The 72089-nt window shown below is 41.1% G+C and overlaps 2 protein-coding genes across 8 annotated transcripts; one reads left to right on the top strand and one right to left on the bottom strand.

The window, feature by feature from the left end:
- Nucleotides 1-7976: 7976 nt before the first annotated feature.
- Nucleotides 7977-14745, bottom strand: LOC110685166 (mannan endo-1,4-beta-mannosidase 2-like). 3 transcript variants are annotated; one of them, XM_021861624.1, is made up of 6 exons: nucleotides 13775-14745; nucleotides 13151-13348; nucleotides 9998-10120; nucleotides 9331-9539; nucleotides 8651-9078; nucleotides 7977-8572 (listed from the first exon to the last, which is right to left on the bottom strand). In XM_021861624.1, the coding sequence occupies exons 1-5, from the start codon at nucleotides 14177-14179 to the stop codon at nucleotides 8676-8678; spliced, it is 1338 nt and encodes a 445-aa protein (XP_021717316.1). In that variant the 5' UTR covers nucleotides 14180-14745; the 3' UTR covers nucleotides 7977-8572; nucleotides 8651-8675. The 3 variants fall into 3 exon arrangements, with proteins under 3 accessions (XP_021717316.1, XP_021717317.1, XP_021717315.1); XM_021861625.1 differs by having other exon boundaries at nucleotides 7977-8435; XM_021861623.1 differs by having other exon boundaries at nucleotides 7977-9078; nucleotides 13775-14744.
- A 45567-nt stretch (nucleotides 14746-60312) lies between these two features.
- Nucleotides 60313-67131, top strand: LOC110685165. Of its 5 annotated transcripts, none has more exons than XR_002503929.1 (8): nucleotides 60313-60980; nucleotides 61582-61796; nucleotides 63043-63175; nucleotides 63874-64609; nucleotides 64960-65974; nucleotides 66576-66728; nucleotides 66817-66923; nucleotides 67004-67131. XR_002503929.1 is itself a non-coding variant. In XM_021861622.1 (3 exons), the coding sequence occupies exons 1-3, from the start codon at nucleotides 66549-66551 to the stop codon at nucleotides 67077-67079; spliced, it is 363 nt and encodes a 120-aa protein (XP_021717314.1). In that variant the 5' UTR covers nucleotides 66218-66548; the 3' UTR covers nucleotides 67080-67131. The 5 variants fall into 5 exon arrangements, 1 of the variants encoding a protein (XP_021717314.1); XR_002503928.1 differs by having other exon boundaries at nucleotides 64736-65974; XR_002503930.1 differs by having other exon boundaries at nucleotides 61671-61796; nucleotides 63874-65974.
- The last annotated feature ends 4958 nt before the right edge of the window (nucleotides 67132-72089 follow it).

Here is a 72089-nt window from a genome sequence, read left to right as displayed (position 1 = left end):
TCTTGTGTTTAAAAGTGAAAGGAATGGTGTCCTTCCAACAAGTGTATTCTAATAGAGGGTTCAGAATTATCAAGAAGTTAATTCTTTAGTGAGATCAAGTGATCGGAATGCCTGGGTGGAGACCGCTTCCGATCTGTAATTGATATTACAGCTTTGTCTCGACTGAACCCTTTGGTTCGAACCCAAAAGAACTGCCGATTCGAACCGAAGAATCAATCTGAAGGATTTGATGAGTCACTAGAGTATTACAAACACAGACGTCGGATATCGAGCCTAGGGCGTCGAGACCGAGCGTCGCAAAATTAACAAGCAACAAGTTCGAGCGTAGCCGTAGCATCACATTGGCCTAGCCATATGGACGCTAGGCTAGCTCGAGCTAGCATTCACTTTGCATGGCTAGGCGCAAGCCTTGGCGCACCATGTGTGTGTTAAACGCACCATGTGTGTGCTAGGCGCACCATGCGTACTAGGCGCACAAGGCAGCACCGTAGCTAGCACTAAGTGCTTGCGTGTGTGCGTGCCTCGCATGGCAGCACCATTGCAGCACCATGTGTGCTAGCGTGCGTGCCTACGCATAGCACAACACTATCGCATGGCTAGGCCTGTGCGTGTGTGCGTGCGCGTGCAGGCCATCGCAGCAGCAGCACACTGTGCTTGCTTACTTGTGTGCGTGCCTTTGCATGGCAGCACCAAGCAGCAAGCAGCGAGCAGCAGCTAGGAGCCTCGCACAACAGCATGCAGCGAGCAGCGATGCCTCGCCTAGCACATTAGCATGCGTGGCTCGCTAGCAGCACGCATGCGCTGGCTGGGGGCTGATGCATACTAGCTGTACGTTCTGGCAGCCAGCTCACCCTCCTTCCTTGAAGCCGGTTTGAGGAGAGTTGGGACCAAGTCTTAGAGTCATGCCTTGGGGAGCAAGGCAATGGTCCCCCCCAATGGTTATGGTCCTCACCTAACCTCTCCTCTCCTCATGCCACTTGTTGATTTGTAATTGCATTGTTTTATAACTTATTTTGGAATTAAATAAATTAGTGAAAAATGCAATTATCCCACATTGATCATGAAATGGGGATGCAAGTTGCCATTCCCTATAAATACCCCATTATTGGGCATTTGGGAATACAACTTGAGTAGAACTCAAAAAGGCATCTCTATTATTGAGAAAACCTTTAAGATCGTAAAATTTTAGTTTTATACTTGGTCAAGTCTCGACTAACCCTCGAGACGAAGATCGTTCGGGTCGGGTCGTGGGTATGAGCCGTTGGAGGCCGTCACGCTTGTGAGGCTTAATAGCTTCGAAGTAAGAGCTCGGTTTGCGAGCGAAGCACGCTTCAAGGGTATTACTTCTTTATCCCTTTTCTTAATCATTGTTTAATTATGTTTATGCATGCTTTATTGCTTTAATTATTGGGGCGGGTCTTGGGCGGGTTTCTCTTCCGCGTAGCGTTGGACGCTACGAAACCCAACAAAAAGAAGGTATGTGGGAGTGACATCGCATTCCTTGTCTTATATGTCGATGACAAATTGCTCATTGGAATAAGTATTCCAATGTTGGAGTTTACAAAGGCTTGGCTTGGAAAGTGTTTTTCAATGAAGGACTTAGGAGAGGCACAGTAAATATTAGGCATCAAGATCTATAGGGATAGATCTAAAAAGATGATTGGATTGAGCCAAAGTACTTATATCGATAAAGTGCTGGCACGATTCAATATGGAGGAAGCCAAAATAGGCCACCTACCCATGTCACATGGCATAACTCTCAGCAAGAAATAGTGTCCACAGACACCTGATAAGCGAGAGAGGATGAGTCAAATTCCATATGCTTCGCTTATTCGATCGATCATGTATGCCATGATATGTACAAGGTTGGATGTATCTTATGCCTTGAATGCTTACGAACCGATACCAATCAAACCCAGGAGAGACGCATTAGACTGCGACTAAGAATATCCTAAAGTACCTGAAAAAGAATAAGGATAAATTTTTGGTCTATGGTGGGAGTAAGGATTTGGTTGTTGAAGGTTACACCAACGCAAGCTTCCAGACTGACAGAGACGACTTTAAGTCATAATCAGGATACGTGTTCTGTCTTAATGAAGGAGCGTTCAGTTGGAAAACTGCTTAGCAGACCAGGACTGCAAATTCTACAGCTGAAGCCGTATACTTGGCAACTTTAGAAGCAACTAAGGAGGCAGTTTGGATTCGTAAGTCCGTTGGTGAAATTAGTGTTTTCCCTTCAATAAAGGGACCAATAGACCTCTACTAATAATAGTGGGGCTATTGCTAAGGGCAGAGAGCCAAGGGAGCATCAAAAAGTCAAACATGTCTTGAGGCGATTTCAAATGATAAGGGAATGTTGTCCGAGGGTGAAATCAGAATTTGCAAGATTGGAATGGATGACAATGTAGCCGATCCACACACTAAACCTTTGCCTCAAGTGAAACACAACAAGCACGTTGAGGCAATGGGAATCAGGCATATTGGAGATTGGCTTTGATTTCCCTATTTGTGTGTTTTAATTAAGTTGTGGAGATCTTGATGTAAAACACTATGTTAAACCATTCATTTATGGAGTAATTTAAATTTTCAATATATTATTATTCTATTTCTAATTAATTGTGGTTTAGAATTAAATAACGAGTCCATTCAATTTTAGAATATTCAAAATAGGGTATCAAGACAATGTCTTGGATAAAGAAACACCTAGTAAGTGAACGTTGAATATCTTATCGAAATTATCCCTAATCAAGGTCATTTGAAAGTTGGACGACTATTGACCGCGAGAGATTAGTGTGTATTATAATTTATAGCACCGTTTCTTGTGCTACAAGGACAAGATTGTCATAAATCATTTGCACAGGTATTAGTTTGGAACTATAACGGATCGACCTATTAGAATATTTTAAGAGATTTAACAATCGACATAAGTATATAACTCATTATAGCTATCGGAACCTCTTTCCTCGACCATGAGTATTGTAAGTTCTCTTGTTTGAGTACTAGTCTGTTTCTATGTTTCAAACGTCTGCCTTAAATGGGGATTATAACGGCAGCGCTCGGGCGACTAGGTCCTCTTAGTAAGGGAAGCTAACAATATAAGACTGGGAATGTCCCCCTATTAGCAATAGGGAACATGCCTTTGTTGTTTACAAGGCCTCTCGAAGAGCGAGACTGTGAAAATGCATGGTCGTGCTCAGATGGATTTTAGAAATCATCTTCTTATTGACAGTCAAACTCGTAAATCGTGAAACACTTCTGGATGTAATAAGGATGACGAAGAATCTTATCTTATAGTTCATGAAGAGATATTAAGTGACACAGGAAACAGGCTATACACAAACAACACACTTGTCCGGAAGGACAAGTGGGAGAGTGAAAGGAATGGTGTCTTTCGAACAAGTGTATTATTCCGATAGAGGGTTCAGAATTAATTAAGAAAGCTAATTATTCAATCAGGTTAAGTGATCGGAAAGCCTAGCTGGAGGCCGCTTCCGATCAGTAATATTAATGTATAATTAATATTACAACTTTCTCTTGAAAGTTTCAAGTTCCACAAGTGCGAGAACCTCCAATGGCTCACACCCTCGCTACCGAACCGTAACCGGTCCCTACCCCGAAGCTTAGTCGGGGCTAGACCAAAAATAACTTAGAGTTTACGAACAAAGGTTTTCTCGCTTTTGGAGATCCCTTAAAGTTCACCAACTCAAGTGAAAATCCCAATACCCCATGATGGGTATTAATAGGGAAATCTTCCTAGGAATTCCCATCATCTTTCAATGTGGGATAGTTGGTAAAAAAGCAAAATAAGATTTACTTTAATTCCAAATTAAATTAAAATGCCAAAACAATCACCAACGACAAGTGGTGCAAGGAGAGCAAGGGGTTAGGTGAGGACCACAAGGGAAGGACCACCTTCCCCTTGCTCCCCACGCAACCCCAAAAACTGGCCCTCACACACGCCCTATCACAACGCACCAACTGGTGCTCAGCTATGCGCAGCAAGGCACACCTAGCTGGTGGTCTGGTGCTCGGCTGGCCTGCCAGCATGGCTGCGTGTGCGTGCGGCCTAGCAAGCATGCCGCACATGCATGTGGGCTGCTGTTGGGCGCTACTATCCTTCAGCGAGGCCCAGCAAGCCTCGGCTGGCTACTGGCCTTGCTGCCGCACCATGCTTGCTAGGTCTTTCTGGCCTTGCGTGCTAGTAGCAAAGCATTGGGTTGTGGCAAGGCCTGCTAACCCAGCTATGCCTTGAGGCTGGTGGCTATTGCGAAACTACGGCTTAGCGTTGACTTGTTGTTTGGATGCTTTTTTTGTCTCGTCTATTTCTAAATTCAACTCGACTTATGATGCTCGGCTTCGACGCTCTAAGCTCGGAATCCGACGTCTCTGTTCGTACTATTGACTCATTTAATCTTTCAAATTAATTCGTCGCTTCGGTTCGGTTACACGATTGGGTGTGACCCGAAGGGTTCAGTCAAGATTAAGCTGTAATATCAATTATTCATTAATATTACTGATCGAAAGTGGCCTCCAGCTAGGCATTACGTTCACTTGACCTCATTGAATAATTAGGCTTCTAATTAATTCTGAACCCTCTACCGGAATAATACGCTTGTTTGAGGGACACCATTCCTTTCATTTCATGTAGAGATCAAGGACTTCCCTTTGTTCCAACTCTGAAACTTGTTCCTTTCTCAAGAACGTGCCTAAAAACTTGTACACTTAACACACTTTCATCAAAACGAAGTGAAGTATATAAATAAAATTCTTAAACTAACATAATTAAATAATAATAAATACAGTAATAATATGACTTAAATACTTGTTCCCTAGTTATTAGGAACTTCTCTTTAAAAGTACCTTCATAGGAACTTCATTGATTGTTGCTTTAACCATATTCATGATATACAAGGATCAATCCTCCATGAATTGTTTAATATGCACATCTACACACAAGTTAGTTAATAAGCATCATTTATTTAAGGAAATTTTGACTTTTGCTACCACAAAAAACCTTGAGTTTGATTTTTGCTACCACTTAATTTTTTTTTTTTTATTTTACTACCACCTAAAAACACCTTTGTCAAAATTTGCTACCACTTAACGGAATCCGTTAAAATTCCGTTAAGTTTATTCAAGATTCCGTTAAATTTATTCAAAAAAAAAAATTAAAATGTATAAAAAAAAAAACCCAACCACCCTTAATTGCCCCCCTCCCGTCAGCCACCCTCCCCCTCCCCCCTGCCGGCGGCCGGCGGCCAGAACTTGGGCCAACGTCGGCGAGCCACCCCAATCCCTTTCCCCCACCAACGCCGGCGACCCCCACCTACGCAGCCACCCCCCAATCCCTTTCCTCCACCTACGTAGCCACCCCTCTTGCAGCTCCCCCATCTCCTAACCCCAGCCCCTGGCAGCTCCCCCATCTCCTGCCACCCCACCCACATCAACCACCAGCACCAGCCACTATTCCTACCGGCGAACCTCACCAATCCCCAACCCTTGCTTGTAACCCCACCTAGCCCCCACGTCGCCGCTTCCACATGAAACCCCACCCACTTCGCCGCTTCCTCACAAAACCCCTACCCACGTCGCCGTTTCCTCACGGAACCCCCACTTCGCCGCTTCCTCTGATCAATCGAAGCTCGCCGTCGCCGAAAGCTCACCATCGCCAACAACCCCTAAACCCAAATCCACCATCGCTGAACCCAAATCGAAGGTCGCCATTGCCGAAAACTCAACCCAGAACCACCCACGATCCCACCCAGACCGTACCAGAAACCAAACCACCAGCCCCTCAAACCAGAGAGAAGGGGGGTGGGGTTTCGGGGTGGTGGAGGAAGGGGGGTGGGGTTTCACGGATTAGGGGTTTGGGCTAGGGTGGTGGTGCGATGGGGAAAGGGGAGGGGAGGGGCTGGTGGTTGGAAGAAGAGATGCGGGCTAGGTGGTGGCTGTGGGGAGGAGGGGTAGTGGTAGGAGTGGGGCGGGGGTGAAGTGGGGCCCACAAACGGCAAAACTAACAGCTTCCGTCAACTGGTAGCGAATTTTAACAAAGGTGTTTTTAGGTGGTAGTAAAATAAAAAAAAAATAAGGGGTAGCAAAAATCAAACTCAAGGTTTTTTGTGGTAGCAAAAGTCAAGGTTTTCTTTATTTAAAATCATCATAACCATATCATCTCAACATTAAGGAATGGAACTCAAATTATGAGATCAAATATAATCTACATTAATCATTGTTTTGGCTAAAATAAAACATTTAACAAGCTTTGTTAGTTGTTCCTATTGAGGCAAAGATTCCTGACATTGTCTCTGCAAGCAATCTTTATAAAACAATGAAATAATATTTAACACACATATATTTAGTTATTCACGGTGTTGTTTTAAGATTTTCAACTAACATTTTATTAGACTAAAATAAAATAACATATTAAAAATATGACAGCAACCAATTTTAAATCTTTTGATTGTTAAATTGAGGAAAGATCCAAACCCTATAAAATAAACCAGATTCGACTCGAATCCAAATCATATAAGATATGTCTTCCCTAATAATTTTGTAAGAAATTCTATTTTTAAACAATTTACTCGTATAACAGATTGCACTAACTAACGCTTTAAAGCTTACTTACCAGACATTAATTTGATACAATGATACATATACAAAATAAAATTTTGTACGTTAATTTTATTGTGTGACGGTCAAGTTAAGGGTAACTTTATTAATTTTTATGGTAACTTTAACCCAGTTAAGGATGACTTTTAATTTCTATAAATTTGATTGTATTTTATTCTATAAATATTATTACTAAATACATGCTTTGAAGGCTAATATGATTAATCTAATACATTATATATTTTTTTCAAGGATAATTTTTTGTTTTATAAAATGTTAACTTTTGTAGTATAAAAGAGTAACTTTAAATATTTTTAGGGAAATTTTGAATTTTAACACCTCAAAAAAACACGAAAATGGTTTTTTTTTTTTTAAAAAAAAAAAAAAAAAAAAAAAACACTTTTATTTTTACACCGTCGAAAGTTTAAAATTTTGATTTTACCACCACTTAACGGTTGACGTCTAATAATCAGTTAAGTGGGGCTATTGTGCCACGTATCGCTAAATAATTAGTTAAAAAAAAAATTAATAATTAAAAAAAAACACTAAACTAATCCAGCCACCTTATCCCCCACCCCCGACGGCACGCCGCCTCCCACTGTCCCACCCAACCACCCCAGATCCCAGCCCTAGCCAACGCAAATTCCGACCGCTCTGTTTCTCCTTCCCCAAAACCGACAGCAGCTCCCCAACGCCCGCTAAAAACGAGCGGTCGTTTTTCAAACCACCTAACACCGACCACCAATAATGGTCGTAAACGACCGGTTTAGGGCCTAAGTGGTCGAAAACAATCCTTAGCGGCCATAAATCGGTCTTTTCGACCCTTAGCGGTCGTTTATGGTGGCCGTTTCTAAGGGGTGTGAAAAACGGCCACCCGTTTTTTATGGCTGTTGTGGTTAAATTGCCGGTTTTAGGGAGGGGGATAGAGTGGGGGTGGAGAATCCGGTGGTTGGGGCTGGGAATGGCGGTGTTACGGTGGGGTAGTGGCAGTGTCGTGCTGTCGGCGATGGCGGAGTGGGTGGCTGGCTTAGTTTAAGAGTTTTTGTTTTATTTTTTTTAATTATTTTGGACCATATGTTGACACGTAGGCATTGTGGGTTCCACTAACGGATTTCATCTATGAATTAGTTAAGTGGTGGTAAAAGGAAATTATTTAAAATTTTTGTGGTGTTAAAATAAAAGTTCTTTTGTAGTGTTAAAAACAATTTTCGTGTTTTTTGTGGTGTTAAAATTCAAAATTTCCTATTTTTAAGATAAGTTTAACCCGTCTTACAATAACTTAATGAAAATCCGTTCTTAATCAAAAATTTATGTACGAAATAAAGTGAATATAATAAGAGATTAATAATAAGTGGAATTTGAGAAAATTAAGATAAATAAGTTTATGCTAGAATTCTATTCTAAAAATATGAATTGCACCTACATAGTCAGGGTATACAAACTGAAATCAAAATTGGTACTGCATATCACATTTATACAAACTGCACTGAGGCCACCGACACATCCAAGTTGTTCACAAATCCTTTCTTCGTGACAAATCAACTTTGCGTAAAGAAATCTAAAAGCCTTCTTAAACAAAGATGTTGTAGGGTACTTAATAAAAAAATGAAAAAAAAAAAAAAAAAAAAAGTAAAATGAAAATTATGGGGTAATTAAATAAAAGAGAATCAAAACATTTCAAAAACTACTAGGCAAAACGAGTTTCTGCTCATTGACAATATACATGGTGATATCATGCCTCCAAACTGCTCTCGTCCGAATTTCTGACCTTCAAACTTGCAAGGATGTCATAGATGATTCTTGTTCACGATGGCCACCGACATCATCTGCGAGAATATAGCCATTTTGAGCATTGGCAGTTTGACAAGTAGTGTGAATCCGTCTGCAGTCTACAGTTTTATCTTTCTGTCTATATGAATTCGAGAATATAGACAGCACAATTCTCTACCCATAAAAAGATCATCTGCACAGCTCAATGCAACATAAAAAATGAACATACTTCCAGAAACTAAAATCGGTAAGCTAGCAGTAAGAAAATTACGATTTCTCTTGCAGTTGTATAGAATTCACGATCGCCGACACAGATCTCTCAAACTTCCTTGCAAGTTCGAACGTTGATGCAATAAAGCCAACCTGCACGACTGCCCAGCTATCAGGTCATAAGTGGATCGCTTTTTCCATGGGATTAACCCGAAATCATCATGAAAATCGTCCATTCCATCTACGAAGAGCTGCCAAATAAGTGAACCAGCACCAGACCCATTCTTTTTTGCAGACTTGTATATGATATCAAAAACAAGTTTGAACAACCTATCTCGGTGTGAAGGATCAAAGTCCTTGTTTTGACTTGACAGCCCAAATTCAGTCAACATTACAGGCTTCTTAAGTTGTTTATCACCATCATCAATGTGAGATGACACCCACTTCCTGACAAACTCCAATTTTTCTTCAAGATTATCCACTAAAAGCCTAAGAAAGGAAAACAGGATTAGTTTATTTCATTATAGATGTACCATTCAAAATGGATTGACTGTTGACAATAGGGATAGATTAAACATAGAGATATATAATGCAAGATGCAACAGCAGAATGATACATTGATACTAGACTTTCTGCTTTAACTTGGATACTCCAGGAATATTGAAGATTCCTAAAGCAACCGCTGCTTTGCTATAACTTCCATGTAAAGTTAAAAGTTTGTTAGCAAGAGAAACTGCTCACCATTGATCAGGATACATGTGAACAGAAGCAAAATCAATTGTTGGTAAATCATTGTTGCGTATGAAATCAGTTCCAATAGTGGCTTCCCATTCTGAGGGGTTTAGAGATGACTTAGCACTCTTTGGACCATAAAATCCCTCAAGGCCTACGGTAACCAGATGCTTCTCATCAATTGCCTTTATAAATTCGGACATTTCCTTGATCCAATCCTGCCATGATCAAAATTAATTTATTACGCCAAAAAAAATGTTCAAAATAGTAACTTTGCTTAGATACAGCCAGAGTCTAAAGCAACCAAATGTACTCATGGCACGTTTGACAAGCGGTCATAATAGTGGGAATGGTAATGGATTTGTATGTACTTTTGCAAAGAAAACATGCATTCATTACTGTGTAAATGGAACTCTACCTCCAGCTCATCCATAAATTTTCATTACCACAGTATACCACCTTTAAATGTAAATAAATGGCAATGAAAATTTGTGACGAAAAAAGAGGTATTTGTGGAGGGACTAACATTAACATAGGTATTGGCATGAAATTATCTTCACAAACTTGCTAATTAAAGAATTGTCATTACTACTAATTATTACTAACTACAAAACAGGTCTTAAAAGAGCAATTCTAATCAGGAAAAACACTGATGTAAGGAGACTCCAGAACTCACTTGAAGAGTGTCACCTGTCGGATCAGACATGCAACGTGGTTCATTGATTAATTCCCAAGCAAAAATCACAGGATCATCGCGGTATTCAATCCCGTTAATGGTATTCTTTCTTGTAAGCACTGTCTGGAAAAGTTAAAAACAAAAAATGATTGCACAAAATGTCATATTAATCATCAATTGCCTATAAATGAAATAAGATTGATGAAAGGAAACTACACACAAAGTAAATCAGTAAGGTAGCAAGCAGTGTCTTCTTTTTTTTGTTAAATTGAATCAATCAATACCAAACTGCATCAAAGTTCCGGTCCTTTGTCAATACAAAGCTCTCTAAATAATTAACAAGAAAGATTTGGAGAAAGTTATAATTGGAAACTTTCCACCCTTCACACAAACCTAAGAAGAAAAATAAAAATAAAAGCAATTACTAAAGTTATCCACAATGTGGTATTAATCTTCATACAAAGAGCAATGTACAGGTCCAACGGACCAGGGATACTGTACTAATTCTAAATCTAAGATATCATTAAGAGTCCCCTCCAACCTAGACAAGCTGGTTTACTTGACACAATCATAAACCAGGGATACTGTACTAATTCTAAATCTAAGATATCATTAAGAGTCTCCTCCAACCTAGACAAGCTGATTTACTTGACACAATCATAATGAATTCACATGATTACAACTTTTGCAAGACTAACAACAAGCCTTAATTGCATGAGATTAGTTGATCTTTGTTAATCTATTTGCAGAAATAAGTTTATCAATAAGTAGCTAGCTTTATTGCATGAGATTATCATGGTTCACATTTGAAAACCTATCTCTTATGTCAAATTATCACTATCAAACAATGCCAAGGATATTTAAGGATGTAAGTTTTTCAATAAGACATTTAGAATATCCAAAAGTTACAATGGCAACTAAAGTTTAACCATTAAATTCTGATATTGTCTCATGTGGTTTTGAGCAACATCAAAAAACTTTTAAGGCATCAAAAACTGAGAATACATATTTTAAATAACAATCAACATCTCTAGTGCCATTTGCTTTCGAGGAACATCTTTTAATCCTATTTATAGTACGTTCATAGATGATTGATGGACCTCATTTATTTATATTAATTTCTTTTTACTAGCATGTTTTACCTCTTTTTATCTCCCCTTAACCCCCTTTATAAAACTTTCCCAAATTTTATTGTTATTTCCTCTTTTGGGATTTCTATTTACACTGCCCCTATGTTTTTTTTGCTCGTTATGTAGTTTCTCATCCACTTTCAACGTTTCACTTTTCTTTTCAGAATTCTTGTTTTACATTATTTTTGTGGACGACTCTCCTCATGATGATTCATATTAGCCGCCTCAAATCATTTTTGGATCAAGGCGTTGTTGTTGTTGATGTTTAGTCAACAGTAACTAAGGAGGGAAAACAGTAAGATAGAGAGGAAAACAATGGAGTGTGTATGAAAATGAAGGAAAGAGAGTGAAACAAGTGGTGTTTATGAAAATGAAGGAAAGTGTACTAAACCAAAAAACACAATATGGAAAATTGAAGGTGCAACAAAAAAAAGGAAAAAAAATAAAATAAAATAATCCTAAGTATCTGTTAAAGGAAGATCGTATTTCCTTCTAAAATGATGCAAAACTTTTCCACTCAGATTTTACTTCTTTCTCCCTAGACCTTGCAATTATTTACCGAACAAAGAAGAATGATCCATTCTAAATTTCCAAGCCATGAAATCCCAATTACTATGAAGACTAGTTCGTCTGGAAATTAATTCAAGCAGAAAATGTCCACATTATAATGTATTTGGATTTTCCTGATTTTACAATTTGCTTCTCCTGCTCAAAGAAGGTGCAGACAAATCAATACACTTGTGATTATTCAATTTGTTAAAAAAAAATATATTTATCATAAAGCTTACCAGACTACAACACCATGTTGCTTAGCCCATTAAAATCAGCAAGCCATTAACGTAGTTTATATGTGAATATGTGATTACATAAAAGAAAGTACTTTCTTCTTATTATTCTAATTGATATCACCTGAGGTGCCCACATCATTTCTTGATAGTCAACATGGACATGACACTTCATGTTGGACCATAACTATTATAATTTTTATAGTATATAGCCTTCCTCAAAGTTTAATACCCTCCCATATATCAATAAAGGGAATCAGAGATTCACACATCAAGAAAAGATCCAAATCAAAGGTACAAGCAGATGGGAGCAGGGATCTATCCCCCAAGAATGCAGAATGCTGGGCCCAATTCATAGTTGTTCCCTGCTAGCAAATTGTTAAGGGGAACCATGGTTATTTTGCTGATTCTACCCATATGAGTAAATTGTAAACAAAGTTATTAGTAAATGATATGGAATCATTAATATAGGTTATAATATTATACATGCCTAAATCACTTTCAATCCCAATTTGGACAAGTGGTGATAAAAAATTTTGACCTGAAGATCTTGACTCAAAATTTGCATATTGATGATACAACGTACCTCATGCAATGTGATTTGAGCCGTTACGTTTACCTCCACTTCTAATAGGTAAAAAAAATTCATTCTATTGATCACAGATAAAAAAACAAAAGTCAAGCTCGGCAAAAGCTCAATCTTGACATGTATATTAAAATTCTGGTCAACTTGAGTCAACCTTTTTTTATGTTTAGTAAGAGTTGACATTGCTATTAAAAAAGATTTAAATTAATTCAAATGAACAAATATTAGCATTTCAAGAACTTGGCTAATTGACAACCCACTTGCTAGCTTATATGAGGATATATGCATAGTCAAGCAAATCAAAAGCAACCCGTGTCAATATAGCACTAGTCGGCCTTATAACTAATTGCCATACTCTCTTGTTTCTCTATCTCACCTGATCCTTCATAGAAACCTAACAACGAGTCTCTAGTGCTTCTTATCTAGAGATTATTTCACCTTAAATTTCTAAACAGCTTCAACCAAACCATTGCAGAAGATCGCACATATTATAAGACCTTTTGATTTAATTTTTTTCTTAACAATCCTGGTAGACTGGTACCAAAAACTCTAATCGATTTCATTTGTCATTGAAAACAACAATGGAAAACATACAACAGATCCACAGGCTACTCAAGGAAAAAAAAAAGAGAGAGAGAGAGAGAGATGATACCTTGATATAATTCTTGAAATACGTCTGAATAGATGGATCGTAAAAGAAAGAATCGTTGGAAGAGCTAATCCCAATGCCCTCTTGCCAAGCCCACTTCACATATTGTGTTTTTCCACCATATGCTTTCAAATTGTTAACTAAACTTAAAATCAGTCTTACTCCACTTTTTCGTGCTTCGGCAATCACATAATCCAAAGCCTACAACAGAAATCAGTTATCAAAAATCCAGTCAAGATTCACTAAACAGCAATTTTTTTTAATATACAATGGTCTAATGATGCTTCAAAGTAATAGAAATATGGACACAATGATTTCCTTTTTTATCTATTGTTTACCATTGCTTTTCAACCCTCATAATTATAAAACGTCATAAAGATTACAAATCACATGATTAAGATTGATTCCCATTTGGTTCAATAGTAATGATTAACAAGCACATCTATGAATTAATGTTACAAACATCCTTAATTATGACAAACTTTACAATTTGAGATCATATATCCAAAATCTAGCACAATAAGAAAACATCAGAACAAGCTCATTCACAATAACAACAAGCCTTAATCCCAAAATGACTGTGTGGGGTACACGAACATCAAAACTCGTAAAAATCGAATTATATACCTGAAAAACTTGCTCATCAAAGACACCAGGAGAAAGCTGGAGAGCATGATAGGTACCATCATTAAAAGCCCAAGTTCGACACACAGTTAGACCCATTTTAGATCCAGCTTGAAGCATTTCTTTCACTCTTGGCCTACTGAAGCCATCAACAGCATGGTCCATTAACCAATAAGAGTTCCAACCATTAACATAAAAGGGTTTTCCATCCAACATAAACTGATTCCCAACCCTCTCAACAAAACTATAATTTGGTTCCTTAATCACACTAATTCTAATGTTAAATTCACCACCAAATGACATGTAAATGAAAGCAACTAATGTTGCTATACCAACTATTGGATAAAACCATCCATTAGTTGCAAACATCGTTCTTGTAGAACAATATGATTTTGACTTGCTGGACATGCAAAATCTGGTAAGAAACCCCAATTAAAATAAGGAAATCAAAGAAATTGATGAGAGTAGTAGTGATTTGGGTGATTGGATCTTTGTGAAAATCCAATTTCTGAAAAACCCAGATCCCAAATTGTCTTTTAAAGCTCAAATTACAAATGAAATTGATCCAGAAAAATTGAGGGATTTGGGGAAGCTTTCTGTTAAAAAAAATGCAAACAAATTTGCCGAAATTAGGTGAATTAATTATTGAAAAAAGAGAAAGTGGTCAAAAGCAATTGGATTTGAGGTGAGAGCAATTAATCAAAATGGGGGTTGGAATTTGATCTAACACTTAACCAAATAAGGAAGACAATGTAATGTGTACCAAACGCCAGCTCGCTCTCACTCAAACGGCAGAACAAAACCAAATCGAGATATGAAGGGAGACGTATGTATGTCAGTGAAGGTGGAGGATGTTGGGACGTCGGTTTTCAACCTGGGTCCTCAGCTTCCATATATTTTGATTATAATACTATAAGAAATATGATGGCCTACCAACAAATATTATTTATACTTCTTCCTTCCTTTTTTTTTTTTTTTTCTTTCTTTTTTTCTTTCTTTCTGTTTTTTTTTCCACCCGATTCATCCTTTGAGCTAATTCGGATTTGGGACTTAATTATGGGTGGTTAGATTCAATCCCCTCCCTATCGTTATTGTGGAGGATCGACACGCAGTCCTCCATACCAAGTGCAGCTCCAGTCCCCACTGCACCAACAACCAATTAGTTCTTCCTTTTTTTATAGTTGTAACAAACACTTTATTATGGTAATTAAAAATAGTGGACCTCACATGATATATTACAATTAAAATGGGGTTAAGAGGTTGTTAGTAGTATTATTAAGTGGGCCATGAATTTTAAATAAAGGTAATAGTACAATTTTAACCATAAAAACCTTCATTTTATAGTATGTTGCAATTATTGTGACATTTCCATGTAGGGAATTGTTGCAACTATAAAGAACGGATGAAGTAGTTCACTATTTTCTTAATACTCGTAGATGCATGATACATTAACTAGCCTTTTGGCCCGTTCGATGCACGGGTTATTATTTAAGTTATTTTTATATATGTATGTTTTTCAATAGTTGGAACTACGAAGTTATTGTTTCATGACCATTGAGATGAATGAAGTTCACTGCTAAAACTTGAAAAAAAAAAAAAAAAAAAAAAAAAAAAAAAAGTGAGGGTAGAACTGTAGAAGAAGATAAAGGAATATAGTTATGTATATATACATGAATATTATGGGATAGAAAATGACATATTAGTTTAAGTTATATTATAAGTTTAAGAGATAAAAGACTATTTCTTTTATACTTTATATGTTTATATAATGTGTAGTTGTGTACTAATTAGTTCAAGTTTATTTTATTATGATGGAAATGAAACACTTTGTTTTTTTTACTTAAATTTGCAAATTACATAATGCATAAATATTTTAACATTATATAATATATTTATTTTAATATTTATATTAAAAAGGGAATACAATGATTGAAAGATTAAGGGAGGTGACATGTGGCATATGACTGAGTTGTGATGACATGTGGCATATGACTGAGTTGTGATGACATGTGGCATATGTATGATTTGTGTTTTTAAATACTAACTAAGTATACAAGTAATGAATCTCATTTTCTCTCTCTAGTTTGAGAGCATCTTTCTCTAAACTTTTCTATTATCCCCCTTATTCAGTTTCCTGTTACTCTATACACACTTCGTTTTCTACACTCTACTCTAGTCCTTTTCACTGTCCACCCTTCTCTTCTTATTACTACTTCTCTTCTCTTCTCTTCTTTCTTCCCTTTCTGTTTTCTTCTTTGGATAATGAACCACAACCCAGCGATATTTGCTAACATCCGGAAAATGGGACCAATTTTGTGCAAAGAAGGAGGAGTCTAGTGCTCTTAATAGCAATATTATGCTAGTAGCAGCGAAGTTCAAAGACTGGAGGGGTGAAGCTTTTAGTGTTGAAGAAGTACAGAGTTGGATTTATTCAGCTTGGAGGTTCAAAGGGCTGATTATAGTCGAGAAGATAGATGATATTTTCCTACTTGTTTAACAAATGAGCAGGATTATGAGGCCCTCCTCAGATATGGTATGGAAACTACTGCTAGAAAATAAGGCTAATAACGAAGTAAAACTTATCTCAAAAACCAAAGAATAATGTCGTGGCGTGACAAAAATCACTGCCCTAAAGTCGAATTTGCCCCGCACTCATACACAAGGACTCACGACAATCGACCCCCAGGGTTACACGACTTCATCCGAACTGTGTACTTCGTAAGGATGAATTGAGAACTCAATAATACAGTGCCCGAAAAGTGTTTTGAATATTTTTGTGAGAAAATGGGAAAACCCGTGAAGAAGAGGGATTTTTTTCTGTCTGTATGAAAACCGAAAGAGCCAAATATTTAAACCGAGAAGAGCAGCATAATCAATGGAGAAAATCTCGGTAATCAGTCAAAGAAAACAGTAAAACGAAGAGATAATTACGGGGAAGATAATCAGCCAAGTAAATTGATTGGTATAATTACGGAGTAAATCAAGGAGAAAATCTTTGACTGAATCCACATAATAACGGTTACAATATCGGCAATGATATTGTGACCGTTATCCAAAAGTTTCCATAAAAAATTAGAATCATGTGTAAAATCCAACCTACACCCACACCCGCGCACGTGTCACGAACATGAACCGGGCCGGGCGGTGGCGCGCTAGGGAATACCCATATCTAGCCCACACAAGTTACTCAAGTATAAACATGATTAATGAGATATATAAAGAAGGTAAACCTCTTTAACTCACCAATGTGGGACTTTGTTCTTTTATTTTGAAGCAACCAAGGAGACTATTCAACAAGATCTCCAACAACTACAAGGGTGCCTTAGTGATCTTCAAGCAATGCTTAATAGGGCATTCTCTCCAAACAATGAATTTGGGTGGAGCTTATTTGTGGGTACAAGTATAGGGACTTCCAATTCACTACAGTACGGTTGATATAGCTGAAAGGAATGGTGTTCTTCCAACAAGTGTATTATTTTGATAGAGGGTTCAGAATTATTACAGAGCTAATTCTTCAGTAAGGTCAAGTGATCGGAATGCCTATGTGGAGGCCGCTTCCGATCAGTAATATTAAGGTATAATTAATATTACAGCTTAATCTTAACTGAACCCTTCGGGTCGAACCCAATCGAACAACCGATCTGAGACGACGAATTAATCCGAAGGATTTAATGAGTCGATGGAGTTTTACGAATACAGACGCCGGATATCGAGCCTAGGGCGTCGAAAACGAGCGTCACAAAATCACAAGCGACAAGTACGAGCATAGCCGTAGCTAGGCTAGGCTTGCTCATCGCAAACTTAGGCGCACCATGTGTGTGCTAGGCGCACCATGGTGTGCTAGGCAAGGCATGAGTGCCTAGGCGCCATCGCAGCCCTAGCATCATGCCTAGGCGCCATCGCAGCCCTAGCACCACGCACAGCAATATCGTAGTGCTAGGCACGTACGTGTATGCGTGTGCGTGTGCACCATCGCCCAGCACCAAGCCCAGCATGCGTGGCTCGCTAGCAGCACGCATGCTAGGCCTTGCGTACGTGAGGGGCTGGCAGGCATGGCTGTGCGTAGCATGCGAGTGTGTGCGAGGCAATGCGTGGGAATGCTAGGGCTAGCGCCAGCATAACGTGCTAGCAGTGCCTAGCACTAGCACGCACCAGCGCCAAGCATCGCCCAGCACCAGCACGCACTGCCTGGCAGGGGATGCAAGGCTGCTGGCTGGTGCTAGCCGGCAGCCAGCACAACCCTCCTTGAGGCGGTTTGTGTGTGGTTGTGGGGACCAAGCAAAGCCTTGGGGAGCAAGGCTATGGTCCCCCCCACCTAACCTTGGGCATCACTCATTAGCATGTAATTGTGCCACTTGTCGCGTTGTGATTGATTTAATTATTTATTTAATTCGGAATTAAATAAATTGTTGAATTTACCAATTCTCCCACATTGATGGGAGATTGGAAATCAAGGACCCAATTCCCTATAAATACCTTGCTAAGGTATTGGGAATGCGATAAACCTTGAGTGGAATTAAAAGGCAACTCTTGATTTGAGTAAACCTTGATTCGTAAAACTCATAGTTTTATTTGTCCGGGACTCGACTAACCTTCGAGACTTAGGACGCTCAGGTCGGGTTCGAGGGTACGATCCCGTTGGAGACCTCGTATTTTCGGGGTTCAAGTAAGAGCTCATAGTTGAGCGAAGCACGCGTCAAAGGTATAATCTTTTATCCTTAATTATGTTTTAATTATGTTTTGCTTGTTAATTGCATTTATTATGGGGGCGGGTCTTGGCGGGTTTCTTTCCGCGTAGTGTGGGTCACTACGAAACCTAACAAAAGCAAGCAGAGTCCTGGCCAGGATAGGAAGAGTCCTCTGCTTTGATAAGGACTCCCTACATCCACCGGAAAGAAAGGCGTTCCAAGCAAAAGTATGGCTAAGTATAAACAGACCTCTTATTCCAGGAATTTACTTCGAATATGATCAAGGAAGCTTTGAATGGGTGGATTTCAGATACAAAGGAGTCTTTGCCCTCTGTAGAGTGTGCTGAAGAATTAGACATTAGGAGAGCTATTGCAATCTCAACCCCACTAGGAGAGCAAGAGGATTCCAAGCAGCTATGTATGCGGCATGTGATACTCATGGAAATATCAGAGTTAACCCCAACTTACCTTCCCCTACAAGATTATGTGGTTGAAACACGTAGAGAGGAACAGAACGTCCAAAATTAATCTTATTGAGATTGATGATAGCAGAGAAGTCAAAGGGAAAAGTATGTCGGAGAATGATTGGACGCGATAAAGCCCAGACAAATCTAGTGAGAGTGAAGAAAAAACAGAGTCAGCCTTTTTACCTTGCACTCTTTTTTTCTATTATAAAAGTCGACGACTTTCAACTTTTACACAATCTCCCTTTCTCCAACAAAACCCAACCGATGAGTGTCATTTAAGGCACTCATTTGATGAGTTTTTAGGTTGTTTTTACTTTCTTTTTATTTCTTTCCCTTTTATTTGCTTAATTTGTTCATTTATTCCTTAGTTTCTCTATTTCTTGCTTATTTTGTGTTTTCGTCCACTTTTGTGGATTTTCTCGTGTTTTTCCCTTTAATTTGTTCTTTTCCTTTGTTTGTAGGTTTAAGGCGAAGCTTGAGACCCGTTACGATGATTTTTCGGCTCGGAAGAGGCTCAAGGTGCAAAGTGGAAGCTTACTTACGGCTCACAAAGCAAGAGATGGCTTACTCCAAGACTTGATGCTTGCGCTCTCATGAAATCATGATGTTTAACCCACCGTAAACCTCATTTTGGGACTGCCATGCCTAGTGACGATCACGAGGAGCGCACCATCCACATCAAGTTCGCATCGAAGAAATGCCCTGCTCTAAGTGTGCAGGCGCACAGGAAAAGCTTTGTCGCGCCACGGCAAGGGATGCCACACCACGACAAAGGCTGTCGTAGCAAGGCATGGGATTTCGCACCACCGCAAAGGTGATAATGGGTTGGGAGATAAGTCGTTTACTATCTCCTCCTTATCAAATAATATTTATAATTCCTAAACTAACCTCTAAACGAGTATAGGGGCAAGTTTTGGAGTCGATCCTCAAGGACTAAGGACACAAATTTGTATTAATTAAGCAACTAGGTCGGAGGTGAAATTGGGTGATGATTAAACAAAATAAGACGAATAAAATCAAGAGATAAAATCACTTAGGATAGGGGAATCAAGACATATTGATGAGTTCAAGCAACTAAATGTGCACAAATTATCAAGAGCTTAATTAGGAGAAATTAACACATTTAACTCACTTCCGCACAATCAAACATGCTCATTAACTCGACTAAATTAATTCACTCCCATGCAATTAAACTAGCCTAAACATGGATAAATTACTCTCAATTAACTCACTCCCGCACAATAAATTAAGAGCATGATAAAAATCAAAGGGCAATTAGCTAGAAAGACCCTAAGCAATAAAGTTATCATCCATATCCACAAATTAAGCCTCAATCACAATCTAAACACGATTAATCAATTAATAACATCAATATTCTCTTCATCCCCTTCCCTAGATTAAAAACCTAGCCTAACATATCAAAATAGAACATGAAATTCCAAAAGAAACTAGCAAAATAAGCAATTAAACTAAGCATTAAGGACAAATAAACAAGAACTAAACAAAGATTAACAACTAATTAACAAGCTAAAAATAAAGATTAAACTTATTAAAGTAAGCAAAAACAATAAATGAAAGTAATAAATAGGAGAGAGAGAGAAAGTAAGAATGCTAATTAATTAATGGATTATTCGTCAAATTGATTTGTCACCAACAATTGTTCAAAACTTCCACCTTCCTTTGATTTTTCTCACTTTCTTTCTCTAAAAACCCTAAACTAATCCTAAAACCCCAAGAGAGAAAATAAAAGAGAGGTTAAAACTAATCTAATCTAGGGTAATGAAAGTTGATGAGAGTATTAAATCCTACAAAATGGATATTTATAAACAAGGCTAATAAAATAAAATAAAATAGAATAGAAAATAAAGGAGATTAAGAAAGAAAGAAAAAGGGAAATAAAAAAGGGAAGTAAAACAAAATTAAAAAGAAAACAAAAGTCCCCAAATTAAAACCCACCAAACCGATCCCTTAATCTTCCTCTTCAATTTGGCTGCTCTCATCTTCACCATTCAACATCACATCATCACAATCAAGCGGCTCAAATGCTTCACCTCCAGTCGCACTCAAATCAAAGCCATTGATTGAAGATTGCTTAAGCATTCACGAGAAAATCACATGATTTTTAATGGACAAGAGGAGCGGCCGCGCAACCTAATCGGAGCGACCGCTCTGATCTTTCTGCCTCAAATTCAATAAATTGAATTTGTAGGAAGCGTCCGCTCGATTATAATGAGCGGCCGCCCTGAACGTTCTGATTATTTGGCCATTTGGGGTTGAAATAATGGCGTGAATTGCTGCGATTGTTGGTATTAGCTTGGGCGGAGCTCGAAGGTGCGAAAATGGTCGGTCTGCTAACTGCGGCTGCTGGCGGCTCGGCTTGGTGCGTGAAGGAGTAGCAGCGGTGGTTGCGGTTAGGCTCTGCTAGCCGGAGCTCGCTGCTGTGTTGTGTGGTGGAGCTGCGCGAGTTGGGGGGAACAGGGATGATGGCGGTGTGATTGATGATGGTGGTTGTTATCGGCTGCTTTGGGTGGCGAGGAGAGGTTGGTGGTTGTTGTAGTTGTTGCGGTGGTGATTGGAGGTGGTCTGGGTGTGGGTCGGTGCTAGTTGAGGGGATCTGCGGGGTTGTTGATGTTGATGGGAGCTGGGAGCAGGGGATGGTGCGGTGTTGGTTGAGTTAAGAGGGAGAATTTGTGGCTTTTACTTGACTCCGAAACTCGGATTTGACTCCAAATTCGAAACACGAGCTTTGACCCGAACACCCCTACAAAAACTACAAAACACGAGGGATAATCGAAACTAAATAAAAATCAAATGAAATGAAAATAAAATAAAACAAAAGGAAATAATTAATTCAAATGAAGTAAAATTAAATAAAGAAAACAAACTTGAAACTAAATGAAAATAAATAGAAAGAGAATAATGAGAAAATTATTGTTAACTAAAACCAAGACATAAAACATTAGAAAACAAGAAACATAAATAAATTATGAAAAATCACTAAACATTACCAAAATACTCAAATTTAAAGATAAAAGACGAGAATAAGAGAAATAAAGGTCAAAACGAACTAACTTATTGTAAAATAAGCCGAAAAACGACTCTAAAACACCCCGAAAAGTGATATAAAAGTTAATTATCAAAATCCCCAAAGCTAATCTTTTGCTCGTCCTCGAGCAAAATGCAATGAAACACAAGATAAGGAGAATGATTTATTCAAGAAAGATAAATTAAACTAAAAAGAGAAAGAATATACACTAACTCACTTTCGTAGAAATCATGGTCAATTTTAGCAAGCCATTTAAACCCCTAAATCGCCCTACAAGACAGGTGTGCTCTCGTGAGGGTTTCCTAAGAGGTTAACCCATAACTCTTTTCAATGCTCAATCTCAAATATCTTCCCTCTTGCATGGTTCACCATCCCTAAAAGCATGCAAGCAATTTTCGAGGCAACAAACTACGACCTAGTCATGATTATAAGTCAAGGGGACAAAATTAGCTAATTATAGATGCTCTTGGGTTCACCTCATTAGACAGTGATCTCATTTCTCACCACAACAAGGGCCTCTTCAATACTTTGACTACACTTGCCCTCTTCCACTTACAAGCTAGATTCACTCATCTTCCCCCTATAGCTCTATTTTTCCTCCCCTTAGCTACTAGGTTACTACATGCTTGCATACAAAAGATTTAGTGGACATTGCCACTTATTAAGCTTTACTCCTTTTTTTTTATTATTATTATTAATTTTTATGGGGGGGGGGGGGGAGAGAGACTTTGCCTTGTGGTTGAACCACTTATTAACATTAAGAACTTTTGTATACAAAGCCATCATACACATTCACTAGAGGAGGCTTATTAGCACTGTAGGGGTTTGATTCGTTTAGTCTAGGCAAACTTATTTCTGAAAGCAAAGTATTCATTTCTATCAAGACCAAAGCATGGGATAGAGTTCTCAAGTTTCATTTGGTTCACTTCAAGCATCTAAATTTAACTCAACTTTAGACTTGCCCGAACTTATAATCAAATCTAGGGCTAGAGGGCCCCCTACTAATCACTCAATTGCAAAGGGCAAAAGGAAACCATACACATTGTCATTGAGAGTCATTTCGAGGAGATTTGAGCATTGAAGAGCTTTTATTCAAGGAACATAAACATCAACTAAAATATTTTTGGATTTTTCAAGCATTTTTCAATTTTTTTAAGGGGCAAAATAAAGAATGCATAAATACACATGTGCAAGAAGAAAACATGATCCATCTAGCCAATTATACCAAAAGTCATCTCATGGCCGTCCAAAAATAGAACAACCAATCTCACTATATAAGCTTTGCCATAAAAGGAAGAAAAATCAAGCAATCATAACATCATGAATCGAAAATCACATGAGATTACCCCAAGCTAGTGGATAGCTACTCCCCCTAAGCTAGACTAAAGCATTGTCCTCAATGCTTAAATAAAAGACACCACAAAAGGGAGGGAGGGAGGAGAAGAAAGAAACAACAACCAACCAACAAGGCATTTACCAATCAAACCACATGCATATAAGGGAGTAGAAGAGAGAAAGGGGAATAAGGAAATAATGGACCGAGTGTGAGGTGGGTGTAAAACCCGCTAATGAACTCAATTTTACTCGTTTCCATGAGATTCCACGTCTTTGGTGCTTCAACTTCCATATACATGCATCCTTGGTGCATTTCTTCTCAAGTAATTTCAATCCAAGGTCCTTGCACAAGAGTATGTACACAAGCACTTATACATAGAGAAACAAAAGAAGATAAAAATTAAAGAAAGAAAGAAAAAAGAAAGCAATAAAACACGGGTTACTTCTCGAGAAAGTCTTTGATTTTAGTGTCATTTATTACACATTTTAGGGTGTTTTTCTCCCTTAGTTTTAGGTTTATTTTGGTCTTTCTTGGTTATTTCCAGTCCTTTCAGTCTTGTTTTAGTTAATATTGTCTTAGTTTATGTTTTTAGGCCTTAGTTGTAAAATAATACGCTTTTTGCTTGGTTTCTAGCTTGATTTGCGTGCTTTTCTATGTGATCTTTCACTCTTTTCTCTCTTGGTCTATTTTTCTAGGTACTTGACACTTTCCTCGATGTTGATGACCCGAGAGAAGGCCGAAAATTTCATTAGAAGAAGCCTTAAAGCAAAGAGAAGAAGCCTTGAAGCAAAGAGAAGCTAAGAAGCAAGCACAAGCGGTAGCAGGCGCCGTGGCGCGGCAGGGTTATCGTGGCGCGACATCCTTCCACTGCCCACCGCGGGCGCGGCTTTGGTTCCTGCGGGCACGGTGCTTAGTTTTTCCAGATTTCACTTTGTTCCTGTAGATGCCCCGGAGATGCCTCACCGCAGGCGCGGTCCCCAGCCACCACGGGCACATCCTTGTCGAGCGCGGGCGCGGTCTTCTGGGTTTTCTTTGCGTTTAATCTCCCATTTTTCTCCTTTTTTCTTCTTGTAATATAAATAGTGTACGAACCTATATTGGAAGCGGGGACTACTTTAGACTTCTTTTAGCAGATTTTTACATTTTCTCTTTCCTCTAAGGAGGTTTAGGGTTAAATTAGGAGTTTCTCTGTCTAGTTTAGGAGTAGTTTTAGAAAGAGAAAGCTTGGGATTTCGTGGAGATTTGAGAGCTTGAAGAAGCAATTTTGTGGATTCTCTTCTCATCTATTCAACGAGAATTTCTAACTCTCTCTCACCTTTATTGCATTCTTTTATTCTTGTTTTTACTTAATTCTTTGTAGAGTAGATAATTAGAATATTTGTTTGATTCTTGCTCTAATTCTTGTTTTTCTTCATTTTGATTGCTTAGATTTTGTTCTAGGGATATGGATGAAGGTTATGTTAATGAATTGAATGATTGATTGTGATTAGTATGCAATTGATTCTTGATTATTGTGTGTGGATGATGTTTACATTGATTAGAATCTTTTTAGCTAATTAATTCTAGGTTTTTAATTGTGCTTTCAATCAATTGTGCGGAAGTGAGTTGATTGAGAGTCTAGATTCTTCCATACCTTTTCTAGGCTAGTTGCGCGGGAGTGAATTATCAGTAGGATAATTAACATGCTTAATTGCGCGGGAGTGAGTTGAATGTGTTGATTGTTCCTAGTTGAGATCATGATCTTTTAATTGCAATTTGTTATTGAATTCATTAATGTAATTGGATTCCACTTTCCCTAGTTTTTGTTGATTGCTTTAAGTATTGTTTTAGTTGTTTTTCTCTCTATCTCACAACCTTCCTACTAGTTTAATTAGCTCAAATTGATACACTTAGTCCTTGTGGTTCGACTCCGAACTTGCCTCTATGCTTTCTTAGTGGTTAGTTAGGAATTTATAAATATTGTTTGATATTAGGAGGTTAGTCAACGACCTAACCCTCACCTACTTATCAGGCTTGCTTAATGTCCAAGCATGACCAATCTAGGTAATTGCAATTATATCAAGAGTTTGTCAAATGCAATACTACACATTTCATAGGAAAATAAGTATGCAAATGAGGGGAGGGGGGCATGCAACAAGGTTAGTGCACGAACAAGAAGGTGAGGAGAGAATTGCCAAGATGGGGGAAGAATAAAATCAAAAACAAGAAAATAAGAAGAAAAAGGGGAAAAAGAGAAAGATGAAAGCAAACTCTCCACATAAGAATATTTTTAGGTTATGAGAAGGAGGAATAGGGCAAATGGCCTCACAAATAGTCTCTCTCACATTTCTTTGCTTCAACTCACAACCACTCTCAACCAAAGACCCTTGGTCCAAGGTATTCTCTTCCTCAAATTTCTCACCATCCTCTCAAATATCCTCAACCACCATAGAAGATGCCTCACTCACACCATAGGGTAGGGTTGATCTCAAGGTGGGTGAAAATGGGGGAGAAGGGCAATGTAGCTCAATGGGAGAAAGAATAAGATCATCGTTTGCATTTGAGGCACAAGAATCAACCATGGGTATCTCACTTGGTATAAGCTCATGACTCTCAATATCCTCAAACACGCAATCTCCACAAGAAGTCATCTCCTCACATTCACAACCTTGGCCCATATTGTTTTGGGTAAAAATACCCAGGCCAGTGGCCCAATCAGAGGGTGACATGTGTCACCTTAGGAGAGGTTCAAAATGAACCAATCCTTAGTTGACACGTGGCACTCCCAATCAGTGGGGAAAAAGACGGCCTTCAGAGCCCAATTCCTAAGAAAAGCCGCAAAACGGCGCACACTACAAGAAAACAGCTTGATCCCGACAGAAAAAATCCGTTGGAAACATCGGAAATTCCATCGGAAAATGGTCTTCTTACGAAACGAAGTTGAAGAGGTTTCCGACGGAAATTTCCGTCGGAAGAGGTGTATTCCGACTGAAATTTCCGTCGGAAAAGTCAATAAAAAAAAAACCTGCCCCACCCCTAACCCTTACCCCACCCAGATCCACCACTCCCCACACCCCTGCTCACCACCCAACCCACCCCACCGCCACCCCCTAACCCACCACCCACATCCACGAGAATGTACCACCGTAACCCCAACCCACCCCTCTACCGTAACCCCGTTAGCCACCCCCTAACCCACCACGACCACCACTGAACCCTAACCCACCACCAGATTCCCCACCCAACCCAAACCCACCCAATCCAAACCTACCACCACGCCTAACCACACCCTTAACCCACCACCGCCATTAACCCACTTTACCCCACCAAATCCACCACCTTAACCCTAACTAACCATATTCACCTACCAGACCCGAATCCACCCACCGAAACCCACCAACCCGAACCCACCTCACCACCCACCAAAAAAAACCCCTAACCCGTGACAAAAAAAAAAATCAAAACCAGAAATTCAAAATTAAATAAACAGATCTAATATGAACACAAAATTCGAAATTTAACAAAAACAAACTATACTATATAATTATCTCAAATATTTTAACTTAAATATACAATTATTTCAAAATAGAAAGTTATACATTGAAAATTTGAACAAAATAAACCTAGATCTAATTCTAACCAAAATTAAATGTAGATATGTTTTCGGTGTTGGTGATGTCGGAGGTTGTTGCGGTGGTGGTGTTCTTGCGTGGCCTTGGTGTTGTCGGTGGTTGTTGCGGTGGTGGTGTTCTTGTGCGGTTGGTGTTGTCGGTGGTTGTTGCAGTGGTGGTGTTGTTGCAAAGAGGAGTGATAAGGAGATCGAGAAGAAAGAGAGGGGGAAAAAGGAGGGATGAGAAGAGAAGAAGTTTGAGAAGAGAAGGAGGAGGGATGAAGAGTGATAAGGCCGAGAAAGGGAAAGAAGAAGAAAAAAAAGGCGGAGAAGAGGAGAGGGAAAGAAACAAAAAGAAGAGAGGAGAGAGAAGAAGAAGAGGGGTGGGGGGAGAGAATAGGAGAGGAAGAGAAATAGGACAGAGAATAGGGGGGGTTCTGTATTTTTAGGATATAGGTTTTTGTTTTTTTTTTTTTTTTTTTTTTTTTTTATAAATATAAAATTCCGTCGGAATTTTCCAACGAATTTAAAATCCGTCGGAATTTTCCGAAGGAATTAAAAACCGTAGGGAAATTAATATGTTTCGAGGGATTTATATTCCCTCGTAATTTACAGCTTCTGACGGAAATTTTTGTCGGAAGACATTCTCCGAGGGAATATTCCGTCGGAAGTAGTAAATTCCGAGGGAAAAATCCGTCGGAATATTTCCAAGGGATTTTCCTTCGCAACTTATCTTTTCCGACGGATATTTCTAACAGACCAAAATTCCGTCGGAATTTTCGAATTCTCCGACGGAATTTAAGTCCTCGGAACGATTTCGTCGGAAAACGGCCTATTTCTAGTAGTGGCAGCCCCCCAAATCTAGGTCAGAATGAACCTGATGGGGGCACATTTACCAATGACCCTATAAATAGGGAGATTTACCCCCCTTTGGGGACACATTCAATTATTACAACACAATCAATTCTCTCACATAAGAGAAAACACCTTATCTCGGAATCCGAGAAGATCTCACTTTATTTTTCGCACCTTTTCACTTTCTCCGTACATGTTCTAATTAGATCGTCAGAGGCGAAACTCCACCCAACCGGAGTCTCCGTTGTTTTGCAGTACAAGTGCTCGGAATCTAGTCTTCGTGATGTAACTCTCCCGAGGGACACAAAAAACCCCGAAACATTTGGTGCCGTCTATGGGGAGAGTACTTCTAAGATTGTTTCTCAAGACATTGTACCGCCTCCTGAGAGTAAGCAGCCTACGGATGAGGTCTATTAAGACCATGATACCGAACCAGAGGTCAAAACATATACGACCGTAGATGGATCCCTCATTACAAGGCGTATCCGTTCCAAAGACAACAAGGAACGGGGCGATGCTCAGGCAGGTTCGAGTAAGTCATCGGGCCAGGCGGTAAGACAATCTGCCCACATCACCCGAGACGAGTTCATGAAATTCATGACAAGTTTCAAGGGAGAGATGAAGGACCTGATCTCTAGAGGACGGATGGTCCCACCAAGGGTTAGTCGGCCAAGAAGTCTTCTCATTCTGAGAAGAGCAAGTCTGTCAAGGACCGAGAGCCCACTCCGCATCTTAAAACAAAGGAGGGGACTCGGCCCTTGAATGATCTATCTAAGTTCCGTTTCCCCGAGAAAGAGAAGAGGAAGGTCATTCGGCATGTTCAGCCGGATGGCACCAAGAAGAAATTTTCTAATGCTCGCCTTTACATCGAGAAAAAGAAAAATCAGCAACTGTTTGAGTCGGCTTCAATGTCGAGTTTCCCAGACAGCTTCAAGAACACCTCGATGAGATATTCTTAATCTGTACAAGAGAGCCTGTCAGGCGGCCCGTCCGTCCATACAGGTCCTCAGATGATTGGCTCGGCCCCGTATGTGCCCCGGCAGCCATACAGGCTGTATGCCCAGCCTTGCATGCAGCCTGCCCTCTTCGGGGGTCAGGCGGCATATAACGTCCTGCCACTGGACTGGCAGCTCCGACAGCTAAAACTTGGGGAACAATCTTCTGCGTTCTCCAAGGAAATAACCGAGGCGGCAAAGCCAGCCAAGGTTAAGAATGTCATGGTGGGTACTTATGATGGTACCACCAACCCAGAAGACCACCTGTTGACATACACCCACCTCATGTACTTGCAGGGGTTGGATGACGCCGCATGGTGCGGGTGCTTCCCAGCCATGCTGAAGGGCATTGCCTAGCAGTGGTCTGGAAATTTACCGGCTGGGTGCATCAACAACTTTAAGACTCTTGCGTTCTTGTTTGCCTTAAACTTCTCCATGAACATACCCGCTAAAAAGACAAGCCTTGACTTGGGCGTGGTACAACAGGGAGACAGGGAGGGGCTCCGCTCATATGTCAGGCAGTTCAATCTAGTGAGAATCTAGATCCAAGGACTGTCTGCGATGTTGCTTACACAGACTTCTTCAAGGGTTTGAAAGACGGGTCGACCTTCAAGTTCGACCTCGTCCGGAAGAGAATCTCCATTCTTCAAGAAGCGTTGATGGAGGTGGAAGCCTATATACAGGCGACCGAGCTTTGCTCCACCAGCAGGCAGTCGAACTCAAAGAAGTCCGAAAAACAAAAAGGGAGTCGGCAAAAACAGCCGGCTTAGAAAGCTGAAGAGAGTAAGAAGAGAAAAGAAATCTGGGCAGTTGACAACTTTGATCAGACGTCCCAGAAGAAAAAGAAAGAGTTTAAACCATACGTCCCAAAGTATGAATTTAACAAAGACTGCTACTCCATCCTCATGGAGATAAAAGACCGGGTGACTATTGAGAAGCCCGCGGCAATGAAAGGTCCGGCCAAAAACCGGAATAAAGACAAGTACTGCCACTTCCATGAGGATATTGGCCATGACACCAACGATTGCTATAGCCTCAAGTGGATGTTAGATAATTTTGCTAATAAGGGGGTTTTGAATCCTTACATCCTCAAGTATAAGATGACCATGAAGACGGACCCCAAACAGCCGTAAAAAAAAGCAAGCAAAGGCTACTAGTAGTTCGGACACTGACAAGGAGCCGATCTACACCATAGCAGGCGGGTTTGCTGGAGGGGGGCCGACCATCAGGGGCACCAAAGACTATGTCAGACAGCTAGATGTCAGCTCCGTCGATGAGGGCCAGGTGTCTACCGATACATTCTCTGAGGTCGTCATCACTAAAAAGGACTGGGGCAAAGTCCGCCGGCCGCATGATGACCCCATTGTCTTTGAATGCAAGGTGGCTAATCACAAGGTTGGCCGGATCCTCATTGATACTGGTAGCTCGTCTAACATCATCAGCTATAAGTGCCTATTTAAGCTGAAGTACAGGCCCGATAGCATGCATAAGGTCACTCACAGCTTGGTTGGTTTTGGGGGTAGAGTTGTGCAACCAGTCGGACGAATTGAGTTACCCATCCGGCTGGGAGAGAAGGGAGAGGGGCGCCACATGGTCGTTCGGTTTTTGGTCGTGGAAGAGCTGATCGCCTATAATATTATTTTGGGTCGTCCGACTCTGAAAGAATCTAAGGCCGTCATCATCCCATCTTGAACGAGGACCGAGAAAGATGACGGTTCTGTTGGCTCCCTGAACGAGGACCGAAGATGGCCCGAGAGTGCTACCTCTCAGATGTTAAGCCCACGGTGGCAGCAACCGGTCAGGGTGAGGAGCCAATAGATCTTGACGATGTCAAGGAGTAAGAGCCTACCCCACTAGCAGCCGGAAAGTAAAGAAAGGCTGTAAAAAAAGAGAAGCAATAGCAATCACTGACTAGGGAACAATAAGATGACCTCTGACCCCAACCGGCTAGAGAACATATGGACATCGTTCTGGATGACACACGACCAGAGCGTATTGTAAAGGTTGGGACGGTTGCTTTTGCAAAACTGGGTGCAGGATTACACCATATGTTGACAGAGTTCAAGGACATTTTTGCCTTTGAAGTGGAAGAGATGCCAGGCATCAGCCCGGATCTCGCTGTCCACAAACTTGCCGTAGATAAAAAAAAGAAGCCTGTTAGGCAAAAGAAAAGAAATCACGGCGAGGAGAGATCTCAGGCGGCAGCTGTCGAGGTCAAGAAGCTGTTAGACGCCGGGTTCATTCGGCAATGTTAGTTCTCAGATTGGGTTGCGAATGTTGTGCTTGTAAAGAAGCTGAATGGTAACTGGCGCATGTGTGTTGATTACACTTATTTGAACAAGGCAAGTCCGAAGGACAGTTATCCGCTTCCAAAGAATGACAGTCTGGTCGTTTCAATAGCCGGACATGCTTTGATGAGTTTTATGGATGCCTATTCCGGCTTTCATCAGATACCCCTGTGGAAAAAAGATCAAGAGAAGACGGAATTCGTCACTGATTAGGGGTTATTCTGCTATACTGTGATGCCGTTTGGCTTGAAGAATGCGCCTGCTACTTTCCATCGTATGATTAATTCGGTCTTCATTAATCAGATTGGAAGGAATGTAAAGACGTACATTGATGACATGATAGTTAAATCCAAGATACAAACGGATCACCTTGCTGACCTCCGAGAAACCTTCACCATACTCAGGCGGCACAAGGTCATGCTCAATCCCAAGAAGTGTGTCTTTGGTGTTGAGTCTAGGAAGTTTCTCGGGTTTTTGATTGATTAAAGGGGGATAGGGGCCAACCTAGAAAAGATACAGGCGATTATTGATATGAAATCACCCTACACTGTCAAAGAAGTTCAGAACTTAACCGGTTGTCTGGCGGCATTGGGGAGATTACTCAGCCGGTCAGGCGACAAGTGCCTCTATTTCTTCCAAGTAATCAGGAAGAAGACTATGTTTGAATGGGGGGATGATGCTGAGGCAGCCTTCCAAAAATTGAAAGAGCATTTGCATTCCTTTCTAAGTCTTGTCAGCCCTTTGCCCAAGGAGACGCTTTACATGTACTTAGCCGTCTTAATTTATTCTCTCAATGTTGTTCTCCTTGCTGAGAGAGACGACAATCAGCTCCCGATCTATTTCATTAGCCATATGCTTCGAAATGCAGAGCTCCGGCACTCTATGATTGAAAATTTTAGTCTCGCCTTGTTCATGGCAGTCAAGAAGTTGAAACCTTACTTCTTGGCACATCCGATGATAGTTTATACAGACCAACCCCTCAAGCTGCCAATGATAACCTTAGAGTCATCCGGCCGAATGCTCAAATGGGCTATTGAAATGCAAAGTCTTGAAATCACTTTTAAACCGAGGAAGGCAGTGAAGGGTCAGGCGTTCGCCGACTTCATTGTTGAAATGACAAGGCCGGTTGAACCGGAAAATCTTGATCAGGTTTGGAAGGTGTATGTAGACGGGAGCTCTACTATGAACGATTGTGGTGTAGGGATAATATGTCAGTCTTCTGAGGGGGACAAATATGAATATGCACTACAGTTCAAGTTTCAAGCCTTAAACAATGAGGCTGAGTATGAAGCCCTGCTAGCCGGTATACGCATGTGCAAGGCGACAGGGACAAGAAAAATTGACGCCTGCTCTGATTCTCAATTGGTTGTTAGCCAATACCATGGTGACTATGAGGGCACCCATCCGGCTATGATCAAGTACTTGAAAGGCGGTCAGGACAAAAGCTGGGACACTCCATGAATTCCATTTAAGTCAAGTACCCATGTCAGAAAACAATCAGGTAGATGCTCTTTCTAAGTTGGCATCATCTGCCTCCTGTGATACGCCTCGGTCAGTCTTTTGAGAGGTGATGGAAAAATGAATTATTGAGGAAGATCCCATTGGATTTCTTGACCGGAGTTCGACCTAGATGGACGGCATCCGGGCATATCTGCTAGACGGCACACTGCCGGACACATATCCAAAAATGGTTGCAATGAAAAAGTGTGCGGCCAACTTTGAGATCCGTAAAGGAGAACTTTTCAAGAAGGGCTTTCTTCAGCCTCTTTTGAAATGCATCACCCTAGAGAAGGGGCAGGAAATTCTGAAAGATCTACATTCGGGCTTCTGTGCCTCACACATAGGCGATAGAGCTCTAGCAGAAAAGGTTAGGCGACAAGGCTACTTATGGCCAACTCTTGAGGTAGACGCCATGGAAATGGTGAAGAAGTGTGATAAGTGTCAAAGATTCGGAAAACTCATACACCGTCCGGCCACAGATCTGACGGCCATTCATAGCCCAATACCATTTGCCAAATGGGGCATGGATATTCTTGGTCCGTATACGTGTGCGCTAGGCGCACGAAGGTATATTCTAGTTGCCGTGGACCATTTCACCAAGTGGGTAGAGGCAGAGCCGGTAAAAGGCATCAAGACAAAGGATGTCATCTCCTTCATCTAGAAGAACAGCATCGCCCGTTTTAGGGTACCTATGTCCATGGTTTTTAACAATGGCCTTCAGCTTGAGATGCCTACCCTTAAAAATTGGCTGGGAGACCAAGGGATCTCCCATTGTTTTGCATTAGTCGGTCGTTCCCAAGCAAACGGCAGGTTGAAGCCTTCAACAAGCTTATCTCAGACGACATAAAAAAGAAAATTAAAAGGGCTGGCGGTTTATGGGCAGAAGAGTTAATTCATGTCCTATGGGCCATCAAAACAACATCAAAAGGGGCAACCGGCGAAACCCCATTTCTTATGGTATACAATGCTGAAGCTGTCTTACCCATTGAGCTTTATAAGCCAACTCTTCGAATCATGTTGTATAATGAAGAGGCAAACTAGGAGGCCATGCGGCTTGCATTGGACTCAATTCCTAAACGTCGGGGCAATGCCGCCTTGCGTCATGAGTTATACCGTATGAGAATGACAAGAGCCTACAACAAAAGTGTGCACAAATGGCCCTTGAAAGTGGGGGACTTTGTGTTACGGAAAATGGAGGCAATCGGTAGGGCCAATGAGCAAGGCAAGCTAACACCCAATTGGGAAGGCCCTTACCGAATCTATGAAGAAGTAAGAGGTGGCACCTACCTCTTGGAAACACCAGACGGCAGGAAGCTAGCCAGAACTTAAAATGTATACAATCAAAAGATGTACTACTTCTGAGACTTGTAAATTTTTGTAAATAAAAAGCCAATCAATGAAAAATCGCTTTTGTTTTCATTTTTTATTATATATGCTTTATTTGATATCTCCCAATGGGAACACCGCCTGTGCAATGTGCAGACGGCAAAGTCTAAATTAACAGTCTGCTCCAACATGAGTAAGATATCCGGCGACGCCCATCCGGGCGATTTCGTCGTAGAGAGCATCTCCCATTTGGGTGGCTAGTTCACAGTCGTTTGACCTGAATAATCTAAAATGGAACCTAGACGGCGTAAGAAAACCACATGTCCTATTTGACATCAATTGGTATCCGTCGTTATTCCAAATTAGATTAAAAACTATAATTTTGTAACTTGAGAAATCCCCTAATGGAGCAAAATGACGCTGGAGTATATTCGTGGAAAATCAAGTCCAATCTTACAGATGACCCAAACGGTGAATGTCTGGGTGTTTAAGATTGTGCCGCCTGAATCTTGGATCGCTGTGTGCTTGACTTGGGGCAATCATGGTAGTGATTGATTGGCCAAGGAACCTCTCATACTCCTTAAAGTATCAAAAGTTCCTCAGTCAATCAATCTATTTTGAACCCGACCACACAGCCATATGCAATTAACAAGTTGGGCAAGATTATATATATATATAGAAAAATAAAAAATTGCAAGAATCGAAAAATTTAACAAAACCGACTCAGTCTGTCATTTCATAAATAAAGCCTAACCAAAAGGCCAGAAGAGTGGTTGTTGAACCGGATCTACGTCCGGGAAATTGGAAGTGTTAAAAATACAACGGATACTCGGCACGTAGGCCGGAAATGCAAACGGCTAAAGACGGAATAGAAATAAGGGAATCTAATTTTGCTAAAGCGATGCCACCGGCGCATCCTTCCCAGGTGGAGGTAGAGCAGAGTTCACTTGTGCATCGTTATCCTGTTGTTCTTGCTCCTCTCTCCCACCTGCAGCTTGAGCTGGCTCTTCACTGTCTGAGGCCTCCTTGTTTGCCCACTCCTCAAACGGTTTCGGCTTCGGTTTCCCCTCAGCCCTTGCAGAAAGAACAAGATCTGCGTACTGGTAGGCCAAGGCCCAGACGCCATAATCAGCATCCTGATGCACAAGGTCCCATGCCATCCTCATCCGATCCACGCAGTCTTGTTCATTCTCCTCAATGAGGCGGCTTTACTTAGCCTCCAGAGTTGCTCTGAAGTTGCCTTAGGAAGCAGCAATCTCACCCTTCAGACGGTTGAAGTCTGCTCGGAGAGTGGTGTTCTCCTTGTCGGCGCTATCTAGAGTTTTGAGGTCCACCTGGGCATTCTTGAGCGCCGCCTCAAGATTGGTGGCATTCAGGTTAGCCTTAGCAAGAGCAGCCGTTAGCCGCCTGATAGATTCCGCCTGCGTCATTAGCTCAGCTTTAGTCTCAAGTTCATTTATATTATTATGATACTGAGTAACGTCAGCGGACTCATTCGTTCGTTTATTGGCCCGCCTTACCTCTTCCTGCTTTCGAGCATACTGCTTCTTCAGCCCATCAACCTGTATACATGCGAACGGTATGTTTGAAAATCAACCGGCATTATACCGAAAAGAATGTGAATAGAGTTATTATACCTCAGACAGTAGGGAGAGGATGCAGTCGACATTGAACGCCTAAATCCCAGGGATAGCCTCCTTGGGTATAGACCTCAGCATGGTCTTGGAGAACTGTTGCACATCAGGCCACCGGGAGATTGATCTACAACAGAAGGTAGATTTGGTGAGAAAGCTACATAGGCGCCACCAACAGACTGCTGGCTGCTTGAGGAACCCTCCGACTGTAGCTGAGAACGTGACTTAACCCGCATGGGCCAACCAAGCTCAAAGGGGGAGTCAAAGGGGTCATCCGTACCTTGGGGATGAGGTTGAAGGCTTAGATCGCTTACAGCCGCTGCAGAACCGCTTGCACCTTTGGGTGGCTCGCCACTCTTCGGCACCTCAAGGGCACCTGGCTTGTTTGAGAGGTCTGTCCCCAGACCAGCGTTCCTGATACTCTTCCCGCCGATGGTCAGACTACCCTTCCGAAGAGGAAACTTAGGAGCCGTCTGAGCAGAAGATACTTTCCTAGACTTGGCCGAGCTGGTGACCCATCATTCGGCTTCCGTTTGATCAGCTTGGTAAAGGATCTAGGAGCCCCCTTGTCTCCATCCTGAAAAACAAATCAGACATTAAGCATACAGTCGGATTATAGCCGTTTGTATATATAAACTTGAAATTGAAGAGAAGCTAGGGCAGGCGGTTTATACCTGGCCCTTAGCCGCTAGTTGGGATTTCTTCTTGTTTGCATTATCCTTGCGGATTTGAGCCGCAGAGCGGGCAGACGTCTTATCTTGAGAAAGCATGCTTCTACCGGTTTCTACAAAAAGAGCCGTCTCTCAGATCATCAAGCAAATGAGTTCACAAGTTAGAAACAATAAAGACGGCATAAAGATTGTCGGATGCATGCTCTATGTACGTCTATCAAACATGGTGCTCAGACCGCAGGCGGACAAGAACGCCTCATCTCTCAGCCACTCATGTGTGGGTACTTAGTTCTTGGGTACACTTATTAACTTTCCCGTTGAGAGGGCGGTGGTTGTAAGCTCAAAGAACCCCGGCTCTATTATTTTTTCATAATCCTCATCCTGAACCTTTGGGAAAGCACACTTCTGATCCAATAGATCCGGCTTTTTATTGTAACAGTGATACTCAAAGTTATCTCGCCGTTTGGGGGAAAAACTAGGTAAAACCTGTTCTTCCAGTCAGTCCACTTAGACGGTTTGTCTAAGGTCATCAAATAATTGGGGTAGGTGGTCAAAGTGTACTACGCCCGCCAGTCGCCTGGGCTACGGCTAAGATAGTGCATATGGGCGAAAGCCTCCCAGCCGGGATGGAAGCCTTACATCTCACAGGTGGCAATGTAGCCCAAAATGTTAACCCAAGAATTTTAGGTTAACTGTCACACACCCAGGCCATATCCTCATAGGATAACCTTTATTGTATCGTGGAGGGGGAAGCAGAGACCGGCTAGTAAGGGCGCCTCATAGCAGATGAAGTAATTGTTGGCGTTCGGCTGGTCATCCTTCTAGATAATGGTACCCATTGCAGGCGCCACCCGGATGTCATAGCCCTCGCCAAGAGGACGTTTTAATTTGAAGTCTGCAAGGCCTTTTTCCATGTTCGCCCTGTCTCTGGCAGACACATGGATCCGGAACGGATCCCCCTCGTTGTTCCACTTTTTTCTCTCTTTTGCCTCATTATCCTCAACTGGCGATAGTGAGCCACCACTACTCTCCCCAAAGCTAGACCTAGAGGCGGTCTCTCCCCCATCTCTCTTAGAGACTGTTTCATCATCATCCTCAGAACCAGATATAAGGACGACTTCTTCACCGTTTCCCTCTTCTGATTCAAGGATCCCATCACTAGGAGTGCTAGGTGCACCCGGAGGATATCCTCCCTCCTCTTCAGCCGGTGCCACCACCTCAGCCGTCTCCTCCTCAGGCGGCACACCATCTGTGCCTTCTTCCCTATATTTCGGATCTGGTGCCATCCACATCGTCCGAGCCATAGTGTCCTACACAAACACGGAGGCGGTCGGATTTGGAGATGAACAAGTTGTAGGGTTTCGTAGTGACCCGACACTACGCGGAAGGAAACCCACCAAGACCCGCTCCTTAATTAAAGCAATTAAACAAGCATAATAAACTTAATCAAACAAGATTAGGGACAAGAATTATACCTTTGACGCGTGCTTCGCTCCCAAAGAGCTCTTACTTCAAAATCCCGAAAAGACGAGATCTCCGACGGATTGTACCCTCGACCCGACCCGAGCGTCCTAAGTCTTGAAGGTTAGTCAAGACCCGGACAAAAATAACTATGAGTTTTACGAATCAAAGGTTTACTCTTTTCTAGAGTTGCCTTTTTAATTCCACTCAAGGTTGTCTCAATTCCCAATACCAAGCTTGGTATTTATAGGGAAATGATCCCTTGATTTTTCATCCTCCACCAATGTGGGAGAATGTATATATTGCTAATTAATTTATTTCTAAAATAAATTAATAAACAAAACTAATCACAATGCAACAACTGTCAAATAGAGAGAGTAGGTTAGGTGAGGACCATGAATGGGTGGGGGGACCATTGCCTTGCTCCTCAAGGCCTTGCCCAAGCTTGGTCCCCACCCCTCACCTAAACCGCCACCTCATGGAGAGCTGGGCTGGCAGCCTGCCTTGGCTGCCAAGGCTGCCAGTTGGCGCCTAGCACCAAGGCTGAGCAGCCAGCCAGCTTGGTGTGCTAGCAAGCAGTGCTAGCATGCACTGGCCTAACACGCATCAGCCCTAGCACGCTGCGAGCTACTGGGCGTTGATGCTGCTAGCCTAGTGCTGCTGCTGTCTAGCACTCTCTCGCACAAGCACCTCTCGCATAGGCCCCTTCTCGCACAGCCACCCAGCTAGCATGCGCACACCCAGCCAGCGCACCATGCACGCAAGGCCTAGCATGCGTGCTGCTAGCGAGCCACGCATGCTGGGCTTGGTGCTCGTTGCTAACATGTTGTGCTTGGTGCTCCCATGCGAAGGCACGCACGCAAGCACACATCTAGGTGCCTCATAGCGAGGCTGCTGGGCGACGGTGCACACGCACATGCATTGCTAGCCATCCTCGCACTAGCACACGCCAGTGCCTAGCACTGCTATGGATGTGCTTGATGCGAGGCACGCACACGCACATGCGCCAGTGCCTAGCACTGCGATGGCTGTTCTTGGTGTGTGTGTGTGTGGTCCTGCCATGTGCTGATCAGCGATGGTGCCCAAACATCATGCTAGGGCAGCGACAGCGCCTAGGCATGATGCCAGGGCCTGCAATAGAGCACCTAGGCTTGCGATAGTGCCCATCCATCCTAGGCCACGCATGGTGCGCCTAGTGATGCGCATAGGCCTGCGATGGGCTTGCTGGCTTGCGATGGTGCCATGCGCACCCTGGCACCCATGCTAGCATACTGCTAGCTTGCGATGGGCTGCCAGGGCGCGCCTAGGCTGCGATGGTGCCTAGCACATTATGGTGCGCCTAGGCTTGCTATGAGCTAGCCTAGCCTAGCTACGGCTACGCTCATACTTGTTGCTTGTGATTTTGCGACGTTCGGTCTCGACGCCCTAGGCTCGATTTCCGACGTCTGTATTCGTAAAACTCTATCGACTCATTAAATCCTTTCGGATTAATTCGTCGTTTCGGATCGGAGATTCGATTGGGTTCGACCCGAAGGGTTCAGTTAAGATTAAGCTGTAATATCAATTGTACCTCGATATTACTGATCGGAAGCGGCCTCCACCTAGGCATTCCGATCACTTGACCTTACTGAAGAATTAGCTCTGTAATAATTCTGAACCCTCTACCGGAATAATACACTTGTTGGAAGGACACCATTCCTTTCAATCTCCCACTTGTCCTTCGGGACAAGTGTGCATATTGTGTATAGCTCATTTCCTTTGTCACTTAATGTTTCTTCGTGAACTATAAGGTAAGATTCTTTGTCATCCTTATTACGTTCAGAAGTGTTTCTCGATCTTCGAGTTCGACTGTCAATAAGCAGATGATTTCTAAAATCCATCTGAGCATGGCCATGCATTTTCACAGTCTCACTCTTCGAGCGGCCTTTTAAACAATAAAACATTTTCCCTATTGTTAGTAGGGGGACAATCCCAGTCTTGTATTGTAAGTTCTTACTAAGAGGACATAGACTCCCGAGTGTTCCCGTTATGATCCCTAGTTACGGCAGACGTTTGGAAACATCAAAGAGTCTAGTACTCAAACAAGAAAACTTCACAGTACTCATGGTCGGAGGAAATAAGTTCCGATAGTCATAATGAGAAATTTACTTATGAAAAAATTTTAAATTTTCTTAAAGTACTCTCATAGGTCTTATCAAGTACAGTTCTAAACTGTACCTGTGAAAATGATTTATGACTGTCACGTCCTCGCATCACAAGAAACGGTGTTGTAAATCATACTATACACTAATCTATGGCGGTCATCAATCGTCCATCTGTTAGATGACCTCGATTAAGGACAATTTTCGATTTAATTTTCAATGTTCACTTAACAGGTGTTTCTTTATCTAAGACATGGTCTTGATACCCTGTTTTGAATATTTCCGTAAATCGAATGGACTCATTATTTAATTCTAAACCACAATTAAATAGTAATGGAGTAAATAATAATTTTGCATAAAATTAATTACTCCATTAATGAATGGTTTTAGTACAGTGTATTACATTAAATCAACCCGTTTAATTAAAACACATGTACAGGGAATATCAAAGCCAGTCTCATATGTGCTTGATTCCTATTGCCTCAACGTGTTTGTTGTGTTTCACTTGAGGCAAAGGTTTAGTCAAAGGATCGGCTACATTATCATCCGTGCCGATCTTACAAATTCTGATTTCACCTTCGAATTTCCATTCCCTTATCATGTGAAATCGCCTTAGCACGTGTTTGACCTTCTGGTGTTCTCTCGGCTCCCTGGCCTGAGCGATAGCTCCGTTATTATCACAATAGAGATCTATCGGCCCCTTGATTGAGGATACAACACCAAGTTCACTGATGAACTTGCGAATCCAAATAGCTTCCTTGGTAGCTTCCGAAGCGGCCAAGTACTCGGCTTCAGTTGTAGAGTCTGCAGTGGTGCTCTGCTTGGCACTCTTCCAGCTGAACGCTCCTCCATTCAGACAGAATATATACCCCGACTGTGACTTGAAGTCGTCTCTATCAGTCTGGAAGCTAGCGTCGGTGTAACCTTCAACAACCAGTTCTTTGTGGCCTCCATACACCAGGAATTTATCCTTGTTCCTTTTCAGGTACTTAAGGATGTTTTTGGCCGCAGTCCAATGCGCCTCTCCTGGGTTCGATTGGTATCGACTCATTGCACTCAGGGCATACGATACATCTGGCCTTGTACATATCATGGCATACATGATCGATCCGATTAGCGAAGCATATGGGATCTGATTCATTCTTTCTCGCTCAACAGGTATCTGTGGACACTGTTTATTGCTGAGAGTTATGCCATGGGACATGGGTAAATGCCCTCTTTTGGCATTTTCCATGTTGAATCGAGCTAGTACCTTATCAATGTAAGTACTCCGGCTTAATCCAATCATCCTCTTAGATCTATCCCTGTAGATCTTGATGCCCAATATGTACTATGCCTCTCCTAAGTCCTTCATTGAAAAGCACTTTCCCAACCAGCCCTTTACGGACTCCAACAATTTTGTGCTGTTTCCAATGAGCAGTATGTCATCGAAATACAGGACTAGGAATGCAATATCACTCCCACTGACCTTCTTGTATACACAAGACTAATCTGGATTCTTGATAAAACCAAACTTGTTGATGGCTTCATCAAATCGCAGATTCCAACTCCTGTTGGCTTGCTTTAATCCATAAATGGACTTTTTCAACTTGCAAACCTTTCCAGCGTTGCCTGGATCGACAAAACCTTCTGGCTGTGTCATATACACAGTTTCTTCCAAAATCCCATTAAGGAAGGCGGTTTTGACATCCATTTGCCATATTTCGTAATCGTAATATGCAGCAATCGCTAGGATGATCCGGACGGACTTTAGCATTGCAACTGGTGAAAAAGTTTCGTCATAGTCAATCCCGTGGACTTGTCTATAACCTTTTGCCACCAGTCTAGCTTTGTATATCGATACATTTCCATCTTTGTCTGTCTTCACTTTGAGGATCCATTTGCAACTAATGGGTGTATAACCCTCGGGCAAATTCACCAAGTCCCATACTTGATTTTCAGACATGGAGTCCATCTCAGATTTCATGGCCTCTTGCCATTTTTCAGAGTCGGGGCTCGTCATAGCTTACTTGTATGTCGCTGGCTCATCACCATCCATAACTAGGATGTCCTGATCATCAGTTAAGACGATACCGAGGTATCTGTCTGGTTGAGATCTTTGCCGTTGTAACCTACGTAAGGTAATCGGTTGAGTATTTACATTGTCTGTTTGACTCTGACCAATCTTCTTAGATGCTTCCAAAGTATCTAGATTGTCAGTTTTGTCAGGTTGACATTGTTGCTCGTCCCCTCGAACTTCGTCGAGTTCGATTTTCCTCCCACTTGTCATTTTGGAAAGGTGGTCCTTCTCTAAAAAGACACCATCACGAGCAACAAACACTTTGTTCTCGGATTTATTGTAGAATTAATACCCTTTGGTTTCTTTTGGATATCCCACAAAGAAACACTTATCCGATTTGGGGTGAAGTTTGTCCGAAATTAATCGCTTGACATATGCTTCGCATCCCCAAATCTTGAGAAAAGACAACCTGGGAGGTTTCTTAGTCCATAATTCATATGGAGTCTTTTCAACAGCTTTTGACGGAGCTCTATTCAGTGTTAGTGCTGCTGTTTGTAGCGCATGTCCCCAGAACGAGATAGGGAGTTCACTAAGACCCATCATTGACCGAACCATGTCTAACAAGGTCCGATTCCTCCGTTCGGACACTCCGTTCCATTGAGGAGTTCCGGGAGGTGTCAACTCTGAAAGAATGCCACATTCTTTCAAGTGATCGTCGAATTCATGGCTTAAATATTCGCCACCTCGATCCGATCGAAGTGCTTTAATTTTCTTGCCAAGTTGATTTTCAACTTCTTTCTGAAATTCTTTGAACTTTTCAAAGGATTCAGATTTATTCGTCATTAAGTAGATATAGCCATATCTACTATAATCATCGGTGAAGGTGATGAAATATCGGTAACCTTGTCTTGCGGGTGTGCTCATAGGTCCACATACATCCGTGTGTATTAGACCTAATAAGTCACTTGCCCTTTCTCCCAACTTGGAGAATGGCTGTTTGATCATCTTTCCTAATAAGCATCCTTCGCAATTTCCAAACGACTCTAAGTCGAATGAGTAAAGAACACCTTCTTGAAGAAGTTTCTTGATGCGTTTGATGTTAATGTGGCCAAGACGACAATGCCACAAGTAGGTTTGATTCGACTCGATGGTCTTAGCATTTTTGGCAGTATCCTTGATGTTATAGACCTGTTTGTCTAGTGACAGCACATAAAGACCATTTTCTGAATGTGCCTTTCCATATAAAACATTATCAAAATATTTAAAACAACTATTGTTTTTGATTCGAAATTCGAATCCTTTGGCGTCCAACGCCGATATTGAAATAATGTTTTTGGTCACACTAGGAACATGATAACAATTTTCAAGTTCTAGGACAAGCCCAGTGGGCAAAGACAAACTGAGAGTTCCAACGGAGACGACAGACATCCTTGCTCCGTTGCCGACCCGAAGCTCGACCTCTCCCTTCTCTAGCCTCCTACTTATCCTTAGTCCCTGAGCATTGGAACAAAGGTGTGAGCCACATTCGGTATCTAATACCCATGATGTTTTGCCAGCCAAGTTTAAGTCTATAACGAAAATACCTGATGAAGAAGCAACGTTGCCGTTCTTCTTATCTTCCTTGAATTTGAGGCAGTCCTTTTTCCAATGTCCCTTCTTCTTGCAGTAGAAACATTCGGAATCAGACTTAGAAGAAGTTGCCTTCTTTTCCTTGTTGCCCTTGGCAAACTTTGACTTAGGTGGGAATTTCTTCTTTTTCCCTTTAAAGCTCTTCCTTTTGCCCGCACGTTTGAATGGCTTGCCCTTCCTCACCATGAGCATGTCATGCTTGCCCTCATCTTTGAGGGTTTTCTAGGCTTGCTTCAACATACCATGAAGCTCGGTGAGGGTTTTCTCCATACTATGCATGTTATAGTTCATCTTGAACTGATCATAGCCTTTATGAAAGGAGTGGAGAGTGATGTCAATTGCCATTTCAGTTGAATACCCAGCATCGAGCCTTTCCATGTTTTCAAATAATCCAATCATTTTGAGAACATGCGGGCTGACTGGCTCTCCTTTCTTGAGCTTGCTCTCAAGGATCTGCCTGTGGGTTTCGAACCTTTCAGTTCGGGCCTGCTCTTGGAACATATTCTGAAGCTCAGAAATGATCTCAAAAGCTGTCTCCTTTTCAAAGAAAGTCTTTTGAAGGTCCGGAGACATTGTGGCCAACATGATGCATTTGACATCCCGATTGGCACTATGCCATCGGTTAAAGGCTGCCTGAGTGACCTCCTCATTGGGAGCGTCGGGCATTTCCTCATCAAGGACGTATTCCTTTTGCTCCTGCATTAGTACAACGCGGAGATTTCTTTGCCAATCAAGAAAGTTTGGCCCGCTCAACTTCTCCTTGTCGAGAATTGAGCGCAAAGAGAATTGGTTGTTGTTTGAGTTACTTGCAGACATGATTTCTACAATTGAAAGAATTTGAAGTGAAAAACCATTCATACATCAATAAGTTGAAATTTAAAGCGTTCATGCACTTATTCACACTTATTGAACATTTTATCCACGCATTTTAAGATTGTCCCTTATGGGCGAGAATAAAATGATTCCGAGATCCTAAAGATCAAGAAATGGATAAGCATGCTTTGGCTTGTCTTAACCATTAAATATCTTAAGGTAAGCAATCCAATTGCTAATAGCTCCAAGCTACTCTCGGCTTGATAAAATGTCGCATCTAATGCATACTTGACATTTTATGTCTTTTGCCATGACATCTAAGGAGTCCTTACTGATATCGTTGAGCTTAACCAAGACAACTTATATACCTAATATACCTTACGTTCCTAGGGAAGTAGTGATGCCTCGCTTTGGCGTAATCCATCACGTACGCGCATTAGTTCGGTAAGTGTTGTTCTTGGAACGGCAAATTTTAGCTCAATATTATTAAGGGACCTAGGGTTTCTATGTTGGTTGATTTAAGTGAATTTAACCAATCATCGCAACATTATAGAAATCCTAGACATGCATCTAGAAAACATATATAATAACAATATATAAGGCATAAAAATAGATACATTTGGCAACTAGCATGACCCCTTGAAATCTTCAATTTCCATGGGTCTTCATCTTGGCTCGTCTTCCTCGAAACGCCGTCTTGAGACATCTTGGCCAAAATGAAATAAAAAAATGCTAGCTAGAACGACTAAGATTAATTTAATAGTACAAAAATACTTAACGGTTCGCAGACCGTATTTAGATTTACAAAAATACACAACGGAATGCAGCCCGTATTTTCTATCCTAGTCGGGCCCCACTAGTTGCCATTTTCAAAGAACCTGTTTTGAAAGCAATTTTCATTCACCCGTTCACTATTTGTGAATGGCCCATGCAATTTTACAAAATACATAATTAAACACGCAAAACTAGTAACTAACTTAGGTCGTTAATCCAATTAACGCGCCTAATTAAAACTAGTCAAAGTGGTTTAATCCATTATTTCTAAACGCAAAATGCAAACGCATTTAATTAAGCTCCCACTAAATTCCGCATCCGTACTTAATTAATCCGATTAATTAAGTCGGCATAACCCGTGATTTGTCAAAATTTTGCAAAATCGAAAATCGAGGTTTTTAGCCTCGTTAAAATAAATTAATTAAAATTATTAACACGAAAAATCGCAAAATCATAGCTCAACCTTAAGCAAAAATACCCCCACAAAACTTGGGTGGATGCGCACCATGGCTGTTACGCAGCCCATGGCATGCTGCGCATGCTGTGCCGTGTGCCAGCAGCCACGCCTAGCATGGCATGCTGCGCCAGCCAGCGCTAGCAGCTCGCTACGCATGCTAGCTTGCTGGCTGGTGCCTGGCAGCGTCTGGCAGGCTGGCTGGGGGCTTGCTGCCTCGCTGCCCAGCAGCACGCACAAGCAATTCCAGCAGCCTTGCCATGCACCTAGCACTACGGCAACACACCTCTCCCACTGCCACACTGCCACGCACCAACGATGCACAACCATACGCGCACCATAGGCAGCCTACATGTGGGCTGCTAGGCAGCCCGGCTAGCCTTGGTGACGCTTGCGGTTTTACATCGTTTTGCGTGCATTTTACTTGGAATTTTAATTCCGATTTGTGTGTGACAATAATTAATTCTAAATTACATTTTAGAATTAATTTTGAGGGAAAATAAAATAAAACAAATATTGAGTCTAACTTAAACAAATTTATTTTAATTGGTGCACAAGCCTAAATTTATCCAAAAATTTCAATTTTGAACAAAATTAGGTCAAACTTTATGCATAAAATAAAATGAGCTATGTCCAAAATTAATCTTGCCAATACGCAAATTAACCATGGATTTGACAAAAGGGAGTTGGAAAAATAAATTAACCATCGAATGATAAAATTTTCCAACTTGTATACGTGTGTAAAATACCAAGATTACATCTTCCAATATGAAGATTAATCAAATTTTACTCACAAGTAATTGAACTTAATGGATTTTAATCAACCAAAACATGAAAAAATCCAAACTTTGTTCAACATGGAATTTAGGGTTAGGGTTCCAATCATTTAAACCTTTAAAGATTAAAACTTTAACATTACTTGGGAACTTAAAATACAAAATCACAACAAGTTTTCACACCTTATTGCAATTTATTTGCAAAATTTGTGAAAAACAAGTTTATGTGATAACTTGGTATATCAACTTAAGCACTAATAAACATTCCATTATTATGCTCAAGGATATTTTAAAACCAGTAGATTAGTGATGCAAAAGTGCATTTAATCTAACCTTGTAAGGCTTGCATTAATCAAGGCTTAAAAAGAATTAAAACATTCGCTGAAAAATGAAATACCCCAGAAAAATTGGGTTTCTGGTTCGAATTTGGCTTCTAGACAACCCTAAAAGCACTGAAACAGTTCAAGAATGTCGATTCCACCTAAAAATCACTATTTTTGAGCCAAAATCTGGGTTCGACAGCCAAATTGAAAATAAAACCGAGTTTTAAAATATTAATTAAAACGAGCATCTAATCTAATTAGATGAACATGAACCAGAAAATTAAATTCTTTAAAACACCTTAATTAAACAATAATTGCAAAAATTAAAAGGAGCGTGGCTCCGATACCGATGTAGGGTTTCGTAGTGACCCGACACTACGCGGAAGGAAACCCACCAAGACCCGCTCCTTAATTAAAGCAATTAAACAAGCATAATAAACTTAATCAAACAAGATTAAGGACAAGAATTATACCTTTGACGCGTGCTTCGCTCCCAAAGAGCTCTTACTTCAAAATCCCGAAAAGACGAGATCTCCGACGGATTGTACCCTCGACCCGACCCGAGCGTCCTAAGTCTTGAAGGTTAGTCAAGACCCGGACAAAATAACTATGAGTTTTACGAATCAAAGGTTTACTCTTTTCTAGAGTTGCCTTTTTAATTCCACTCAAGGTTGTCTCAATTCCCAATACCAAGCTTGGTATTTATAGGGAAATGATCCCTTGATTTTTCATCCTCCACCAATGTGCGAGAATGTATATATTGCTAATTAATTTATTTCTAAAATAAATTAATAAACAAAACTAATCACAATGCAAAAACTGTCAAATAGAGAGAGTAGGTTAGGTGAGGACCATGAATGGGTGGGGGGACCATTGCCTTGCTCCTCAAGGCCTTGCCCAAGCTTGGTCCCCACCCCTCACCTAAACCGCCACCTCATGGAGAGCTGGGCCGGCAGCCTGCCTTGGCTGCCAAGGCTGCCAGCTGGCGCCTAGCACCAAGGCTGAGCAGCCATCCAGCTTGGTGTGCTAGCAAGCACTGCTAGCATGCACTGGCCTAGCACGCATCAGCCCTAGCACGCTGCGAGCTGCTGGGCGCTGATGCTGCTAGCCTAGTGCTGCTGCTGCCTAGCACTCTCTCGCACACAATCTCTCGCACAGGCACCTCTCGCATAGGCCCCTTCTCGCACAGCCACCCAGCTAGCATGCGCACACCTAGCCAGCGCACCATGCACGCAAGGCCTAGCATGCGTGCTGCTAGCGAGCCACGCATGCTGGGCTTGGTGCTCGTTGCTAGCATGTTGTGCTTGGTGCTCCCATGCGAAGGCACGCACGCAAGCACACATCTAGGTGCCTCATAGCGAGGCTGCTGGGCGACGGTGCACACGCACATGCATTGCTAGCCATCCTCGCACTAGCACACGCCAGTGCCTAGCACTGCTATGGATGTGCTTGATGCGAGGCACGCACACGCACACGCACATGCGCCAGTGCCTAGCACTGCGATGGCTGTTCTTGGTGTGTGTGTGTGTGTGGTCCTGCCATGTGCTGATCAGCGATGGTGCCCAGGCATCATGCTAGGGTTGTGACAGCGCCTAGGCATGATGCCAGGGCTTGCAATAGAGCGCCTAGGCTTGCGATAGTGCCCAGCCATCCTAGGCAACGCATGGTGCGCCTAGTGATGCGCATAAGCCTGCGATGGGCTTGCTGGCTTGCGATGGTTCCATGCGCACCCTGGCACCCATGCTAGCATACTGCTAGCTTGCGATGGGCTGCCAGGGCGCGCCTAGGCTGCGATGGTGCCTAGCAAATCATGGTGCGCCTAGGCTTGCTATGAGCTACGCTCATACTTGTTGCTTGTGATTTTGCGATGCTCGGTCTCGACGCCCTAGGCCCGATTTCTGACGTCTGTATTCGTAAAACTCTGTCGACTCATTAAATCCTTTCGGATTAATTCGTCGTCTCGGATCGGAGATTCGATTGGGTTCGACCCGAAGGGTTCAGTTAAGATTAAGCTGTAATATCAATTGTACCTCGATATTACTGAACGGAAGCGGCCTCCACCTAGGCATTCCGATCACTTGACCTTACTGAAGAATTAGCTCTGTAATAATTCTGAACCTTCTACCGGAATAATACACTTGTTGGAAGGACACCATTCCTTTCACAAGTGTGATCCAAACACCCAGAGACAGCACCCCCAGTCTTAGACTCAGCCGTACCAAGAGACCGGCTGACTACTGACCTAGGCTGTGCCGTGTGTGCTGATGGTGAATCCATTTATTGAATGATATGTACACAAACGGAAAAAAGTATGAAAGAGCTGAGAAGGGGAGAGACGGTACCTCAAAGATTTGTTTCTAACAGGGGTAACAAGCGCTGACCGGCTATATCAGGCGGGCAGAAATAAAGCAGTTGTTTGTGAGATACACAGACGGTTGAACGGCTGTAACAGGCGGGCAAGAAAGGAGGCAATTGTCTGGAAAGTACACAGGTGGTTGTCAGATTCTCTCTCTCTAGAACGGTTGACTTTCTCTCTCTAAACTTTTTGAAAATGTCAAAAATGGGGGAGGGGTTAAACCCTATTTATAAAGGGGTAAATTCAGGAGCATCTCTGTAATTTTCCAAAAAGGTGAACAGTTAAAAACTGTTCCTTAATGCCTAAGTGACAAGTGATTTGGGTATTTTTACCCCGCCACGCGGACCACTCGGAGTTTGACACGTGTCACCCTAGGGAAAGCCTAAAGTGGACCTACCAGGGCTAGACACGTGGCAGGCAGATATTCCAAATGGGATTGACGACCTTCAAGGCCCAAATCCCTAGACAGCCCGTTGGGCCTAGGTTTCCGCAACCTAGGAGGAGGGGCACGAATTCCAATGCCCTTTAAAAGGGAGATGTATCCCACCTAGGGAACGACAGGAAGAGAAAAAATAGAGAGCTTCAATTACTGAACACACGTTCTGTTATTGAAGGATTACACGGATGCAATTAATGATTGCAAGATAACTAATTCTCACCTCAGAGAATATACCTGATCTCGGAATCCGAGAAGATCCCACCTTACTTTCCGCACCTTTTTACATCCTCCATACACGTTCTAACTTGATCGTCGGAGGCGGAACTCCACCCAACCGGAGTCTCCGTTGTTTTGCAGGTACAGGCGGCCGGAATCAGTCTTAGTGACATAACTCTCTCGAGGGACACAGAAAATCCCAAAACATTTAGTGCCGAGCACGGACGTGCACAATCTGCACGGGCGTGCAACATTTAGCACGGCCGTGCAAGTTTTCCTATTAGAAGCAGCTTCGTTCCAGAAGGCTATAACTTCTTTGTTACTCGTCAAAAAAAGGCATGTGACCAGTCGTTGGAAAGCTCTTGAGATAAGCTTTACTCTCCAATTGGAATCACTCAGATATACTTTTTATATCAAAAGATATAGGCATTTGAAGTTCTATCTTTGCAAATTAAGTGCTCATTTCTTCATTATTTGTTCTTTTATGTTTTATATATCTTCAATCTTGAGCAAAGAACTTATCCAAGTTTTCCTAAACATAAGAATAAACCAATAAAGTTTTCTAATGCAAGAAGGAACCAAAAATATGCAAGAAAAACCAAAATTGATCAACAATGACATTTCACATGCAAACACGACAAATGAAATAAAACCTTATTAAAACCAAGTAAAAAATATCAAAACAATGAAAAACTAACTAGAAACTCCTAAAAAATAGTGACATAAATTACACATATCAAATTCCCCCAAGCTTAACTTTTGCTCGTCCTCGAGCAAAACAAAACAAACACAAGGGAAAACGATGTATTTTATTTAGACAAATAAAACTAGAAGAGAAAGAATATACACTAACTCACTTTCGTAGGAATCACGAATACATTTAGCATATGCATCAAGCACTTTAAACCCCTTAGATCGCTCTAGAGGACGAGTATGCTCTCGTAAGGGTATCCTAGAGTTTAACTCATAACTCTTGACAAAAATCAAGGCAAAGCAATAAATAAATAAATAAAATAAACCGAAGTAAAAGAGAGTTTACAAGCGTTCTTGAGTTGACTTTTATGATGGAACAAGCACTAAAGAATGTCAATATTTCTAAAAAATAAAGGTATGCACGTTCTAAGATGTCCAAGGTTGATTGAAACATAACATATGCTAAGCATAGAGAACTAACGGAAACACATTCCACCTTTTGTTCCAACCAATCAAACCACGTCCTCTCTACAAGTTTCAAATCCACTTTCAAGTTAGCTTCTCATGATTCCACGAAGCAACCGGAAAATAAGTAAGAAATTCAAAACATGAGAAGGTTACCACACATCTTGGATATGCAAACTCGCTCTATAGGCTTGATTCCTATTTCCCGCCACCATTAAATGACATAACCCTCTAGTATCAAAAGGACTTTCAAGGTTTTAATATACAGGCTAGGAGAGTAAAGGTGTGGAAAACTTTTGAAATTGGTGGTAAACCTACATGTGAAGCCCGGGTGGAAATTTTTCCACAAGATCCAAACGAATCCAAAACAAAAGTACCAACTATGCTCATAAATTAAATTTCCCCCAAGCTTATTTAACACAAAATAACAAAAATAGGGAAAAAAACAACTATAAAAAAATCTTTTTGTGCTTTTCGTTCTTCTTTTACTTTTTTTCGATTTTTTTTTTCAAGCTTTTGCTTTTTTCATTTAATGTCCTTGCCTCTTTTAACTTTGGACAACTTTTTCTCAAAATGCATTTGCTTTTATGCACAAACTTATATACAAATTATACTTGCTTTGCAAATGAACTCATAATTCTAAACTTGCACCATAAATAATAAAACAAGCTCCAAACAAAATTGCTTCACAAAACTAAAGGTAGAAAGTGAAACCAAGGCTTGAAGGCTTGTATTGTGGCTAAAGAAAAGAATGTATATGGCTCAAAGGGGCTAGCAAGAGGGGAAAATGTAAACCAAATCCAAAAATAGAAAATTTATCCTATAAAAAGAGAAATTCTTTTGTCATTCCCTAAAGTGGATCGGTCGCGACCTTGGGAGCTAAAAGTCAAGTTCTAGATATGAGAATGCAATAGTCAAGGATCCAAATATGCCGCTTAACAAAGAATGATGAAGGCTTGAAGAATTATACCTCACTAGGGATAGAAATAACTAACTCTTGATTTCATATTCACTATAGAGAGCAACTCCATCTTATCACAAGCAAGTGAACTAGGGCTTCATGGTCCCAAAGTGCTTAACAACTACCTTAGCATACCATATCCTAAAGTCAACCTAACACAATCTCAAACTGTGCACACCACTAAAATTTAGGAAGAAAGATATTCAAGATACAAGGTCTAAATGTATCAAGTTCAAGGCAAGAATAAAACAAAAACACATTGCAAATTTGCCTTGATAGAAACAATGTTTTTTTTTTTTTGGGATTTCAAAATATACAAATTGGAAATGCATAAACAAATATGCATGGCATATATGAATCAAAATTCCACCAAACATGACAGAATACCCTCCCCAAAGCTTGAATGAGGCAACATTCTTAAACCATAAATAGAAGAATACATGGGTGGGGAAAAGAAAGAAAGTCATCCAACCAACCAACATATGTCTAACAAGTCACAAATCATTAGAGGAAGAACAAGGAAGGATATTACCGCATATTAGGTGGGTATAAATACCCGCAAATGACCCAATTAAACCTTTTTGAAGCCGACTACCTCTAAAATTGAATCTTGATTTCCATGTTCTAGCAAAAGTGGAGTCAAACTTCCTTGATTCTTGATCCAAACCAATGCATAAGAGTATATTAAGTTATGTACCTAGCACAAAGCACACAAAAATTTCCATGAGACAAAAACTATTCAAAAAAGAAAAAAGAAGGGTTACTTCCCGAGAAAGGCTTGCTTAAGGTCCAAGCTTGACCGCTCTAGTAAATAATATTGCAACGATCGCAAAAGCTTGTCAAATGCACTACTACACATTTCATAAGAAAAAAGGTAGGCAAATGACGGGAAGATAACATGCAACAAGGATAGTGCACGCAAATGAGGAGAGAGATGCCAAGAAAAAGAAGAAGAATCAAAAGAAAATTCAACAAAATAAGAAGAAGAAGAAGAATAAGAAAAAGAAAAGTAAGGCAAACTCTCCCCAAAATGTTTTTTGGTGGCAAAATCACCATTTTCCTCAATTATTGATGAGTGGAGAGCTTGAATATCAAAAATAAAAGGAGGGTCTCCAATAGGCTCTTTGAGAAAACAAGGGAGGGACATAGGATAGGAGGGGCTATTGTTAAATTTCCTTGAAAAAGGGACATGTGAAGAGGGGATATGAGCAACGATCTCACAAATGAATTCTTCTTCACCACCATTCTCACATCACCAATAAGAGCATGGAAATCAATCATTGAATCTTCAAAAGAGGGACACTCATGAACTTCATATCCCTCAAAAATCCAATCTCCAAGAGAAACTACATTATCCTCTCCATCACAACAATGAACAACATTCCCCTTAGAAATCCCAAAGCCCAAAGTCTCTAAACCATGCATGAATGGATGCAAATTCATCTCAAACTCATCTCTTTCCCATGAAGCATTCTCAATGAACTCACTCAAAAAGCCATGATTTTTCATTTGAACCTCACAAAATATATGGGACATAACCTCAAATGAGTCCAAATACTCATGAATAGAAGAATCACAAACATGCACTTCATCAAAATAAGAAAGGGGGTTTAGATTCATAAAATCATCATTTAATTCATTCTCAACTCTTTTTCCTTCACTCAAAAGCTCACTAATGTCTTCCTCACACTTTTTTGATTGCACAAAAACATCATCATCACTATCATCATCCACAATACACACGTGGGATTTGAAAGATTCAAGATCCTGCAACAAAGATGACAATTGGCTTTCTAGCTCTTCCTTTCTCCATATTACCTCCTCAATATGCTCTTCACTCCTATTCATCATCTCCAATTGACATCTCATAGAATTTAAAAACAACTCCTTACTTGGCCCAAAAGTAGAATCAAGCTCAACACACCTAATAAGGGATTCTAAATAATCAATCGGAGAGTCATAAGATGAAGAAAATTGAGGGTTAACAAGGGGAGAAGGATCACAACCAAGATGTAAGCATCAACATTAGAAGGATGAGTATAATCATCATCATGGGGAGAGGGGGCACAATCAAGCATATAAGATTCATTATTGGGAGAAAAAGGTACATCACAAGAAGGCACGCTAAATAATGAAGAATATTGAAACACACCATGCTCATCAACATTGGAATGCACCTCATCATCATGAACAATAGGGGAAATAGAGTTGAAATCATTTGTTCTAGGTTCACTAATGGGATCATGTGACAAATCATGGGAATTCAAGCTAACAGTAGAAGAATCGACACATTGCACATCAATATCAGAAACATTATTACCCCTATTATAAACATCCCTAGCAAACCATACATAAATATCCCAAGCATCATCAATTGGTAATGCTCTAAATTCACCATTATACATGCTTTCAATAATATATCTAGTTTGCTCATTCAAACCAAAATAATAAATCTCACAAGCCTCCCAAAGACTACATCAATTATGATCTACAAATCCCTCAAGTCTATTGAAATAGTAAAAAAAAGGCTCATTATCATATTGAGGAAATGAGAAACATGCCATTTTATTTTATTTTTTAACAAAAACAATCAAACAAATAAAAAAGATAAATTAAAAAAAAATACAAAAGTATACACAAAGACCTAGACTCAAGCAATCAAAAACAATCAAGCATTGACACCGTTCCCCAGCAACGACGCCATTTTAACAGGAGGGAGATTAGGTCGTTGGCTGACCTCCCTACGATCAAACAAATTTATTAATCCTAAAACTAACCCTTAAACAAGTCTAGTGGTAAGTTCGGAGTCGAACCACAAGGAACAGTAATGCTAGATTGTTCTTGATCTTATGTTTAAGCTATGCCGAAGTCGATTTATGGATAGAGGACACTACAACTACAATAAAGCACATATAAAGAACAAGGTATGATAAAGTCTACTAGGGGAAAAGATCCACTTTGAACAACTAATAAGCAAATAAGAGTCCATTTGATAATCAATCATGCAAAGAAAGAATTAAAATAGGAATTGACAACACTCAAAAGTAATCTCTCAAATTCCTAGCCTAGATCCCTCATTGACTAGGTGCATAGAAGAAATTTACCCAAAATGCGATCAAATATACCAATTCTAATTCACAATCCCTTGTCAAACTAGAACCAATATGCAATTAAGTTTGCTATCATGGGAGATCAATCCAATCTAAAACAAACAACATGCCATCATCAATCCAATCAATTTAATCACACAATTATCATCAAATTTATCTCAAATAACTCAATTAATCATTACAAAGCTTGACTCAACACCTAGTAGAAGGAAAACTACTCAAACATGATAAACAAAGCAATTAAAGAAAGCATAAAGAGAAGAGAGAGTAAGAAATGCCCATTGATAAGAAATGAAGATCTTCAAATCATCAAATTCCTCATTTGATTATCCAACATCCATGAATACCATCGTTTTTTCTCACTTTCTCTCTCTAAAATTTGAGATTTTCTCTCTCTAAAACCCTAAACTACTAAAATTTTAGAATGGAAAATATCTTCCATTTACAAATGAAGCCAAGGGGTATTTATACAACCCCAAATAGAAAGGACGAAGATAACAAGGAAAAAGACCCGGATACAAGTCTGCACGGACGTGCCAAAGGTGGCACAGACGTGAAGACAGAGCAGAAACTTCAGAAAACCAGAGCACAGGCCTGCACGGACGTGCCACATTTAGCACGGTCGTGCACAAACTGCACGGGCGTGCAAATTTTCCTATTGGAAGCAGCTTCGTTCCGGAAGGCTATAACTTCTTTGTTACTCGTCAAAATAAGGCATGTGACCAGTCGTTGGAAAGCTCTTGAGATAAGCTTTCACCTCCAATTGGAATCACTCAGATATATTTTGTATATAAAAGGATATAGGCGTTTGAAGTTCGATCTTTGCAAATCAAGTGCACATTTCTTCATTATTGTTCTTTTATGTTTTATATATCTTCAATCTTGAGCAAAGAACTTATCCAAGTGTTTCTAAACATAAGAATAAACCAATAAAGTTTAATCTAATGCAAGAAGCAACCAAAAATATGCAAGAAAAGCCAAAATTGATCAATAATGACATTTCACATGCAAACACGACAAATGAAATAAAACCTTATTAAAACCAAGTAAAAAGATTTCAAAACAATGAAAAACTAACTAGAAACCTCTAAGAAATAGTGACATAAATGACACTTATCACCTACCTATGTCACATGGTATAACTCTCAGCAAGAAGTAGTGTCCACAGACACCTTATGAGCGATAGAGGATTAATCAAATTCCATATGCTTCGCCTATTGGATCGATCATGCATGCCATGATATGGACTAGGCCAGATGTATCGTATGCCTTGAGTGCTACGAGCCGATACCAATCAGACCCAGGAGAGTCTCATTAGACTGCGGCCAAGAATATCCTAAAGTACCTAAAAAGGAACTAGGATAAGTTTATGGTCTATGGTGGTTGTGATGATTTGGTTGTTAGAGGTTATACCGACACGAGCTTCCAGACTGACAGAGACGACTCCAAGTCGCAGTCAGGGTACATATTCTACCTAAATGGAGGAGCGTTTAGTTGGAAGAGTGCTAAGCAAAGCACCACTGCAGATTCTACAACCGAAGCCGAATACTTGGCAGCTAAGGAGGCAGTTTGGATTTGTAAGTTCATTAGTGAACTTGATGTTGTACCCTCCATCAAGGGTCCTATAGACCTTTATTGTGATAATAATGGAGCTATTGCTCAGGCTAGGGAGCCAAGGGAACATCAGAAGGTCAAACATGTCAAGATGCGATTTCACATGATAAGGGAATGGAAGTCCGAGGGTGAAATCAGAATTTTTAAGCTTGGAACGGACGACAATGTAGCCGATCCACTAACTAAACCTTCGCCTCAAGTGAAGCACAACAAGCTCGTTGAGGCAATGGGAATCAAACATGTTGGAGATTGGCTTTGATTTCCTTGTATATGTGTTTTAATTAAACTTGATGTCTTAATGTAAAACACTATGTTAAAACCATTCGGTTTTGGAGTAATTTAATTTCCTGCAAAATTATTATCACTCCATTTCTATTTCATTGTGGTTTAGAATTAAATAATGAGTCCATTCGATTTGAAGAATATTCAAGACAGGGTATCAAGACAATGTCTTGCATAAAGAAACACCTGTTATGTGAACATTGAATATTTCAATAAAAAATTATCCCTAATCAAGGTAATTTAAATGATGGACGAATAATGACAACTTGAGATTAGTGTGTAGTATGATTTATAGCACCGTTTCTTGTGCTACGAGGACATGATTGTCATAAATCATTTGCACAGGTATTGCTTTGGAACTGTACCGGACCGACCTATGAGAGTACTTTAAGAGATTTAAAACCGTCATAAGTACATTTCTCATTATATCTATCGAAACCTCTTTCCTCGACCATGTGTATTGTAAGTTCTCTTGTTTGAGTACTAGTCGTTTTGATGTTGTCAAACGTCTTCCGTGAAAGGGGATTATAAAGGCGACACTTGGGCAACTAGGTCCTCTTAGTAAGGGAAGCTTACTGTACGAGACTGGAAATGTCCCCCTATTAACAATGGGAATATGTCTTTGTTGTTTACAAGGCTTCTGGAAGAGTGAGACTGTGAAAATGCATGGTCGTGCTCAGATGGATTTTAGAAATCATCTACTTATTGATAGTCAAACTCGGAAATCGATAAACACTTCTGGACGTAATAAGGATGACGAAGAATCTTACCTTATAATTCATGAAGAGACATTAAGCGACATTGGAAATGGGCTATACACTAACTGCACACTTTTCTGGAAGGACAAGTGGGAGATTGAAAGGAATGGTGTCCTTCCAACACGTGTATTATTCTAATAGAGGGTTCGAAATTATTAGAAAACTAATTCTTCGGTAAGGTCAAGTGATCGGAATGCCTACGTGGAGGCCGCTTCCGATTACTAATATTAATGGGTAATTAATATTACGGCTTAATCTTGGCTGAACCCTTTGGGTCGAACCCCAATCGAATGACCGATCCGAGACGACGAATCAATCCGAGCGTCACAAGTCAAGTCGAATTTAGAATTCGACGAGACGTAGAATCAAGCAAGCGACAAGTTCGAGCCAAGCTATAGCATTGCATTAGCCTAGCCATGCGAGTGCTAGGCTAGGCGAGGTCCCAAACTGCATGCGTGCTAGCGTGCCAAGCATTGCCCAACACTCGCACATCGCACAGCACGAGCATCACAAGCTGCGTGCCATGTGTGTGTGTGGTGTGGCTATGCGTGCATGGGTGTGCGTGTGATGTGGCTATGCGTGCATGGGTGTGCGTGCTTGCTAGCATAGCAGCACCAAGCAGGAGCATCTGGGCCTCGTACTTCACTAACACACCCGCAACGCATCGCAGCAGCATCAACCAGCAATGCATGCGTGGCTTGCTTGCTACGCGCATGCAAAGGCAAGCTGGCCAGCAAGCCCAACCTTGGTGCTAGGCGCTAGCTGGGCAGCCTTGGCAGCCAAGGCAGGCTGCCAGCCAGCCAAGCATGGGGGACAGTTGTACGGTTTATAGAGGGGACCGGTTTTGGGGATTGCTTGGGGAGCAAGGGGATTTTGGTCCCTCCCCCTTAAATGGTCCACTTGGCGCTTGTTTATTCATTTTTCATTTTAATTTGTTTTAGATTAAAATAAATTGGGAAAAATGCAATTCTCCCACACTGATGGGGAATGGGAAATCAAGGCTCCTTTCCCTATAAATACCCAAGTTTTGGGTTTGGGAAAAAGCACTTGAGTTGAACTCAATAAGGCATCTCCTTGAAAGTGAGAAAACCTTTAAGTTCCTAATACTCTAGTTTTTCTTTGGTCTAGCCCCGACTTACCTTCGGGGTAGAGACCAGTTGGGTCGAGGATGCGAGCCGTCAGAGGCCTACGCACTTATGAGGCTAGAGCTTTCAAGTAAGAGCTCGTAAGCGAGCGAAGCACGCGTCAAGGGTAAGAATGTATTTTCTCTTTCTCTCTCTTTTTTGTTTAATTTTGTGATTGCATGATTAGTTACCGTAATTAGTGTGCGGATCTTGGGCGCATTTCATTTCGCATACTGTTAGACGCTACGAAACCCAACAGTTGTTGGATTCGCATTATTAATGAGTGAAATTGATTTTGTTAGTTTGGTAGTAGTATTGATTATCAAAGTATGATTGTTGGTAATGTTTTTGGGTTTGTGAGTAAAGTGTATTTTAGGAGTGAAAATTTTATATGTGAACATTTAAGGGGTTGGTTGAAATGGTTGTATGCAGTTGGAAAATGTCATTTATGTAGGGTTAATTTTTACTTGGCAGGAGGAAATAATGGCGAGGACGAAGAAGGGATCAGAATTGGTGAGTTATTATTGGTTGAAATACAAAGATTGTATGTTTGGTTAGTGATGGTTATGTGGTGTAGTTGATTTATTATGTGAATTATTTGTATGAGTGTAGGCGAGGTCTAAACCCGTAATGAGTCGGGTGAATGAGGCGCCTAAAAAGAAAGCTGTAAATAAAGGCAAGAAGAAAGTGAAACCTGATCCTGTTTTTAAGGAAGAGGAATTACATGATTCTGAGGATGTTGTTTCTGATGATTCTGATGCTGATGAATCTGGTTCTGATGATGGTGGTTCTGAAGATGGTGATTCTGAGGAGGATGTGGAGGAGGGTGAAGCTAGTGAGGAAGAACCTGAACCTAATAGAGTGGTTACCAGGATCTCCTGATCAGGTTATTGCAAGAAAAAGTTGAAAAAGGGAAGCGCAAGCGAGGTACTGGTGATCAGAAGTAGACAACAAAGAGGGTCAAGCAAAAGATATTGCATGTTAGATGATAATGATAAAAAGTTTTTGACTGAGTAATATTTGGATGGATAAATTACATGTATAATGTTTTGTGTAGGTTGACAAGACGAAGGGAGAAGAGGTGAAAGAGAAAGGGGTTGTTGTTAAACCCAATCAAGAAATACGCAAAAGGTATTGTCTCAACCTTTTTTGTCGCCAAATATTTGATATGGAAATGCTTGTATGTGGTTGGTTTTTTGTTTAGGTAGGTGAGAAAATATAGTGAATAAATGTGCATGTGAAGATGAGGGCAGTTTTATAAAACGGATTAATTATGAATTCTAGTTGAGTTATAAGTTTGGTAATAATATTGTGAGTCTGTAATTGGTTCTGAAAGATTAAAATACCTCATAAAACATTCACAAGTAAGTGTAGTGGGAATGTATTGGTATTGTTCGTTTAGCTGGTTTTTTTAGTTAATGAACAAATAAAGGCTTGAACATGTTGAAAATGGTGTAAAATAGAGAAATTGGAAATTACAGGTGAGTTAGAAGTAGTTGTTGTAACATAATGTATGTATATTCAGTAATATGTTAAGTAAATGTAAAGGGGTTGTTAGGAAGAAAAGCTGTAGTAATTTAGAGTAATTCACTTGTTAATGGAAAAAGTGGAGGTATTGCAGTAAGTAAGTCAGAAATTATGAATTCGAGTGAAATACGAGGACTATAATCGGTTCATGGTCTTATTTTGTCAGCTTAATTATTTTTTCTTGTCTCTAGTGTGAATTGATACATTAGTAGAAAAAATGAATTAGGCACCGCACTTTTCGCACCGGTTCTTAAAAACCAGTGGTAAAAGAAATGGACGGGATTGGGGAAAAGACTTTTCGCTCCGGTTTTAACCAAACCGGTGGGAAAAGTTTGTTTTTTCGCACCAGTTCTAACCAAACCGGTGCGAAAAATTTGTTTTCCCACCGGTTCGGTTCAAACCGGTGCAAAAGCAATTGTTAAATAAAAAAAAAAACCCGGTCTCCGATCTTACTTTTCCTCTTCCGTAGTCCCTCTTTCATCTCAAACCCTACTCCGCTTTTCTCTTTCATCTCAATCTCCTTTTCTCTCCTCTCCCCGTCCTTACAGATCTGTCGCCCTAAAACTTCTGGCTCGAGACTCCATCGCCGTCGCCACGACACCTGGTTGGGTGGGTGGGTTAGTTCCTTGGTGGTCGTCTGGTCAGTGGCGGTCGTGCTAGTTAGTTGGGGTTTCGGTTTGTTGGAGGTGGTAAGGTGGTCGGCTGGTCGCTGGTGGACAAGCGAGTTGGTTGGGTGGGTTCGTTGGTGGTCGTTGGTGACGTGGGGCTTCAATTGGTGGTGGTGCGAGTTGGTTGGGTGGCTTTTGGGTGGTTGTGGTGGGGTTTTAGATATTCATGGTGGTGAGAGGGTGGTTACAAGGTGGGTGCTGGTGGTGATTATTTTCTCTCTCATCCACTTGGTAAATCTCTATTGTTTCCGTCATACTGATTCTTTTTCCCGGATTTTTTCAATACAACAATACAAATTTAGCTCTACTTCATTCTCATACTCGAATTTCTCTCTCCTTAATTGGTTGAATTTATTAATCTTTAATTGCTGCCTGCTTATTTAAGTATGATTTTTTCTTCAATTCGGTTTGATTTCTACTAATTAAGTTATTTTTTCTGTGATTCGAGATTAAGGGAAATTTATTGTGAGGAAAATTTGGGATAATTCGAGGAATTTTGACTAATTTTCTTTTAGCTTTGTGTGTCACGATTGAGCATAGAATTGTTACTGTAACTTTGTGATAGTTCTTAATTAGGTAAAAATGGTGTTGTTTTTCAGGTTTCTGATATTGCATTTTGATCAAGTTTCTGATATATTTGATCAGAAATCTCTTTTTTTACCTCCCTCCCCCTTGTATGTGTGTGTGTGTGCATGATCTTTGTTGAACTGCTGTAAACTTGCATGCTCCATCATCCTTCCTGGCAGATGTAGTTTCATATCTGCTTGTATGCTTCTTAGTAAATATTTGCTTTTAATAAAGATAAATTTCTGATCATATCTTTCTCATACAGGAAAGCAGAAATGACATTTTAATATGATGTGTTGGGAGGCCAATTTTTTTCTTGTTGCTGAAATCCGAGCTGACATTGAATATTTAAAGTCTGTGATTCAGGTTCGCACTGGATGTTTACGTTCTATGATTTACTAAACCGTGCAATTCCAAATCATACAGATTTGTCATCAAATTATTTGCAAAATCTATATGGATCCAAATTCCAGGTTAAAGGTACTTCATGTTCCCTCCTTTTTCCATAATCTTTGGCTCAAGGCATTTGCTTGAATTGTTGAGAATGTTTTCAGTAATTAGTAAAGTATACACAATTTATGCCTTACAGCTCTCAATCTTCTGTAGTTGTACAGATTGGTACATAAGGTCTGGTTGTACATTTATAGTCAACTAAGGATTGTCATTGGATTTCCAATTCATTATCATTGATGGCGGATTCGTAATATCCTTTCTTTTGCATTTCTAATGCTCTTTTAACTTCAGCTTTGAAATTGTGGAGTGGAAGTAGGTATTCACCGAGTCTTTAATATTTGTCTCAAGCTATAACTGACATTAAAATTTTGACATGGTGGATGTGGACTAATTTAATTCACTTTCATGCCTAATTTCAGTTCATATTCATCTCTTAATTCTAAGGAAACCAAATCTTTTGGAGTTTCATATTCCATCAGAATTGGTGTTATATGTTGATTTACAGCAAGTTATCTAGGCAAGACAACTGTTTTAGAGTTAAGCAAGTAATTAATTTTACATAGCAGCATCTGCCTAAGGCCCTAAAGTGAACAGATTTGTGAAATTGATTTTGATATTTCAAATGTGTAGAATATCTTGGAAGAAAGTCTTTGCTTTCTACTTTGTATTTATCAATTATCAATAACTATGTTGCTTAGAGCAAGTCAAATTTATCTCTTTGTAATGACTTCCTTCACATTTCACAAAGCTGTAAGGTTGTGAGGAAGAGGACTTCAACGAATGTACAAATACATCCAATAGAGTCCTTTCCATTAGTCTATTTAATTTCCCTTATGTAACTCTGTACAGAATATTGATGTTATGTTACATTAGTTGATGGATTGGACCCTTCTTTTTCAAATTTAATTCTCTATATGTTTGCTCTTGTCTGCTGTTTGGTTTTTTTAAAATTGAACATGTATATCATGAATCACATATCTGCTTTGGGGAAACAACTCACAATTTACACTGTTGCTTTCATGAAAATATAGTCCTAGCTGTCTTTTGACACTAAGATCTAATCCTTTGAAGGTAAAAATTATGTGTAAACTCAGTGCCTGAGCGTAGCTGTCCTCAATGTAGGATTTGGTGAATGCAAGTGGAAAAAATTAGAAACATACTCATAGTCATAGTTCCAGTTTAACTCTTTAGTCTGCATTTTGCTTCTCTTGTTGTTGCTTTTTGATTTATTTAAAGTCAGTTTAATCTAGGTTGATTTTTATTTTTGGTCCAGGAATTGAAAAGGAAGAGATAATTTGTACCAAACAGGAGCTGGGACAGAAAAAAAAAACTTGTCTGACCACTAATGGTTATCATTGGATCAAAATTCTTATGGAACAGAAACTTGGCTGCTTATAAACCTACAGGTATTGTCTTATCCAATATCTGTTCTTTTATAACAGTATTACCCATCACTTTGTGGTAAACCCTCGTTTTAGTGCTTGTTGTGTCTTAGTATTCGTTTCTGAAATTTGCATAAACAATTCAACTAAAGCTTTTTTACCAGAATTGTGATGAGATAGGTGAAATGTATCATGTCTTTTAACCGTATTTGAGTATTGTACATTCCGACTCTTGAGAATTTAGAGGAAGAGGGATAGTCTTGTTGGGCTATCACTAGAAGATTAAATGGTACAGTTGACACTGATTAAATCTCTTTGGAGGAATGATTTATAGAGTTCATATGTTTTGGGTTTTTTTTTTTGTTTTTTGAGGGGAATGGTACAATTTAAAGGGTCGTGATAGATTAAGGTGCATGAAGATACTAAGTACTGATTAAATCGTCCTTTAATAAACTAATTGACACTGAAATTCTAAATATGACCCAAATTATTACATTTTTCTGTAATTATTCTGTCAGAAAGGGTCATGATAGACAAATTGAATTGAATGGATTGAAGTCAATTCACCTTGTATTAAATTTGTGCAATATGGCTGTCGGCTTTGAGTATATTATGTTGCCTTGTTGCTTGTGTCAGCTTTGTGAGGCATGTGAAACTTCTGGATCAACTAGTTGTATGCTGTGTCACTTCAAAGCTAACTTTGTTTCTTTTATTCTTTGCAGAGAGGTAGCTAAAGAATTGATGAAATATCGGCCAGATATAATCATTAGTGTGCATCCATTGATGCAACATGTAATGTTATAGGCCCCTAATTTGCATGGTGTGAAGGCTTTCGCGACAGCGGTGAAGAAGTTTGATGACTCTAGGAAGAAGCTTGTCACAGAAATGGATTTTGGAGGGTTGTTAAGTATACCCTTAACTTTTGTACCCCGGAAGTTTGTGTACTGGCTATTGACAAGGGTGATGGTTGATGGTTCGATAAATTTTGGAGATGAGTATGTGCTTCCTTTGAGTCCTCTTCAGGTCGAGTATGTACTTGGGATTCCCATGGGGTCGAAGGCATTGCCCTGTACGATTCCTCAGGATAAGTAGGTAGAGCATAGTAGAATTTTGGAAAAGTTTGGGAAAAATGATAGCATTTCATTAGTAGCTGCTTTGGGGGCACTGATTTGAAAGGATGAGGAAGGCAATGTGTTGCCACTATCGGATGATGAGAAGGCTGATTTCAAGATAGCCTTTCTCATAGCAGCTCTAGGCTACGTATTGTGTGCTACGACAAATATAAGTTATCTTGGGGTGAAGCTTGTACCGTCGTTATTGGTTTACGATGAAGCTGATGAGTATGACCGGTGAACTTATGTATTTAACTAGATGGTTGCAGCAGCCAAGAGTTTCCAAAAGAAATTTGCTCGTGATGGATATGTTGCAGGTTTTGGGGGTTGTATCCTTTTTTTATTGGTGAGTAAAATTGGGTATTTGCCACCGTACACCAAATGCTTTTTGAGTAATTCTATTAAAATTTGCAGTCTTATTGTTTGTAATGGCTAGTTGAACTAAATCATCCATCCGGTGCATTTTTTGTAGATTTTTTATCTAGATCACCTCAGTCGCGTCTCAATGAGGTGGGGTGTGAGACCGAGACTCGAGGCATGGTCCGTATAAAAGATCAATGACGCGGTTGGCGATGATAAAAAAGAATCTGGGGATTTCTAAAAAATTGCAGTTAATATTTGTTTGACTTTCATTTGATGTGAATACTACTAAAGCTGTTGTGTTTTGGGTTCTTTTGTTGTTTGATATTTTTGCAGTCTTTGAATATAGCTTATGGGGAGGAGCATCCGTTGACTCCTCGGGAGGTTCCAAAGCAAAGGGTTGATAGAGTAGACGTGCAGCAAAGGGTGGAAAGAGTTGACATGCAACAAACTACGCAGGAGGTAGACGTGGAAAATATTACGCGGCAGATATAATGAAAATCAATGATTGTTTTAGATGTAGCTTTGTATTTTATAAAATAAGTGATATGTCCTATGCCAGTTGTTAATAGTTTGTATTTATGTTTTCCTAAAGGTGTTTGATAGAATTACACCCAAGTTGATGTCTGTGATAGACTTGAAATTAGGTGATGTTATGAAATCAATGCATCAGTTGATGTCATAGTGCGTTGACGTAGCTAATGCCCAGAGAGTGATTGGGGGTAAGCCAATGGAGAAGGAAGTTGTTGTGCATGAGACCTTGTCTAGTGAAAAGCATGATGCTGTGAGTGGTGCAGATCAAGATTTGGCCAGTTGTTTGTTAGAGAAGGAACAACTGAAACAAGGTGGGAAAGGACTTAGTGAAGATCCTTCTACTGATACAGTTTCAAGTGAAGATGACCTGGAATGTGTGGTTCAAAAGATTACGGTTGATCCACTATTTACAAAGGATGGGGGTGAGGTCAAGGTGGTTGGGGATGAATCCAAGGTGGATGGGGTTGACGCAGAGGTTGATGAGTGTGTTCACAGAGTTCCATAGCTGTTTTGATACTGAAATGGAAGATGAGAACATGGAGCCTAGACCTCAAATAGTTGTGGGCTTGGTTGGGATGAGGGGAACTATTGTGTTGGTTGATGCTGAGTGCAGTTTGCCAAATTAATATTCATCTGATGAGGAAGATGAGTCTACTGGGAAGGGGGACAGAACTGCGGATAAGAGGGTGGTGAAACCTATAAAGGCAGCCTTGTCAGCCATGTTCACCAATGTGTCAAACACCCGATGTCATACAACGCTTGAGGCACGTTTGCTGCAGTTTGTAAAGCGCTAGAAGGACCTGAAGGATCCACTTAGGTAATTCAGAAACATTTAATTAAGTGAAAAGTCTGTTGTGTGCATGCCTTTTCAAAATTTTTGGTTTTAATTGTGAATTTTAATATGTTTATGTGTATACTTAGTGTTATGTTGTGGCTTCATAGCCCTGGTATTGTGTTGATAAAGTGTGACCACATGGAAGCCAACTAGAGGGATTGCTTTAAAGTAGTGCACCATAAATCGCGGGTTTCTAGTGATTATGTTAGAATGGATAGTGTGCTATACACCAACCAATGGGGCACCAAAGACTTTGTGAACAGAAGCAAGCGTATTTTGGCTTGACCCAAGCTTTTCGTTAAGTGGTTCTTGGTTCATTTCAGCTTTGGTGTGTGATATTTTTATGCATAATTGATGATCATGCTTGTTATTTTTTTTGTTTGGACCGTAGAATCGACTATTGTTGAACAAAGAAAAAGAAGAACATATTGGTAACAGTATGACAAATTTCTTCTGAGCTATAAGCTATAGCAAATTCAAGCGGTTAGCTATTTACTCTCATAGTTCAATACTCTAGGTTCAAATGTGTTTCATGTATATACTTTAAATTGTGCTTATGGCATTGACATTCTCATTTTATCAGGTCTTTGTCCCAGTGCTTGAAGTTCCCAAGGATTCCCCTAACGAGTCGCACTGGTGGTGCTTAGCATTAGACATGAAGGCTCGAAAGTTGTGGATGATAGATTCGATGTACCCTGACCCGTTCATCACACATGCCAAAGATTTTAATCTTCAGGTACTAATACTAATGCCTTTCATTCTAACCAAACATAGTATTTACTGGGACCCATTTGGTTATGTGTAATGTGTTTGTCAAACTACAGGTTAGTGGTATCGACGTCCTTTTTCAACTCTGTGACCAAGAATGGAAGACTGGTCAACTAAATTCTTGGACAAGATGCACTGTTGAGATCTTAGAGCTAAGGGATCAGTAAGCACTTTGCCTTATTTGGTTGAAAAGCTGGAAGTTATGGATTTTGTTTATGTTTATTGTGGTCCTCCAATGTGCAGCTCATATTGTGGTGTTCTTATGCTGGCGAGTATTAAGTTCTTTTCCAGAAGATTCACCACAAGTTTAGTGTGGTAAGTGTTTCGGGGTTTTCTGATGTCCTGCGGGAGAGTTACAATTCCGAGACTGGAACCGGATGCCTGTACCTGCAAAACAAACGGACACTCCGAGTGGTTTGGAGATCCGCCTCCAACGGTCAAGTTAGTACTTGTTTAAGGAGTAATTAATGCGAAATATTGTAATTGATTCTCTCTAGGTGAGAGTGTTTTTATGTGCGTAATCCCCTTTTAGAGGATTAATGAGCATATTTATATGCTTTGGGATGCGTGCCAATTCCTAGGTTTAGGTTAAACCTAGAACTGACTGGGCCTCCCACGAGGATTGGGCCTTGTTGGCCGGTTTTCCCATTTAGCATGGGTGGACACATGTCGCGTCGCAATTGGTCCATGGAGGACGAATCTCTGATTGACACGTGACAGGCTCCTATTAGCCTACGTGAAGGACACGTGGCGGAACCCGGTTGGTCCACTTATCAGATGGTGATTGGTGGATAAAAATTCCCTAATCATTTGCCCCTCACAGGTGGCACGTGACTGGTCACGTATTTCCTGTGACAGGTGTCGCATCGTAACAGGCGACGGTCTGCTACAGGTGTCACTTGATGTAAGGCCGAGAGGTTTTCCCGCTCAAATTTTGAATTTGGGAGTGACCCTTCGCCTTCTCATTTTGCCTATATAAGGGTGTGTTGACTTCAGTCATTTTCACACTTGAGAACTTTTTAAGAGAACATTCGGACCCCTGAACCTGCTCTGACATTCCGGATACTTTCTGCCTACCGCCTGCTCTGACAAGTCGGCTGTTTTCTCAGAATTTTCAGAACTTCGTCAACTTCTCACTCGTTCAGGTAACCGTCGGTTCTCTCGCTATTTTAATTTTTCTTTATTTTTTCCTTTTTGAAATGGCACCACGGAAGCACACGACACGACCTAGGTTAGTGATCAGCCGGTCACCGGGGACGGATGAATCTAGGACTAGGAGTGCCGCCTGCCCTTTTTCGAACCAATCTTTGCCCTTTATACAAAGTCCGACTGTCTCTGTGTCTATGCAGAACATAATGGCCAGAACAAAAAGAACTGCTAAGATCACAAACTCAGACGACTCCTCCTACCAGGTGCCGATTAGTGAGACATCTGACCAGGCGCCAGATGCTGAAGTGAACCAAGGCGGCTTGACCGCCGACAGCTCTGAGGGAGGGGTCAAGGTGGTCCCTTCCCATTTTACCGTAGACATGTCTACATTTTCTCCTGCTCCTATTGAAGGAGAGGAGGCGGGCCCCTCTGGGAGAGGAGAGGAATCGTCCTCTTCGGACTCTTCAGAGGATGAGTCCGAGTCTAGTTCTTCTGGCCATGCTTCTCTAGACACAGAGGAGAAACACAACCGCCTACAAGAGGCGAGGCTTTCTCATGCAGTTGAGAAAGGGAACAACTAGGTGGAGCCATCCGCCTCCTATAGAGAGAAAAATACCCCTTACTACTGCAGGGTTCCAAAAGGTCGGATCAAGGCCATGCAAGAGAAAGTGGGGAGCTTTATTGCAAACCACGTAATGGGGCCTGGCTTTTTAGTTTTTGTGCCAGACCTGGAGGACACAGTCGTCTGGCCGGCTAGTACCAGCTACGATAGCGCCTGCTTTGGCTGCCATGAGGCGGCCATCAGATCTGGGTTGCGCTTCCCCCTACATCTGGCTGTTCAGCGGATCTTGGATGGGTATGAGTTGGGGTTATGGCAGTTAGCCCCAAATTCATGGTTCAACGTTCTCGGCTATGTGGCCAGGTGCGAACTACACGGGATGGAGCCAAACTTCGAGGCTTTCGCCCACATGAACTATCTCAGCCGGACCCCTAAGGCAGGCGGTACCGGCTGGTACCAATTGACGAGCCACCGTGGCTACCTCATGACAAGAGGTAAAGAGAACAAATGGAAGGATTGGAGAAGCACCTTCCTTATCATTGAGAGTTAAGACACGGAGCTGAACAAGCGCTTCAACAGGTGGAACAGAGATCCGCTCTTCTTGCAGGCGGTCGCAGCATGCCGCCTGTTCCCCCAAGAGCTAAGAAAGAGATCCCGGACAAAGGACTCTTTAAAGTAGAGACGAGGGTCGACTCTACTACAGGGGTACGAGAGCAAGTACCCCTGCACTGCGTCCCGAGCTTCAAATGGCTCTATGACGAGTACTTTCTGGCCGCCTGTGTCCTCAGCAGTCGGTGCTCAAGAGGTAGCCGGCCTGACGAATACGCTCTTTTGCAGAAATTATTGTTATGATTTTTTGCTAACTTTGGTATTCATTTCTGCAGCGGACGCCATGAGCAAAATTACCGCCTCCAAGACTGCGGCGGCTATGTTGCGAGCCTCTATCATGCAACAATCTTCAATCGACTCTCCTAACAAGGAGGCGGCCTTAGTAAGTTCCAAGCTTTCGCCTTTTCCCTTTTTGAAGTTAGGTTTTTTTTTAGACGGGCACACCAAGAACATCTTCCTCCCAACAGCCGGACTCCAAGACCCGGAAGACGACTGTTGCGAGCTCTTCTGGCACTGCCAGGAAACATGCGGCGGTTGAGAAACAGTCGGCCACTCCTTCTCAAACTCCAAGCAGGTCGCCTAGAAGTATGAAACTGCCATTCCAGCTTTGAACCTTCTTTCCTTGCGCTTTATCTAACATTCTTGTTTATGCTTGATGCAGCCGGCCTTCAGGAACCGGACCTGGTCGAGGTGGCCAAGTCCATGACCAAAGCCGTGCCTCCGGCTGAGAGGGAGGCAGTTAGGGGTGTCGGCACCCTTGACTTGGATGGAATTGCAGGACTCCTTGCTGAGGTATACTTAGCATATTTTTGTTGTTTTAATTCCAGGACGCCTGTTTTTTGAAACCTGACGCCTGTTTCCTTTTACTCAGTCTCTACTCCGGGTGAACGGCCTTCGCAAGCTGCTTGATAGGAAGAACAAAGAGGTAAAGGCTGCTAAAGCTATGGCCGCCTCTGACTGTGATAAGGCAATGTTTCAAATTGCCCAAAATGAGATTTTGACAACTGATATTCTTTATTATTAGGCGCAGGCTACTTCTGCTATCCGCACTCAGTTGGAGGCGGCCCAGAAGAAAAATAATGAGCTGGAGGCGACCATCAACAATCTCAAGGCTGAGCTGAGACCTCTTCGCCAAAAAATGTCCTCATACGACACCTTGGAGAAATCCTTGGCACACGTTAAGGAACGCCTGGTGACCCAGGAGAAGAGTCTTACTGAAGAGCTCTCGGCAAAGGCCGAGCATGAAAAGAAGGATCTGGTCCGAGAGATGATGGAAGACTTGGCTCAAATCCAGCGCCTGACCTGGGGCCGCCTCTTTCCAAATGCCGACTTTGCCTCATGGGAAAAAAACGTATCGCCAGTGCTCTGAGAGATATAATCAAGAGATTCTGGCGGCTACTGAGGACGAGGCATTGGAGGAGGAGGATCCGGTAGTGGCCCTAGTGCCTGTTGGGGTAGATGCGTCGAAGAAAGATGCAGCTGAGGCCGAGTCAAGCAAGATGAATGCTGACCAGGCGGCAGCTGTTATTGTTGAAGATGTGCCCCCATCTTAAGCTTTTGTCTTCTTTTTCTTCGGCCTGCGTGCCGTTTGTTTTTCTTTACCCGGCTAGGGGGCCGGGGTTCTGACTATTTTGCCGGTCTTTATGGCCGACTCTTTTTTGTATCTTTACCCGGCCAAGGGGCCGGAGTTTTGAATATTTATCCCGGTCTTTGTGGCCGGCTGTAAATAGAAATTAGGCGACCATCTTTTTAGGTCGCCTTTTCTGACAAGGTTTCGAATTGTGCTTTTATTTTGCTAAGTATCGAAACTCTGATATCCAGTTGCATACTATACCGACTGTTTTGCATGGCCGATAGTTGTAGACAGGTAAGATGTAGCCACACTGCCTATGCCCCTAGACGACTGGTTGTCTGTTTCCAGGCTAGGCGATCAGTCGGCCATTTATCCAACCGGTATCTGACTCATTTTGAAGACTGGATCCCCTTTAGGCAGGCGGTCCTGTCATTTTTAGAATTAACCAAGTAGGAAGGTGGTTTCCTACCTGCCATGGTTTTAAGCAAGAGACACTAAGCGGTCTAGGCCGGCTAGTCCCTGCTGTGTTAACTTAGTAGGAACAGGCGATATATGAACACCTTTTTAGTTTCACACCAAGTTTTAAGGAGTGACTAAGTAAACATGATTGTTACTTAGTCGCCGAATGACTGAGTAGTAGAGGTTTCAAGCGGTGGGTACCGATTGTTCCCCTTTATTCGCCAATGTTTGTTGGCTATTAACTCATAAGGTACCGGCTGTTCTTATCCCAAGTAGTTCAGTCGGTTATTTGACTCGGATGGTTACTGCAAACACTTGTTGGACCTGATTAGTCGGTTAAGTGAGAGGTATCCTTGTCTGAGAAACGGCTACGTGGTTGTCTTGGCTAGACAGTCGTATAGGTGCCGTGTAATTATTTTATAGAACAATGTTCCACCCAAAAAGGAGCTGCTCTCTGCGACGAATTTCATCCGGATGGATGCCGTAGGACGCCTGCCATGATGTTGGGACAGGTCGAATTAGTTTAATATTTGGATCAGTTGGCCTGGCGCCTGGTCTGATCATTTCGGCCATGAGCCTTTGATAGTTCTTGGTGAACTGTGTAATGGGAGAGTAGCCGGTTGTGTGGAACAAGCGACATGCCCCTCTTAATTAAGCATGTAAAAAAAAAAGCATTGAGAGTAGCCGACTGTTCATCAGTAGGCATGCCCCTCTTAGTACAAATTAAATTGGATGAAATAGCAAAATTTTATTATGTAGCTCTCGGCTATTTACATCATTCAAAAATAATATTTCTTAAGATTATCTACATTCCAGGTTCGAGGCAACGGTTGGCCATCTGGTGTTTCCTGACGGTAGGTACCGTCCCTGACCTCTTCATAGATTCGGTAGGGTCCTTCCCAATTGGGAGTTAATTTGTCAGACTCATTAGCCCTACCGACTGATTCCATCTTTCTTAGTACAAAGTCCCCCACTTTGAG

The sequence above is a fragment of the Chenopodium quinoa genome, unplaced genomic scaffold (assembly GCF_001683475.1).
Source record: "Chenopodium quinoa cultivar QQ74 unplaced genomic scaffold, ASM168347v1, whole genome shotgun sequence".
Taxonomy (NCBI): domain Eukaryota; kingdom Viridiplantae; phylum Streptophyta; class Magnoliopsida; order Caryophyllales; family Amaranthaceae; genus Chenopodium; species Chenopodium quinoa.
Note: the sequence above shows the minus strand (reverse complement) of the source record. Positions and strands in the feature narration are given on the sequence as shown.

Coding starts and splice junctions, on each gene's coding strand:
- LOC110685166 (XM_021861624.1), bottom strand. CDS start 14,179: ATGTCCAGCAAGTCAAAATCATATTGTTCTACAAGAACGATGTTTGCA. Junction 13,349..13,774: donor TTGATGAGCAAGTTTTTCAG/GTATATAATTCG, acceptor TTTCTGTTGTAG/GCTTTGGATTATGTGATTGC. Junction 9,540..9,997: donor CGACAGGTGACACTCTTCAA/GTGAGTTCTGGA, acceptor TGATCATGGCAG/GATTGGATCAAGGAAATGTC.
- LOC110685165 (XM_021861622.1), top strand. CDS start 66,549: ATGGCATTGACATTCTCATTTTATCAGGTCTTTGTCCCAGTGCTTGAA. Junction 66,729..66,816: donor CCAAAGATTTTAATCTTCAG/GTACTAATACTA, acceptor GTCAAACTACAG/GTTAGTGGTATCGACGTCCT. Junction 66,924..67,003: donor ATCTTAGAGCTAAGGGATCA/GTAAGCACTTTG, acceptor TCCAATGTGCAG/CTCATATTGTGGTGTTCTTA.